At 55.3% G+C, this 56,540-nt stretch overlaps 3 protein-coding genes across 6 annotated transcripts; 2 read left to right on the top strand and 1 right to left on the bottom strand.

Annotated features, from left to right (window-relative positions):
* Positions 1–17,928: 17,928 nt before the first annotated feature.
* Tacc3 (transforming, acidic coiled-coil containing protein 3) lies at positions 17,929–31,112 on the bottom strand. Its single transcript, XM_005408701.2, has 16 exons — positions 30,945–31,112; positions 29,231–29,393; positions 28,993–29,135; positions 25,320–26,165; positions 24,986–25,067; positions 24,711–24,843; positions 22,616–22,668; positions 22,204–22,307; positions 20,906–20,993; positions 20,524–20,634; positions 19,579–19,655; positions 19,440–19,483; positions 18,963–19,123; positions 18,399–18,505; positions 18,206–18,326; positions 17,929–18,118 (listed from the first exon to the last, which is right to left on the bottom strand). Exons 2-16 carry the CDS (start codon positions 29,390–29,392, stop codon positions 18,053–18,055), a joined length of 2,298 nt encoding a protein of 765 aa, XP_005408758.1. The 5' UTR covers position 29,393; positions 30,945–31,112; the 3' UTR covers positions 17,929–18,052.
* Positions 31,113–31,650: 538 nt separating this feature from the next.
* Tmem129 (transmembrane protein 129, E3 ubiquitin protein ligase) lies at positions 31,651–35,806 on the top strand. Its single transcript, XM_013506818.1, has 4 exons — positions 31,651–31,987; positions 33,421–33,895; positions 34,176–34,335; positions 34,415–35,806. The coding sequence occupies exons 1-4, from the start codon at positions 31,783–31,785 to the stop codon at positions 34,661–34,663; spliced, it is 1,089 nt and encodes a 362-aa protein (XP_013362272.1). The 5' UTR covers positions 31,651–31,782; the 3' UTR covers positions 34,664–35,806.
* Positions 35,807–35,898: 92 nt separating this feature from the next.
* Slbp (stem-loop binding protein) lies at positions 35,899–50,080 on the top strand. 4 transcript variants are annotated; one of them, XM_005408703.2, is made up of 8 exons: positions 35,899–37,270; positions 37,453–37,557; positions 40,821–40,925; positions 41,643–41,702; positions 42,143–42,280; positions 43,209–43,358; positions 45,907–45,988; positions 49,157–50,080. In XM_005408703.2, the coding sequence occupies exons 1-8, from the start codon at positions 37,242–37,244 to the stop codon at positions 49,271–49,273; spliced, it is 786 nt and encodes a 261-aa protein (XP_005408760.1). In that variant the 5' UTR covers positions 35,899–37,241; the 3' UTR covers positions 49,274–50,080. The 4 variants fall into 4 exon arrangements, with proteins under 4 accessions (XP_005408760.1, XP_013362273.1, XP_013362275.1 ...); XM_013506819.1 differs by having other exon boundaries at positions 35,899–37,279; XM_013506821.1 differs by lacking the exon at positions 37,453–37,557.
* Positions 50,081–56,540: the final 6,460 nt, after the last annotated feature.

Below are 56,540 nucleotides of genomic sequence, written 5' to 3'. Positions count from 1 at the left end.
GGGGAATACCGAGGGGGCGGGGAGTCTGGAGACCAGGAATGGGGGGATGGGGAGGTGGGGGATGGGACCCCAGGGAGCAGGGCTTGGGGTGCTGGTCGGTTGTAGGAAGTGGGGGCCCCTCCCAGGCCCGGCCCATCTGCCTGGGCCTCTCTGAGCATCCCTGCCTTTGGGCAGACCCCCAGCCCGGCCTACCCCGGGATTTCATTAGGGAGCAGGTTTGCTCCCACAGGTTAGGGACCTGTGCCCGCAGGGGCCAGGGCTGGGAGGCACATGGTCGGTCGGTGGGTCCCCAGCTGGGCCCCGCCCGGAAGAGCAGCAGGGAGGACCTTTTGTGTCCCTGGGCCAGCCTGAAATTCCCCACCCTCAGTCTTGCCCAGCGGTGCCCCCTCCCCAGCTGGCCATGCTGTGGCCCCAGCGGGGCTTGGGGGACAACGCTCCCACCCCGGGCAAACACTGAGTGCAAACATTCCAGCCATGCCACCTCCCCCAGCTCAGGCCCCGCCCCTGGGTTCAGGCCCAAGGGGCCCCCGACAGGTGAAGGGCAGCATACACCCCCACCCAGAGCCTGCAGAGGGGCTGCGGACCCTGGAGACTGGGTTTTGTCCCCTGACCACTGAAGAGGTGGTAAACTCTGGACTGGCCTTGGACCCTGGGTGGGAGTAAAGTCCGGGCAGGGCCTGCGGGGCCCAGTGCCGGGGGGGGGGCACCACCTGTCCCCCTCCAGAGCCTCCACCTGTCTTCTAGGTGGAGAGACTGAGGCATGAGTATGGGACTTGCTCTCTGCGGCTAGGCTGAGGAGGGCGGTACTTCCTGACCCTCTTGCTGGCATCTCTGGGCACCTCTGGCGGCCCCTCCCCTTGCTGGCACTTGCCTGCCTGCGGGCATTCCCACAGTCTTCAAAGGGCACTGTGGGCCCCAGGGTGCAGGGCCTTTCATCTCCCAGGTGGTGGCCAGGCTGGGCGATCCCCAGGGCACTGCCCACACCTCTCAGGCCTTGTCTCCGCAGGCCCTAGTGGGACCTGTCCTGACCACTTCAGGGAGGACCCCAGAGCAGGGTACAGGAGGCTGTGCCCGTCTGGAAGTCCATCCTCCTGTGCCCTGAGCCCAGCCCTGGACTCAGCCTGTGCTGTCTTCCACTGCCAGAGGCTCCCTCCTGTCTTGGCGTCAGCTCCTTATCCCGAGGGTCCCCAGGCCAGGTGAGGTACAGAGACAACCTGGACCTCCTGTGGCTGTCAGGTCCCCGCAGTGCTTGAGGGGCTGAGGCTAAGCCCCTACAGCCATACCCTGTGCCCGCCTTAGGGCCACGCAGGCCTGGCTCCTGAGAGCTGCCTTTCCCCGGAGATCCTCCTGGACTCACAAGCACACACACACATGCATGCGCACGGGCTCTCCACACCGCTATCCGACGCATCTCTCAGTCCTTTTCTCACCCTGGGGTCTGTCTCACTAGGAGAGGATGGGTCTGTCCAGGTCCTGGGGCCCCTGCTCCAGGATGAGGGCAGACGGCAGACACGTCCCTTGGTGCCCTGCTGGGGCTGGTACTTGCACATGAGCTTTGTCTCTCCTGAAGCAGGGCACACCAGGCACAGTACTTCCAAAGGCTCAGGCAGGCCTCAGCCGAAGGACAGTAGGCCAAAGAGTGGGTGCACCTGGCGCCATAGGGCTTGCCTGAAGAGTACCTGCACCTGCCACCCTGGGAGCTCTAGTATGGCACAGACCCAGAGGGTGCCGGTATCGGTGTGAGCCGTAGCACCCACTCTGTTTTTGTTTTTGTTTTTTTTTTCGGTACCGGGAATTGAACTCACGACGGTGCGCTTGCCAGGCAAGTGCTATGCCGCTGAGCTAAATCCCCAGCCCCCATAGCACCCACTCTGGCTTGGTCTAGTCAGGAGCTGCTTCTGGGCTGGGGCCTTGAGGAGGAGAGGAGCTCACTGGGATGGAGGAGGAAGCAGAGCCACTAGGCAGATAAGGGCAGCGGGGCGGGGGCTGCAGGAGGCAGGAGGGCAGTGGGCCTGGGCTTTGGGCACGGACTTGTGTGCGGGCTTGGCCTGGCCTGGAGGCGGGGCGCGTAAGAACACCCTGAGTCAGTTCCTGGCAGGTGTCTCCGGCTCTCACCGTCTCTGGGACCTCCATTCACAACAGGGCTGCAGGGGCAAGAAGCCAACGTGACAGGGACAGGGCTTCTCTAAGCCAGCCCAGGGCCCTGGTGGACAAGGACATCCCCAAAGGGGGGGGGGGCTGCAAAAACGGGGTCTTTCCAGAGTGGGGCCCTTCAGCTCACTTGATGCTAGGGAGAAGCCCCTCCACACCAGGCCTAGTTTCCAGCTGGGGGGTCTGGGAGACCCAGAGAGCACAGGGCCCAAAGTCCTTGCCCCCTTGAGAAGCTAGAACGATGCTGGGGTCCCACTGGCCCCTGCCTGTGATCCCCATCCCTGAGTGGGCCTCGGTGATCCCCACAGGGAGGAGGAAACAGGAGCCACAGTACACCCCCCCAGGCTGCACCTCACCCTGCCCCACTGTGGTTGGGAGCTTTGTCTCTCCCTAGGGAGGCTGGAACATGGGGGTATAGGGGTGCTGCTGGGGGAGCTGGGCCACCAGAGCCTGCTGTGAGAGTGAGCATGGGCAGAGGGAGCCCAGGAGCCTGGACAGGCCACGCTCATGCCCTCCGCTCTGCCCCTCCCAGGGTCTGAGGAGGAGCAGAGGGAGCCACTCACTCTTCCTTCTTCTGTTCTCCACTTAAACTTTTTTTTTTGTCTTTTTGAGACAGGGTCTCACTATGCGGTTCAGGCTGACCTTGAACTCACTCTGTAGCCCAGGCTGGCCTTGAGCTTGCAACGATCCTCCTGCCTCAGCCTCCCAAGTGCTGGGATTACAGGCGTGTGCCACCATGCCCAGCCTCCACTTAAATTTGAACACCACTGCGCCCACCCAGTCCTCCCTCCCTTGGACCAGACCTCCCTGTACCACAGGACGGCGTTCTGTGCGGCGGACCCAGGGAGGGCTGTGTGTGAGCAAGGCCAAGCTAGGTCTGCACCGGGTCCTCCTGTACCCCCCAAGACTGAAGGGACCACAGGGCTCCAGGGGCTGAGGTGTCCTCCTGGACCCCACTCTGTACCCCAAGCCCCTCGCTGTGCACAGGCTGGCTGCAGACCAGCCAGGGCCCAAACAAGGCCTTGGCTGTGGGGTAAGGGAGGCATGGGCCTGGGGTGCAGCTGGAGCCCCTCACCCGGCCCCTGTGCCTGGAGCCAGCCACTCCTGAAGGGGCCTTTCTGTGAGGCCCGGGTGCGGCAGGAGCCCCTGCCTCCTGGGTGCCCGACCCGCTGCTGGCGCCTCTCGGCCGGGCGGCCACAACCCTGATGTTGCTTTAATAAAACAAAGTTTTTCTTTCGTGCGCAGCCTCCAGCGGTGAAAGGGCCGATTTACGGAGCCCGCGCCACCTCCCGGCCGCCCCGCCCGCCCTGCGGTGGCGCTGGCTGCGGCCGCGGGTAATTTATAGCTTCAACTTAGCACACTCGCTCTGGGCCAGCGGCAGCATGACTGCGGCCCTTCATCCCAGCCCCCAGGCCAGCCGGGGCTCACAGGCTCCATTCACGGCCACGGTGCTCCCTCCCAGCCACGTTCCTTCTGGAGGCGTTTGGAAAACGCCACGGAACCCCGGGGCGAAAACAAACCTGGCTGTTTGTGCCCTGGCAGCAGGCGGCCGCACCCCTGACCCGCCTGGCCCCCCACGGCACAGAGGCCCCTCACCCCGTCGAGGGGGAGAGGACCAGCGTGCTGTGGAGGCCCTGGCAGATGAAGTCCTCCTCAGAGGTGTCCAGGTCCTGGGCCTCTATATAAGGCCTGGAATTTTCCTCACTAGGCACGAACTCAGTGCCCACTGGGGGCCACAGCCATCCGAACACCCCGCTGCAGGAGGAGTGAGGTCTAGTCCCAGGCCAGGCCTCCTCCGAGGTAGGGGCCACAGCCAGACAATGAGTGTCCTAGAGGTGGCCAGCGTTCGGGATGACAGGCTTTTTGGGAGACCAACTGTGGCCCTTTTGGAGGGGCCAGTAGGGACACACAATACCCACCTGGATGTCACCACGCCCACCAGCCCCCACCGTGGTGGCAGACAGCTCTGTGTGTTCACGAGAGCACAGCGCCCAGGCTTGGTGTACACACTAACAGGCCCACTCAGACGCTGCAGTGGTTTCATGCTGTGTCTCTATGGGGACCTAGCTCAGGGCTTGCTGGGCTCTCTGGCCACAGGGTCACATCTGCTCCTGGTCCCTGACAGTTAGCTCCATCCTGCAGCACCCCCCCCCCCCCGTCCGCAAGCAGCTGAGCATGCCCACCCCACCTCCAAGGTCCCAACGGCATACAGCCGGGCACTTGTCCCCTTGGGTCCTCCCGGGCACCCCTCAATGCTCCTCTTGTCCATTCCAGCCCCCCACAGCCTTGTGCCCAGCCAGACCTGATGGGGTGCAACCTTGCCTGCCCAGTGCCCGCCTATCAGCCAGGGCTGGGTCTGCTGTCTGCCCCCTGCTGGGCTGTGTCAGAGGTCTCCTCAGGTGCCCTTGGCCACAGGAAGCACCACTGCTATGCCTGGAGTCTGCGCCCAGCGCCAGCCTGTGGCACAGGCAGGGGCAGTGGAGTCTCCTGCGCAGGAGGTGAGACAGGGTCCTGGCTTCATCTCCATGTCAGTCCTGGGGTCCCCTCGGTACCTCCCAGTGGCCCTGCAGGAAGCACCCACCCCACCTCCCAGGCAGAGCTGCTCTCTCTGACCCCCACCCATGCTTTGAGGGGTCTTTTGTGGCCTTGGGCCTCTCACGCCCCTCTGAGGACCTGAGGCACTGCTGTTGGGGTCACTCTTGGGTTTCCCTCAAGACCCCCATTTGCTCCTGCACCGCCCTGTCTGGAGCCTTTCCCCTTGCTCATGCCAAGATGACTGGGGGACCCCTCCCTCCCCTGTGCTCCTCCTGGAGGAGGGGAGCCTGAGGCAGGGCAAGGACCCCTGGCTCTCGGAGGGCTGCTAGTGGCATCTGAAGGGTCCCATGCCCCCACGCCCGGACACAGAAGCCTGTGTCCACTCCACCTTTGGGAGCACAGGAATGGGGTGGGGTGTGGGTCCCATGGGTGGGCACTGACGTGCTCTAGGGGAGGCCGTTCCCACGAGCAGTGCCGCCCACTGGAGTTCATGGCCAAGGTCAGGAAACAGGAAAGTCAGAGTGCGTGTGGGAAGTGGTGACGAGGGGGACGGGGTGTTCCCGGCCAGGGTCCAGCTGCCACCCGCCCAGCCCTCGTGGGCCCTGCACCTCCGGCTAGGGAAAGGGGTGGTGTGGGACCTGGCCCTGGCTCTTGGCGTAGTTTGCACTGTGGGTCCTGAGGGGCAGAGGAGGCTGGGAGAGGCCCACCGTGCTATGGTGCACTGTGCTGTGCCATCCCGTGCCGTGCCATGCTGTGTCGGTGGCCTGGTGCCTGGCATGAGGGCCCGACAGGGTTAACAAGCTGCCTCCGCTCCCACCATTCTAGCCCGGTCATTAAAACCCCATCTCCTGCCGGTGTCCTGGGCCTCCCAGGGCCTCCCAGGGCCTTTGTCTCTCTCTAAGGCTGTGACAGGATCATGCGGGTGGGGGCACCAGGAAGGAGGGGGGCCGCAGTGCACAAAGCCCTGGGCCCCTGGCCCCCAGCCCTGGTGTCTCCTCTGCCAGGATGCCAGCCGGGAGCCACTCCCAGGATGCCCTCCTTGGGGGCTGGCACGGGCCAGGCCGGGCAGGCGGCCCCCAGCCCAGCCTGGGTGGATCCGCCCTAGCCGCACCCGGAGGCCACCCCCGCGCTGTTCCCAGGCCCGTGGTCAGGGCCTGGCCCTCCACACATTTGCCCACGCTCCGCTGCAGGTTGCTAGGAGCCTGTGGAGGTGGGGGGCGTGCGGCGGCCCGATGGGCGGGGGATCCGGGCAGGGGGCGGGTGCCCAGGGACAAAGCCCGCCTGTGATTAAGTCATCTGCACGACGGCGCCATGCACACCGCCCAGCCAACCAAGTGCTGCTGCTGCCCACACCCGGCCGGTACAGCCTCCTGTCCCCCACCTCAGGGGCTTCTGCGTCTCCCGTGCCCAGTGACCGCCACCACCTAGCACCCTTGAAGCACCTAAGGCCCCTTGCCTCTCAGCTCTGCAGGAGACACATCTGGGACCCTGGCCTCAGCGCACCCTTTGGTCCAGGCCACTTAGCCTGGGGGAGCTTCCGACTGTGCCTTGTCTCAGCGCCAGGCCCTGAGCTGGAGGACACAGGACAGGGATGTCTGGCTCATGGGAATAGGGGGGTAGTCTCCACAGCCCAGCTGCCATTTCTGTGTACCAGTGAGTGTCCACATTCGTGGAGACTCCCAGGTGGGCTGGTCCCTGTCTGTCCACCTCCTGGGAGTGGGGATCTCTGCAGTGGTCCCACAGGTGCCCCCATGTAGAAGGATACAGCCTGGCAGGACTGGGGTGTCACACTGGGAAGAGGCTGCTGGCACTGGGGCCATGAGGGGCAGACACTATCCTGTTGACCACTTGTAGGACCATGCTGGGGATCACGGTGCCCAGGGCTGTGAGTGGTCATGTAGGGGCCGGGGCCAAGACTCCATCAGTGCTTCCCTAACGTGGGGGCCAACCTGGGGGAGGCTGCTGCAGGGGCCCAGCCTGGACCGGACAGGGACGCAGGGGCATGGTGTGCGCTGAGATGGGGTTTCAGGATGGGTGGAGACTTCTGAGATTTTCTGCTAATCGGCCCGGGCAGCAACAGTTTGCCTCCCCCAGCCTAACCTGCTCTCCCAGCTCCGCTCTGGCAGCCAGGGAAGGGGCGGGGGCCGCCCTGGCAGAGACCGGCACATGGGGACTGGGCCAGGCCTTCTGCCCCAGGCCAGTGCCCTCCCGACCATTGGCAGCCCTGAAAGCCACAGTGGCACCTTGCCCAGTGATCCTCTGGCAGCATCCCTGGCCCCTCACACCCGGGGTCATGGATGAGAGCTGGGCAGGGAGGGGACGTCCAAAGAGAGCCTGGAGGAGGAATCTCACTGGGACACTGCACTCCGTGCTCGTGCCCATGCTCCTTGGTGGACAGCTGGGCAGAGGGCAGGTGGCAGGGCAGGCTAGGGTATAGTCAGTGGGAGGACACAGGGCTGGTATACAGTGGGGTGGCTGTCCTGGGGCAGGAGACTCTGCCTGTGCCATGGGCCTGGAAGAGCAGTGGTCTGCATGTGGCCACAGGATGGAGGGGTGGGGTGGGTGCTGGACAGGTCTTCGGGGAGCAAGCGAGGCGGATGCAGGGTGGGGAGGGAGGGTGGAAGGCGGTGGGCGTGTGCCGGGTAGAGAGAGGCAGGGGCTTGGAGCCAGGAGCCGCGCCCAGCGGTGTGTGTGGTGTTCGAAGCTCCAGGGGCAGACATGGCTCCGTCCTGTGTGATCCCTAGCGCCTTCCCACGCGTCCAGGATTCGTGGGGGCCCAGGGGAGTTCCAGGGGCAGGGCCGGTCAGGGTCTCCATGTGAACCCCCAGGCTGAGCAGAGAGCTGGGGCCGTCGAAGGTGGGGAGGGTGAGTCATCACCTGGGACCTGTGGAGCGGGCACCCGTGCCTGCCTCAGTGGGCCTAGGCCTCCCCTCCCCGCCGCAGGCTGAGGCTTAAGGATGAGGTCATGTCTGCGGCAGGTGCCCCGGGCCTGGATGGGCACAGAGCCCGGGGTGCCTCTGTGTTGCCCCTGATCCTGATGCCCTCTCATCCCTCTGGTCATCCTGGGATGGGCAGGCAGGCAGAGTGGATGAGGAGGACGGCACTGTGTCTACCTGACTGAGCGCTGACCACTCTTCACCCGGCCACCTCCAGGAGTAGGACGAGCACTCCTTATGGGCAGTGGGCACGGCAGGCTGCTCCCTGGGATGTTTGGCTTGCCAGGGCCAAATGTGTATTCCCCTTGGCGCCCAGGTTTGGGGAAGCAGGCCGGGGCTGGGGTTCCCTCGGGGTTGCCAGCCTTGGCTTATGCTGGGTGTGGGGACCTCTTGAGAAAGAGAGGGGCCAGTGCTGTGGCCCAGATGCCAGGTCTGTGGTGCCGGTGGCTGTGCCCCAGGGCTCCATGGGGTCTCCTGCCCCTCCTGACTCTGTGCTGCTCAAGGGTTCCAGCCAGGTGGGGGCAGAGGCGGCCCCCCGTGCCCACCCTGCGGCAAACCAGATGCCCTCCCGTGCCTTCAGTAACTTCCTCCTCTTAGCCAGCAGCTCCACCAAGCAGGGCAGGGATGGGGTCCCCAGGCTGCCCCTCCATCCCTGACTGCCATGGGGTCTGTCTCCATCCCATGCCACAGGGGAGGGCGGGGCTGCAGCAGGCAGGGGAGGAAGGGCTCCGGGCAGATGCCATCCCCCTCCCGGGAGAGCAGGAAGGCAGAAAGGGCAAATCTGATTAGTTGGCAGACTTCCGAGGTCCGCACTGCTGACCGCCCAGCGACCTTCCTCCCCCTGCCCAGCAGGGGTGGAGCCCCCCGTGTCAGGGCCGGGTCCTGCAAGGCAGGTCAAACCTAGGGACCCCTTACAGCCAGAGCCATCAGCGATGCAACTCTGCCATGTCCCGCCTGGGTGGGCGCCCCGGCCAAGGAGGCCCTGGGTCTTGGAGCACTGCTCCTGTGTGGAGGGGTTCTGCCCTGGGTCCCCCGGCAGCCTGGTCTTGCTCGCCTGGAGCCAGGACAAAAGGTACTGACAGGTAGGGTCTCTGTGTTGGGTGCTGTCCAGGGCGCGGGGCTTGGCAGGCCGGAGACAGTGCTCCCCAAACAGCGCGGTGGGGACAGCGTGTGTAAGGCTGCCCCACTCGGTGTGTGACCTACATCTCTGACATCTGGGGCTGTGGCTGGTCCCCCTGTTCTAGCTCTAGCTCTGTTCACCCCAGAGATGGCACAGGGAAGGGCTGGGCTCAGGGTCCCAGTTCTGTGTCCCACTCTGCTGTGTGAGGTCATCGGGCCCAAGCCTGTTTCCCTCGCCTCAGTCTCCCCATCTGTCCAATGAAAACAGGGTCAAGTGACAGCCTTGCCCATCCAGCCTGACTCCCCATCAGACCCTGGTGGTGAGCTCTGTACCAGAGGCCATGGTCAGCCTGGCACAGACCTGGGACTGGCTCCCCCACCCCGGCACTGCGGGCAGAGTGCCCGCCCCAGGCCCCCATCTGGAAGCAATTGTGTGCATGGTCCTCAAAGATATAATTAAAATATATTGGGTTGTGCGCTCCCTCCTCGGCTGGGGCAGGATCCAGCCTGGTTATGAAATCGGATGGTGCTGACGTCGGGCCTGGGGGGGCATGAGGACTTGGAGCACTTCCGACCTGCCCAGCCCAGAGTGTTCTTCCGCGACAGCACAGAGCAGGGCAGGGCAGGACGAGGGGCTTCCTGTGCCAGGCGCCTGCCCTATGGTCCTGTGCATGTGGGGGCTGTAGGGGCACCGAGATTCCCTGGGCCCTGGGTCAGATTCTCGTCTGGAATGCCTCTGCCAGTCACTCACAGCTGGAGCCCAAGGGGGACCTTTGGGGAGAGGACGAGATGGGGACAGAGCAGCCATCTCTCTCCCCAGCCCGCGCCCTGCCTGGTGGTAGCCATGCCCGCCCTGCAGTCCTCTCCCCTGATGCCGCCTCCTCCAGGGAGGAACTGAGACAGACCCTTGCCAGCCACAGCTCCAGCAGGACTTCTGGGCTGGGCTGTCCCCGGCAGAATGAGGCCCGGTGGCCAGTGCTGGGCAGTGGACTCCCAGCCAGGAACCCCTCCCTATAGGATCAGGGGGTGCAGGGTCCCCACTCTGTGTGGCCTGGGCTGTGCCGTGCCAGGCATTTGGAGGCTTGGAGCTCCAGCAGCTGCTGCCCCTAGGTCTCCTTGCATGCCTTCCAATGGCACCACGTACAGCCCAGGCCTAGAGCCCCTGTTGGTGGCCACCCTGATGCCCCCTGAGGCCTGCTGCTTCTCCTGGGTCCCAGTGGCTGGGCGCTGCAGCCGGCACATGGACCTCTCGGCTGTCCCAAGTCCAGGTTCAGCCGTGCGGCTTCCTGAGCCAGCTCCCTCTCTCCCGGGACAGTGTCCATCTTGGCTGGGAGGAGCCACAGGTTCCCGGCAGGAGGGGCCCTGGACCCAGGGCCCTGTGCTCCCCACGGGGCTCCTAGGCTTGGCAGGCACAGGTCCCGGGTGGCTGCAGGAGGGCTCAGCTCGCAGGCAATTGTCCCTGCAGGGTGGCAGCTGTCATCCCCAAGACACTGATCTAAAGGGGCTGAGCTTGCCCCAAGGAGGGCATCAGGGGGCAGTGAGAAGAGGGAGGCCAGTGCCTGGCCCTCAAGAGGCAGGAAGTGCCGGGGTCCCTCTCTGCTTCCTCACCCTGCACCGGGAGGGGCCACCCTCCACCCTCCAGGAAGCCTCGCCCCTGTCCCCAGCCTGCGGAGGGGGCACGTCAGCTGGCCCTGGCGGGGCAGGTGGGGCCAGGCAAGCCTGAGCTGGGGCAATGGTACATTCCTGTTTTCCGGGGTGCATGGGGAGGGGGGTTCCCAGAAATATAGTAGAGGCCTGGCCCATGGCCCAAGGGGAGAGCCCCAGCATTTCCTGCCTGGCTAGCAGGCACCCGAGAGACACGTCAACAACACACAATGGCCCTGGGCCTGGCGTGGCTGCTCTGGGCTGGGGAGGCCCCCTGTCATGGGGTCATGACACTGAAGGCCCTGTCCCTGGTATCCCCTGCCATGTCCTGCCCCTATGTCCTCTGGTCCCCTGGGCCTGCTCTCTGTGCTCAGAGCCTGCCTGGCTTCCCCACAGCACCAATCAGAGCTGGCCAGGAGTCACCATCCACGTGGGGACCAGCTGCCCCCTGTGTTCCAGGAAGCAAGGCGGGGGAGAGGGACAGGGTGGGGAGATGCAGTGATAGCTTCGTGACCCCGGGCAAGTCGTGTTGCCTGTGGGGTGGGGAACAGCCTCGCCCGCTCTGCCGGAGGGGGCAAAATGAGCTCATGTTCCTGGCAGAGGCTCCGGCACCTGGCGCAGGGGGTGCCCTTGCCGGGGAGGGAGCCGCCCCGTGGGCAGGTCGGGCCGTGCAGATCCAGCCCCAGCCTGCCCAGCCTGGGCGCCTCCCAGGGCACAGTGGACCCCAGGAGCCTGCTGTGCCTTGGGCAGACCTGGCCTCCGTGGCTCCTCTTCTGGGGCCCAGCCCAACCGCCCCTTCCCCTAGAGCCCACAGAGGTATCCCTGTGGAGCACTGTGTCCTGCCGGTGACCTCAGGAAGGGGTCTGGGGTTCACCCCCGGAGCCTTGGGCCCAGTCCAGCATGCCTGTGGCGTGGTGTCCCCTGGCAGGGAGACCTGGAGTCCCTGGTGTTGGTCCTACCCTGCCTGGCTTTGGGAGAGCTCCCTGAGGGCTGGGTGTGGAATGTTGTGCTGGCCAAGGGTCTCTGATCCCTTGAGGCCTCCCCACAAGGCTGGTGTACAAGGCACCTCTAGGGCCTGGTATAGGATGAGCCCCTCAGGGGCCCTAGCCATCTGGGGTAGGGACTTCAGTGGACCCTGGCAGGAGGCCACCTTTCAGGTCCAGAGAGCCCAAGGGCCACAGCCCAGGGCCTTAGTGCAAGACAGGAAGGGGCCAGGGCAGGCACAGGACCCCAGGGTCTGCTGCCAGGGTCCCGGCAGCACCTCCCCTGCTCCCTGCTGTCCTGGCTGGGCCAGGGTGGGCAGGGTGTGTGCAGCATGCAGAGCAAGGAGAGCCTGCATGGTGCTTGGGGCGGGGACAGGTAGTGGGCGTCGGGGCTATAGAGGGACCCTGGAACCCACCTCCTCCCACCCTGGTGCCTGTTACGTGCTGTGTCCTGTGTGTGCCCTCTGTTCCCTTCAGCCCCCCGCCTAGAAGAATGGAGCCTGGAACACAGCAGGCAGGCAGTCTGCACTGACCTGCCTGAGGCTGGAAGGCGAGCTGATGGCTGTGGACAGAGCAGCAGCTCCAAGGCCACCAGAGTCCAGGCAGCAGTGCCAGGCCTGTGGGGCTCCCTGGGATATTCAGGGTTGGGCCTGAAGTACAGGGTCTGGCGCTGGGCTTGGAGGCTGTGCCCTGGGGTCACCCTACCAGCTGGGTGTCCCAGAGAGTGCTCAGGCAGCCTCGGGCAGGGGGACCCTCCACACTCCTGACAAGCCCCTGGGTCTCATGGCAGGCCACACCAGCAGCATGCGTTCCCACGTCTGCCCACATGGCAGCCCCTAAGATAAGGGCCAGCGCCTTCCCTCCCAGGCCCGCCATGCCCTGCACCCCAGACCACCTCCCTTGTGCCGGGGTCCCTAGCCAGGTGTGAGGAGCCAGCAGGATAAACAGAGAACAGGGTGGCAGAGGGTTTGCAGGGTGGAGGGATAGAGGGGAACAATGGTGTCCCCCACACTGCCTACAAGACAGCACGAAGCCCTTATGTCCTCTGCGCTGGCCTGGGAGCAGAGTTGCAGCCATGTGAGGGGCCTTTATTATTATTATTATTATTATTATTATTATTATTTATTTATTTATTTATTCGGTCTTTTTGAAACACGGTCTCACTATGCAGTTCAGGCTGGCCTTGAGCTCACTTTGTATCCCAGGCTGGTCTAGAACTCGCAACGATCCTCCTGCCTCAGCCTCACAAGTGCTGGGATTACAGGTGTGCATGCCCAGCATGAGGGGCCTTTTATTTCTTTTTTATTTTTTATTTTAGGGGCTGGGGATTTAGCTCAGCGGCAAAAGTGCCTGCCTGGCAAGCGCAAGGTTGTGAGTTCGGTTCCCGGTACCGGAGAAAAACCAAAAAAAAGAAGTATTTTTTATTTTAAAGAATAAAAGAAGGATAACATAATGATAGGGGGGACTTAGCAAATTACAGACAAAATGGTAGGAAATTATCAATGGTTATCGTTTTACATATTATTATCTACAAAATAGTTTCTCAGGAAAACAAATAGACAAATAATAGTGAGTTACAGACAAAAGAGGTAGGAGTTTATCAAGAGTTGTTGTGCTATACTTTGGTATCTTCAAAGTGGCTTCTAAAGAAAATAAATAGAGCTATACATGAGTGACCTATTGAAAAATCATTAACTATTCTCAATGGTTGTTGTAGGAAACACATAATAATAAACATACATTATGAAATAGGATAGGAACATTACAAACTTAACACAGTTATGGATAGATTAGTAGGAAAATATCAATGGCTGCTGTAATACGTGGTGGTATCTTCAAAGTGGTTTCTCAGGAAGACAGAGATATGCAAGAAGGATCTAATAAGTAGTTACAGCCTAAGGGTTGTCAAAAATAGCATATTACCTCCTCGAGGGGCCTTTTAAATTTGCAGTGCTGGGGATGGAGCCCAGGGCCTCCTGATGATGTGCAGGTACTCACCGCTGAGCGGCACCCACGGACCTCTTCTGTTCTGTCAGGGACTTGCTGTAATGCCCAGGCTGGCCTTGAACTTGTGGTCCTGCTGCCTCAGTCTCCTGAGTAGCTGGGATTACCTGTGTGCATCCCTGTGCCTGGTGTGGCGTGGCCTCTTGGTGCAGATATTAATCTACCCACCCACCCAGCCATCCATCCCACAAATGCCTGAGCACCTCCAGGATAGGGTCCACACCCGCTCAGGGGGTTTTCTGTAGCTGCCCGCCCCTGTGCAATTGTGGAGGAAAGGGGCTGAGGTCAGCCTGCAGGGAGGACTGTGAGTCCGGGTCTGGTTGTTCAGGCAACCAGCAGGCAGTGCCCACATCCTTGCCCCCACCAGCACAGACGACAGTACTGAGTACAAGCACCTTGTGGCCTGGAACTCCCCAGTCACGCTGCTACTGGCTTCCGGGGGCCTGGGGAGTGAGCAGGGGTCCTCGGGAGGGAGAGAAGGAGATGTGGAAGGCCAGGCTCCTTGGGACACACCCAGGCCTAGCTGGTCAGGTCTGATGAGGGCCTTGCCACTCCAGGTGGGCGGATGGTCACAGGAGGGTCTCAGATGGCCTAGCGGTGCCCCCTGCAGGTTGCCTGGGGAAATGACTCTTCCGGCTGTGAGGCAGGGCTGTGCCCGGAGCCCCAGGGTCCTGAGGGTGGGCTTAGGGAGCCGCAGTCCTGTGCGTGGAGCCAGGATGAGCAGTGCCACGGGGAAGTGTCCTCTGCTCCCAGGGCAACCCCAGCAGTGTGGTCTGCCCAAAAGCACACCCCAAGGGGGCTCCGGGGCTGCCCCTCTGTGCTGCTGTTTCCCAGGCGGCCCCACAAGGCCTGGTGTTGGGGGACCTCCTCAGCAGGGCCAGGGACCTGGGCTCCGCACACCCAGGGCAGCAGAGGGTGCTGAGAGGGAGGTCCTGCCAGCACCAATATCCTGGGGCTTCCGGAAAGCCAGTGCCAGCTTGAGGGGAGCTTCCGGGAGCTTGTGGGGCATGCAGTGGCCAGTGGCTTGGACTCTGAGCCCGACAGCAGGGTGGGCTGGGTGGCACCTGACTTCCAAGGGAGCTGGGGCTCTGGGGGGCCCTGGGGCCTGCAGAGTTGGGGGACCTGGGGAGGCAGTAGCACTTTCCCAGTCGCAAGGATCCTGACCACATGGGGGTGACTCAGACTACCTGATGGGCCCCATGCAGCCCTTGAGGGGCCTGGGCTTCTCTGTGGGGATCCAGCCTAGGCTGTGGGTGGCGGTGCTGGCAGGATGAAGGGGCGGTGGGTGGGCAGGGGCTGTGCATCCCCTCTGCTGGTGAGCTCTTATTCTATCTGGTGACAGAACCAAACCCATAGCCAGATGTGCCTGTAATTCCAGCACTCAGGAGGCTGAGACAGGAGAATCTCCTCGAGTTCAAAACCAGCCTGGAAGCCAGGCGTGGTGGTGCGCACTTGTAATCCCAGTACTCGAGAGGATGAGGCAGGAGAGTCATTGTATGTTCGAGGCCAGCCTGGGCTACAAAGTGAGCTCAAGTCCAGCCGGAACTGCACAGTGAGACCTTGACTCAAAAGGACAAAAGAAAAAGAAAAAAGAAAAAAAAAGACCAGCCTGGGCTACATAGTTCAAAGCTAGCTTGGACTACATAGTATGACCCTGACTCAACTAAAACAAAACAAAATAAAACAAAACAAACTACAAACTGGGTGTGGTGGCTCGTGCCTATAATCCCAGCACTTGGGAGGCTGAGGCAAGGAGGATCGCAAGTACCAGGCCAGCCCAGGCTACAAAGTAAGTTTAAGCCCAGCTTGCACTATATAGGGAGACCCTGTCTCAAAACCCAAACCAAACCAAACCAAACCAAAAAACCCCAAATAAACAAAGCAAAACAAAAAACACTTGACTGGGGATTCTGCCAGTTATTCTCTCAGCCTGGAGGCTGGATGTTGGGAGCAAGTACTGATGCGCTGGGTTGGGGGAAGGCTTCTTGGCCTGCACATGGCCACCTTCCTAGTGTGCCCTCAGTTCCAGAGTGCCCTGGTCTTCTTCTAACTAGGACACTAATCCTACTATGTCCCTCCCGTGACCTCCTGTGGCCCTGATCATGTCCTTCAACCTCCACCTCCACGGGTACGGCCTTGGGTTTGAGCTTTAGCACATACATTTTTGGGGTCTCAAACATTCCATGCATAGCTGGGATTCCACTGCAGGCTGGGCCACCCCATGGGAGGGGGTTCTGTGGCCCTGGCCTCCCAGGCACTGGGTGGTCAGCCTCCTTCTTGCTGTTGGGCATGAGGGCTGAAAGGCGGCCCCCAGGCATCCCCTGCTCCTTGTCCCATCTGGGCAGGGAGCCCATGGGGCAGCAACTGCGTAGATGTCAGGGACACAGGGCTGCGGAAGTGCGGGCCCCTCTGTGTGCCCAGCTGGGGTCATGTTTATCCGCAGAGGGCCAGTGCCAGGCCCCCGCCCGGCCGTGCGGCCTGAGTTAACTCGGCTCCAGGATAAATACCCATTCAGTCACACAAGGGCCCTTTGTCCCACAGAGAGGCTCCAGCCCAGGACACTGCCGGGTGGCTACTGTCCTCGGCATGGCCCCAGGCCCGGCCGGCTGCCCCGACACGTCCAGCCGCCCCACGGGGCCTGCTCTGGGCAGACTCGACTTGGCTCTGAGAGGCCCAGTGGGGAATGGGACCTCGGAGATCATGGAGGAGCTGGGAGGCCAGGTGGGTAGAGCCAGCAGGAGGGCTGGCTGCCTCCTCAGGCCTCTTTGGAACAGTCTTGGGGCCTGCAGTAGGGCCACCCTGTCTGCCTATCAGGGTACCGTGGGCAGGTGAGGGTGAGCAGTGGGCAGCTGTTGGGAGCCACTGGAGCTGGTTATTGGTCAGGCAGTCAAGCTACCTCAGTACTGAAAAAGGCATCCTACCAGACAATTAGTCGTTAGTCTCTAGGCAACATTACCCCCCATGATACTAACTTTGCAAGTGTATAAAATAAACGCCCCTATTGTTGAAGTCAGTCCTCCGGCTCATTGGGCAAGAGGGGACTCCACCTGACCCCGGCTCTTGTCTCTTATTTTTCTCATACCCACCGCCGTTTCTCTCTGGGGTACAACGAGAGACCAACGATGTTCCCTAGAGGCAGCCTGCCCTCCTTGCAGCCCCAGCCCCACCCACCACCCACAGGTGGAGGGAGCGGCCACACTGCTCAGTCTCTGGAGGTCCCCAGCAGCCAGGCCCCTCCTGGAGGGAGTGCAGGTGCAGTGCGGTGCCGGCAGGGAAGAGTAGGGTGGTTCCAGCGGGCCAGCCAGGAGATCCTGGGCATCTGGAAGGACAGAGGGGCATGGACAGTGGGAATGGGACCCCAGGACAGCAGCCCAAGGCCCAGGGCAGGGTAGCTGCCCCATTCCCTGTGAAGCTGACTCAGGTCCCCGCCCCAGCAATGTGGGCATGGCCACACAGCATCCTGCCCAAAGCAGGGCTGAGACAAATTCCCTCCCTGCAGGGGACTGTGGATACCCGTTGGCTGGCCTAAGCCCTGGCATGGGGGGTTCCCGAGCCACACTTCCGAACCCCATCTTAGGTCTTGGGTTCCCTGATGGCCCACAGGCTCCTTGGAACCCCCTACCCTGTGGTCCATGGCTGGCAGTGCCCCCTGGTGGTGTCCCAGATCCCCTGCAGGCCTGCAGGGAGTCCATTGAGCAGGTTCAAGGCTTCTGGAGGGGCCACGTGACCGGCCTGGGTGGCACAGCACTCTTCAGGAGGATAGAGCACACTCACCTTACAGTCTGCCCGCTTCCTGGACACTGGCTGTCACCAGGCTCCGGGAGTGGGCCAAGTCCCGTGCCCAGGGCTTCTGGGATGTTGCTGTCTGTTCAGAGGGGAGCCGGGGACCCACCCTGTGAGGCCCCTGAGCTGCACCCCTGTGCCTGCGGACCTGCTGACTTGACACTTCCTCACCTCTCGGGTCTTCGAGACACTGTCCGCCCCGGGTTGTGTGTCTGTCCTGCCGAGCCCCGGGGTGGCCTGTGTACTCCAGAGCGCGGCTCTCAGCACCGTCCCCCCCACCTCCGGGTGGGGCGGGGGGGCTGGGGAGTGGGGGCCCTGCCTTCTGTCTGAAACAATCTCTTCCTCAGAGAAACCTGTCTGACCTGTGCCCCTTGCCACCCACAGGACAGTGGCTGCACAGACTGGTAGTCACCAGCCACGTCCGCAGACCTCTCTACCCACACGAGGCTGCCAGCCAACACCAAACCCACTGCTACGCCCTGATGGCTGCGGGACCGTCCTCCATGAACACCTGGGTCTGTGTGGCTGATCTAGGGTCCACTCCAGCCCAGGACCAGGTGGCCAGCTGTACCCCAAATGGCAGGACTCAAGCCTCTTTGGCCAGGCATGTCCTGGCCCCTTCACCGGGGAACAGAGACCAGGCAGGCTCAGGGGCAGTTATCAGGGCCAGGAGGGATGCCCGAGGGCCAGTGGAGCAAGGGCTGGTGGGTTGGCTCTGCCTCAGCCCACAGCTGGGACACTGCATTGTAAGCAAGACCAGGATGGCGGCAGAGTCTGAACTTAAGGGAAACTTTATTTAGTCCTCTTTTAAAGACAATCTAGTTTCAGACAGACAGACAGACGGACGGAAAAACAGACAGGCAGGCAGGCAGCAGAGCCCATTGGCCATGGTGCCAGTCAGATCTTCTCCATCTTGGAGATGAGGTCATCACAGATCCGGGTCAGCTCATCGTTCTCCTTGCTCTGAGGACAAACAGGGGCTGGGTCTCTGCAGGAGACTCTCAGAGGGAAGCCAAGGTGGCAAGGGCGGGGCGGATGGGCCATGCTCACCTTCTGTTCTACAGCCTTCTCCAGGGAGTGGATCTGCATCTGCGCCTTCCTTAGGTTTGCCTGGAAGGCCAGCGCCTCTGCCTGGGCCTTGCTGCGGACCTGGGCGATCTCCTCGTTCGCCCTGCAGGGCAGAGAGTGGAGACTGAGCAGAGGCCAGGCCAGGCCCACCTCCCTCAGCTGTGCGGGCACTCACAGCCTGAGCTTTTCTTCCGCGTGGGCCTTCAGCGCCTGGTACCGCTGGGCCTCCTTCTCCACCCTGGCAATGTAGCCCTCCACACACTTCTTCAGTGATTCCTCGTTCTGTGGGATGGCAGACAGGACCCGTGAGCAGTATAAGGTTCCCTCAGAGACCATCCAGCATGGCATGGGAGGCCCAGGGTCACACAGACCCATCACGCTTCGGGGCACAAGCAGTGACTCAGGACTTCGGGAAAGATCCGCACACACAGTCCCCCTGGGCTGGGACCTCTGCCTGTGGTCTGGCCCTGGGGATCTCAGCTGCATAGCCCCTAGCCTTGTGCTCTGACCTCTCTGGCAGGGCTGGTCCCCAAGCTCATAGCTGTTGCCCTTGGCCATCTTCTATGCCAGTCTCCACTGTCCTGGGCCTCCCTACTTGGTCCCACCCAGTACCTCCACTGAGAGGCCGGGGCTTCTGCTGCCCCATGCCTCTGGAGTGGCACCCCCAGCCCGCTGCCCTGGCCTGTGCACAGGATCCGACCCACAAAGGGAGGTGTCGGGGGGAGAAGACTGGAAGCACCTTCTGGTAGCCTTCAATCACTTCCTTCTGCTTCTCAAAGCGCTTGAAGAGGTCAGAGAACGACTTCTCCATGGAGCTCAGGTCGGCAGTGAGCTGGTCTCGCTCCCCGAGGACCTTTTGGATCTCAGCACTGGCAAGCTCCTTCTGTCTCTGGGCATCCTCTACAAGGAACAAGTGCTCCAACTGGGGCAGCCCCAACGTGAGGGGTGGGGTAGCACAGGGCAGGCAGGTGCGGACCCTGGCAAGTGACCCGTGACATAGGCCCAGAACATGGTGGCCCCACAGGGAGGTCCAGGATGCACCCCATTCCCCCAGGCGGTGGGTGAGAAAGGGATACCGAAAGTGGCCTGGGATACAGGCTGCTACAGGTGGGATGGCACGGGCGGGGACCACGGCCCTAGTGGCCAGCTCGGGGCACAGTGGTGCCAGGCACTTAGTGGCTGGGGACACAGTACAGGGGATGGGGCCAGCACTCACCCATTGCCCGGTACACGACCCCCTCAAAGCCGTCCATGATCTTCCTGTGGAAGGGAGGGGAGGGTGAATGCCAGGCACCCACAGACCTGGTGAGCACCAGGGATTCATGGCAGACAGACCTGGCACGCATGGCCCTTACCCCATCTCCAGGTTCTTTCCTTGTAGCTCCTCACACCGGCGCCTCAGCTCCTTATTCTCCTTCTGGGCTGCGCTCACCTGCAGGGCCCAGCATCCGTCAGCTCCTGGGGTGCCCCATGGTCGGCGTCCACCCGAGGGCTTTGGAGCCATCACCAAGTCTCAAGAGCCCTGGCCATGGTGAGGCTGCTGGCTGCGTGTCTCTGCTTTTGTGGGCAGGCAGTTGCAGGGCCCATAGAAGGGTGGGGTGGTGGGGAGAAGGCCAGGCCCCAAGGATAAAGGCCTGCTGCTAGGCCCTGGGTCTGTTGGGGTCACTGCTTGGTTGAGACAGGCTGCCCACCTAGCTGTCTACAGCAGCCTGGATAGATCTGGTCCAGGTGAACAGCACAGCTGAGGGTGTGTAGCCTCAGGGGCCATAGAGCCTCATGGAGAGGACACAGGGTGTGAGCCAGCCCTGTAACCAGGACTCCTCTGGTTAAGACAATCATCAGGCAAGCAAGCAGCTCGGAGCAGGGCCAACACACCACAGGTGCTCCTCGTAGTGAGCCAAGCCTGAGCTAGAACAACTTGAGCCTCCACGTATGTGCCCGGAGGACGGCCAAGGCCCTGGGGACCAAGAAGCAGGGGCTGAGGCCCCAGGGAAGGTATGGACGAGACCTCTAAGCTATCTGGCCATCCTTTCTCCTAGGCCTAGTCCCCTCCCTCAGGCTGGGTGATGGCCTTGTTTGGGGAGAAGCTGTGGCTAGGCTGCTGGGATGTTCAGCCCCTGGAGGCAGGGCCAGGCTCGAGTTGGGAGGGAAGAGGAAGCAGATGCCTGCAGCTCTACCTCAAGTGGCAAGGGCAGGGACAGCTGCCAGGACTGCTGGATGCAGTGACGGTGCCAGACCCTATGCTCAGACCCCCAAGCCCAGCTCCTGGCACTTACTCCCTGGGGCACCTGTGTCCTTACCGCCATGTCTAGGTCGCTCTGGCTGTACTGTAGCACATCCACGATGGGCATGGGTCGGGTGGGTGGGGGAAGGCCACCAGGCTCCAGGACACTTGGGGGCGGGCCCGGCACCTGGGGGCACAGACACCGAGCCATTGCCCAAGTGCACCAGGGAAGTGCAGCCCACCTGGCCAGCAGGAGCTGGGGGCCAGGGCTGCAAGCAGGCAGTGTCTACCGTTCGGGGAGGGACTGGCCGCAAGAACCCTGTTAGCAGTGGAGCAGCCAGCGACCTGGGCCCCTCGCCTGACCCCCAGGTGCAGACTCCCATGATTGCAAGGTACCTCCCAACTATCTGCATCTCCTTAGACTACAAGACGACCACTCCAGGGACAGAAGTACTCACGGGGACGTCCAGTGCGCCCAAGAAGTCCAGTTCCACAAGCTTGCCTTCTGGCAGGTTCCCCAGGGAAGGTTCGCCTGTATCCTGCACGCTGGGACCAGACAACAGCCAGTCATGCCATGCCCTTGAGGTGCTGAGTGGACCCACAGAGTGGGGCACTCAGGGCCCTGCACACGCTAGGCAAGTGCTCTGTCACGGAGCGATCTCTTCCCTTTCTCTCCCCTCCCCTCCCTTCTTTTCCTTCCTCCTTTTCTCTCTTTTCAAGACAGGTTCTCACTATGTACCTCAGGCTGGCCTGGAACTCACAGTAATCCTGCCTCAGCCTCCCAAGTGCTGGGATTATAGGTGTGCACCACCCCCAACCCTGCAACTATTTCTTTAGAGGGGATGGGGTTTCACTCTGTTGCCCAGGCTGACCCTGAACTCACAAAGCCTCTTGCCTCAGCCTTCTGAGTAGCTGGGACTATGGGTGTATAACACCACGCCCAGTCCTTTTTTTTGTTGTTTTTTTTTCCAGTACCAGGAATCAAATTCACATCCGTGCACTTGCCAGGCAGGCGCTGTGCCGCTGAGCTAAATCCCCAGCCCCTGATGCCCCAGTCCTAATGAAGCTTTTTTCTTTTTTCTTTTTTTGGTTTTTCTCCGGTACCGGGAACCGAACTCATGACCTTGCGCTTGCCAGGCAGGCACTTTGCCGCTGAGCTAAATCCCCAGCCCCTCTTTTTTTTTTTTTTCTCAAAGACAGGTTCTCACTATGTAGCTCAGGACAATCTTGAACTATGTAGTCCAGGCTGGCCCTGAATTGATGATCCTCCTGCCTCAACGTCCTGGATGCTGGGACTCCAGCTAGGCCTGTACCACAGTGCCTAGTACACTGCTGGGTCTCTCCCAGAGTAGGGCTCAGTCTGGGGTTTTCCACAAATGTCAAGAGCTAAATGTTTTGGATTTGAAGGCCACATAGCCTCTGTCACTGCTCTGCTCTGCCCTGCCCTGGACTGTGGGTGGCCAGAAAGAAGCTGTTATGATTGCGGGCCAAGGAACTTCATCAACAAACAGGTAGAATGTAGCCTGTGGGTTGTGGTTTGCTGACCTCTGTCCTATAGCACCTGCTGTCTATGCTTAAGAGCTTTCGCCCACCTTGGGAGGTGGGCAGCATGCAGGACAAGCAAGACAGGCATCCCTTGGTCACCCGAGGATGGCTCCAGGCTCCCTTTCCCACTCACTTGTTAACCCGACCCAGCCCTACAAGTCTGATCACTCAAGTACCTAGTGGCAGGCACTTGCCTTTTGGGCCCACACACCTGTCAGTCACCAGGACCACGGGCACTGGCCGCTCAGGGCTGTCCTTCAAGAGCGGGTCGAATTTCAGGTATAAGGACTGTTTTCTCCAGGCCGATTCCTTAAACTGGGAGGACAAGGGCAGGTCAGCAACTGCGCTGCCGTCCCTGTGGGTGGCTATTCTGGGGGGTCGGGGGACCTGTTCCCTGGGGTTTGGAGTTGGTGGCCACAGTTCTGCCTCGGGCACCCCCACCTAGCAGTGTGGGAATCCCTGCTCATCCTCTGGCGGGCACCTGGGCTGGGAGTCAAACAGCTGCAGAACAGCGAATAGGTGGCATGTGTGCCGTGGGAGTGCTGGGTCGAGTGCCAGGCTCGTTTCTAGTGACAGGGCCATGGGTGGCTTATGGGACACGTCCACATGTGGCTGGTACCTACCGAGGATGTCCCGAACTGCTCTAGATAGTCCACCTCTGCACCAGTGCCTAGAACTGAAAGGGATCAAGTCATGTCACAGTCACCTCTCTGTGGCGCAGGCCCAGCAGTCCCCAAAGTGCCTGGCAGGGTGGGATCACAGTGCTTCAGGGATGCAGGTGTGGAGAGTGCTCCCAATTCTGGGGGAGCAGTGCTGGGGCCACTGCAGTGCCCCTGGGGAGAGACCCCTCCTCTCTACCCTCACTCGCTCAGTAGAGACAAGTTTTAAAATGTTTCCTGAGTCGGGTGCAATGGTGCACACCTGTGATTTCAGCTATGCTGAGAGGCTGAGGCAGGAGGACTACAAGTTTGAATTCAGGCTGGGAAACTCATTGTGACCCTGTCTCAAAATAAAAAATAAAAAGTGGCTAGAGATGTAGCTCAGTGCAAAAGCCCAAGATTCAATCCTCAATATTGGGGGGTGGAAGGCCTCTCACCAAAGACATTTAACCCATCAATAGGAGGCCAGCTATGTTTTCAAGTCACATAGCTGGTAAGAGGTCCTGCACAGCTCAGGCCTAAAAAGATAATTTAAAAGATGGACATAGAATTTGAGTAGATAGCACTCAGGAGGCTGAGGCAGGAGGACAGCTGTGAGTTCAACGCCAGCCCAGGCAACAAAAGTGAGTTCAAGACCAGACTGAACTGCATAGTGAGACCCTATCTCAAAAAGACCCCCCCCAAAAATAAATAAATAAATAAAAGAGTTTGAGTAGATATTTGTCCAGATATACAAGTGGCTAACAATACATCAAACAAAGCTCAAAAGCTGCTGTTCAGCCATCAAGGAAACACAGATAAAAGCACAGCTACTGCTGCACACCTGGGACGGAGGTGTCACGGCAGCAGAGAGAGCAAGAATGAGGAGGGCGCAGAGGACCGCGCCCTACCTCTGTGCCCACCATGAACTGCTGCAGTCACCACAGCAGTCTGGCGGTGCCTCTGAGAGCTAGCTGTGGTGGAAGGTCCGAGGGTTTCGCACCCAGGTCTACATCCAGAGAGACGAAGATATGCACACAGAACTTGTGCCTAAGTGCTCACAGCAGCACCACTTACAACAGCTAAGCGGGGCCACGGACCAAACAACGCACTGACAGGTGCACAGAATAGCGGGGCCTGGACTTGGCCTGCCACGGGGGGCACAGACACCAAGGCTGTGTTCTGTGCGATGGACGCCAGGGCCACGGGGGGAGGCACGCCTGCCTCAGCCAAGCTCATGCTCACGTAGCAAGGACTGGGACTTCAGTGCCACAGAAACACCCCACCTTCTGCCCATCTTCTCAATGACTGTGGGGTTTGGGCAGTACCAGGGATTGAATCTAGGCCTTAAACACTGAACTACATCTGCAGCCTTTAAAAAAAAATTTTGGGGGGCGGGTACCGGGAATCAAACTCAGGACCTTGTGCTGGTCAGGCAAGCGCTTGTGCTATATCCCTGGCCCCCAAATTTTTTGTTTAATTTTGAGACAGGTTTTTCTGTCACTAAGTTGCCCAAGCTGGGCTCAAATCTGTGATTTTCCTGCCTCAGCTTCCCAGAGTGCTGAGATTATGGGTATGTGCCACCATGCCCTGCAGACTGTGGGTTAAGCAACCCAAACCGAGGTCCTTTAATTCAGCCACAAGCTCTCACTACATGCACTTCGATGTTATTTCTCTGGCACTGGTGGACACGCACTGGTTGGCACCCACTGGCTTACTGTGTCTGTGTCTGACTGGGGCATTTTCTAGCTCACCTCTTTTACCTGTGTTTCTTTTTCTTTCTTGTGGTGCTTGGCTTCCCACATTTGAAGAAAGTGCTCTGCTCCTGGGCTACTTGCCCAGCCCTTTCATCTGCTTTTCCACATCTTCTATTTCTATCCCTAGAAGCCCTTGATAGTGGAGGTACCCATCTTGCTGCTCTACCAGGAAGCCCCATCCTGAGGGGCAGATGCTGTGTCTACATCACTTAAAGTCAGGGAACAGAGTAGGCTGCAGAATGGTCACCTGTAAGTGGCACAGCTGAGCCAAGCAGCAGAAAACAGGTGCCCATGGGACCGAGACAGAACACCTTGCTACGTACCCTCAGCAGGGTCTCTGAAGTTCTCTTCCTCCAGGTTCAGGATGGGCTGCAGGCTGGGCTGGGAGGGGGCCGGCAATGGATGATCCAGGCCGCCCGTGGGAGCCGAGGCGTCTGAGCAGCTGGAGCTTCCCTCCTGGGGGGGGGGGTGTCAGTGTCACTCCCTGACATCAAGGGCCCCAGTGGGGCTCTGGGGAGGGGGGATGGCAGTGCAGACTGCCTGGGCTCTCTGCACATCACAGGTGCTGGCACTGCTGTGGGACATGCCATGCACACACCTGTACCCGGCCCTCTGTGTTCAGGGCGTCAGCCACTGTCTGCACCGCAGGCCTGTCACCCTCTGGGGCTGTGCACAGCTGCCTGGAGAAAGAGAGAGAGGCAGCACGTCACCCCCCACACCCTGCACCCCAGAACCGGCTGCCCATCTCCCTCACAAGGCTGCAGGGGTCCCCAAGGCAGAGCGCATGCTGGAAGGTACGTAAGAATGACTGGCAGTCAGGGTGCCCTAGGGAGGTCCTGTCAAGGTCTGGATCTGGGGAGCACAGAGCTGCTGCTCAGAAGGTCTAAGCTGGGCCCCAATACCAGACATAGTCTCTTGCCCACTGCACTTACTGGCTTGGATTCAAGTCCTTTGCAGGTGGCGCCAACCTGGCCCCAGGGCTTTCGGCGGGCTGGGCTTCTTTGCTGGCCAACGTGGAGCCACCTCCAAAGGGGTTGAAGTTTGGGTCATCCAGCTTGTCCCAGTTGAGGTGGTAGGAGCTCTGGGAAGCCGGCGCAGGGACCTGGTCTGCTCCTCTGGCCCCATCTTCCTCTTTTGCTTTCTCAGGGGCCTGTGGCTGCTTCTCCTTGGGCCTCTTTCCTTGTCTCCGTGGTGGAGCTGCCCTTTTGCTTGTGGCCCCATTAGAGAAGTCAAACTCTAGCTTTATGGGCTCGAATTTTGGATTAATGGCTATTTGGCTGGCAGCTTCCTCTGTCTGGGAACCTGGGCTGGCCACGGCCAGGTTCTGAGGGCCAATCAGGCCTGCAGGGGGTGCGCCTGCATCTGGGCTTCCAGGAGTAGGAGGCTGGATTGGGGCAGAGCTGGAGGGGCTCCCTCCCAGGGCTGTAGGAGGAGTACCCATTTGGTGTTGGGGTGCTGTCCCAAGAGGGTCTTTGAGGACCTCAGTGGTGGGGGGCATGCTTTCAGGTGAGGAGTGAGAACTAACACTGTCCTTCAAGGCCTGGCCAGCACTGCCAGACTTTTGTCCTGGAGACAACATCTGATTTTCAGGACTTCCTGGGCTCTGGGCAGAACTTGAGACACTTGAGTTAGCCAGGTGTATCAGGCCAGGCTTGCAGCAACTGTCATCTTCAGAGGCCGAGGTGGTGTCCCCTGGAGAAAGGCCAGAACCAGCCATAGCTGGCTTTTGGAGAATTCCATTGGGCAACCTGGTATCCACATCCTTGGTGAGCTGTTGGCTTTTTAGAAACAGACTTAGTTAACACTAAGGAACCCACAAGCTTTTTAGTTTTGACTCCAGTCCACGTGGAGACAAGAGTGACAGAAAATGAGAACATCTAGTCAGCCCTGCCCTCTGGCCCAGGTCTCAAGAAACACAGGCATGCAGATCAGCACTAGTGGCACTGGGGGACATGTGGGCTCTGAGACACAGAGCAGAGATGCAATAAGCCAGCTGTGTCAGTGAAAGTCTTCTGATAGAGCCATGGTTCCCTCCACCCTGGGACCACAGCTTCACAGCCAATATGGCCAGAACTTATGAGAGTCTGGCTTTTCACTGAAAAGAGAAAAGCTGAGGTCAAGAAACCTGCTTTTGGGCTGGGTGTGGCAGCACACAACTATAATCCTACCATTCTGTGAGGCTGAGGCTGGAGGGTTGAGCTCATCTTGGGCAACTTAGTGACTCAACAAGACCCTGTCTCAATATAGAAATACATTTTAACAAGTGCTGGGGATGGGGCTCAGGGCAAAGGGCCTGGGTTTCAATCCCCAGTACCACAAAAAAGAGAAACCTGCCTTCAAATAGTCAGTCACTATGGTTGTGGCTCACATCTAACATCTGGCTAGCAGGGAAACAGACGAGTGTCATTTGACTTTCCCATTGTTTCGAAGAGCCCAGACTTGTCACTTTAGGGACTCATGCAGAAGGGACCCTGTGCTCACGGCCCTACTCTTGTAATTTCTTTCCAATTTGAAAACTAAGGTTAAGAAGCCAGGTGCAAGGAACTTGTCACATAGCTGGCCCACCACAGCTGTTGTCCTACCTCCCATAAACCCTGAGCTCCACAGGATCCTACCTGGGTATCCCGCTGCGCCCAGAGTGTTACTTAGCAATGAACCAGAAGTATGCAAATGGAGCATGGAAGGGACACCTACACCTGGGCCACCAAGATCAGGTGCACTGCAATACTGCCTCTCAGGGTTGCCTTCCCAGTCCCCCTCTACCTTCTGTGCTATAGTGGCTGCTGGGTGGCCCCTGGGGCCCAGGTTTGAAATGAGACCCTCCCTGGCATCAAAGCTGGTCAGACCCACCACAGGTGCCAGCTCTACCTCCTTCTTGCTGGAAGTGCTTAGGACAGGACATGACTTGTCCTGATCACATCGATCAAACTTCACAAAGTACAAACATGAAGCTGAAAAGCAGCGAGGACACAGGAAGAGCACCAGATTCAGGTCAGAGGTGACAGTGCAGGTGTACATGGCATGTGGCCCTGACACTGCACTTGGTAACAATTTAAGTGAAGACACTATGAAGAATACAGTAGTGGTATCTTGCTCCTTATGCTTTTCTCTGCACATCTGAAATCCATTTAAATGAAAGTTCTGAATAATTAAATCAGCAAAAATCAGCACAAGACAGGTGCAGTGGCACATACCTGTAAATCCTGGATACTTGGGAGGCTGAGGCAGGGGATCACAAGTTCTAGACCAGCCTGAGCAACTTCTTTTATTTTTTGGTTTTTCTCTGGTACCAGGAACCGAACTCACAACATTGCGCTTGCCAGGCAGGCGCTTTTGCCGCTGAGCTAAATCCCCAGCCCCCTTTTTTTTTCTTTTGCTTTTTTTGAGACAGAGTCTCGCTATGCAGTTCAGGCTGACCTTGAAATGACTTTGCAGCCCAGGCTGGCCTGGAATTTACAATGATCCTCCTGTCTCAAGCTCCTGAGAGCTGGGATTACAGGTGTGTGCCGCCACGCCCGGCCAGCCTGAGCAACTTAGACCCTGTCTCATCCCCCAAAAAGGACAAGGATATAGCTCAGTGGTGCACTGTTTGGCCAGCATGCCTGAGGTCCTGGGTTCTATCCCTAGCACCACTAACCTCAATACCACCAAGTTATGGTTTGTGTCTGGATGTTCCCCCAAAGCCTCAGGCAGTCATGGGGCGGGCTTCTAGAGTTTTTGACTGATCATCCACCCAATGCTAGGATCAAAGGTGTGAGTGTCACACCTGCCCTGGGGCAGGTAGTTTGCATACAGTGTAAGGAAGGGAAAGAGGCTGCTTGCTGCCTCTCCTCTTTTTTTGTTCTTGCTGCTTTTGCTATCTTGTGCCACCTTGCCTTAGAGTCAGCTGATTATAGACTGAAACCTCCACAAACTGTAAGCTAAATAAACTTTTCCTTCCTTAATTTTGAGCATTGGGTATTTTGTCTCAACAAAGAGAGAAAAGTAACCAAGACATATCACCACCACCATGACCACCACTGCCACCACAACCACCATGACGACTATCACAGACTCAGCTCCAAATCACACCAGTAAAGTCCCTCCTTATCCTGGGCACAGCTGTGTGCCTGCTGGCAGACAGGTCAAGTACTATTTCCTGGCAAAGACTCAGCATCTGTGCAGCAGGCCAACTGTGTAGCCCAGCTTGCCCCCATGCTTGGTGTGTCTGTTGCAGAAGGGCTTCTCCCATAGTGCACAAATGCTTTGTTCCCATCCCTTGGGCCATGTGTGCTCTGACCAATGGGATGCCTGAGTTTCTCTGCCTACAAGTCTTATCTGCTTTCTCCAAACTATGACTGCGGAAAAGGGAAGCATTGTCAAGCAAAGCAAGACAGCAGGAAAATACGAGAAAGAAACTGCAGATCATCTTCCTGGAGATGAGGTCAGAATGTTTTGTCAGATTATAGAAACAAAGACCTATTGGCAAGGAGACAGCAAAGGAGTGAGGTATGAAACTAAAATTTACTAAGGGTCTGATGATTAACTTTCTACTGACACATGGGCCGTGCCCTGAATGCACCCAGAGCAGAGATCAGAAGAAAGAGAAACAGCACCAACACTTACGTCTCTTTCTGTATCCAGGCATAGCAAGAGTTTTCTAATCCGATGTTGTCATCCAGAGTAAAAAGAGTCTCAAGTTTGCTGGTCATGTTGGGACTTAGAATCCTGTGTGTCTGTGGATCCCGCAGAGGTGTCTGAAAAGTCACCTGTGGGAGGGTGAGGAGGATAGAGCACCTGTTTACAACTACACTGGCAGTGGCACGCAGGGCCCTGGTGAGCACACACCAGAGCCCACTCTTACCTTGGTGGCTTTAGCCGGATTCTTGGGCGGTACATTTTCCTTCTGTGACAGACCAAGAACAGATGTTCTTCCGGTAAGGGCTGGTGGCGAAAACAGGAAGTTGCAGTTTTCTGCATTTTTTTCATGGGCGACATTCTCATCATTTAAGACTTGCAGACTCATTCTACCAAAGCAGAACACACTTGCATCAGTGTGAGGGCAATGATACTGCACTGCCGAGACAGACACAACCTGTGGATGGAACATCCCCATGGTGACGGAGACGGAGGGATGTACTCTTGCTGAACAGGTGCTCCCTGTAGGTGGGGCTGGAAAGACTGGGGTGAATCCTGTCCTGCTTCAGGAAGCACTGCCACCTCCTGGGTCAAGAGCTAAGTGGGCTCAGATTGAGAAGAGAGAGCCAGTGTGGAGAAGAACTCCTACTGTGGCATCCTGCTGTGGGGCAGAAACTGGAGAGGAAACCCTGGCCACAAAGAGAACCAAAGAGCCAGAAGGAACCTGGGCTCTACAGGGGCTCTGCAAGTCCAGCATGAGGGGCAGCTGAGGCCAAGACCACAGAACAGGAGAGCAGGACTCAGTCCATCTGCACCCACCATGCAGAAGGGCAGAGATGGGAGTCAGCACAGGGAGAGGCTGTGGCTGACTGATTTGAGAAGCCCACTGTGGAGATGAGTGGGTGGACAGGGAAAGAAAGGAGGGAAGAGATGAAAGCAGTCTCCTGCAGCCAGCGGGGAGACCTTGGACCTGGCTTGAACATGGTACATGTGCCAAGTGAAACAACAGGAGTCACTGGCAATGGTAGGTTTTCAGGTGAGAAGCCTGGTTATAGGCAAGCGTGGGGAAAGAGCACTGGATGGCTGTGGGAAGCACAAGCCTAGGTCTCCAGGATACATGGATTAAGGGAAGTCTTTGTGGCAGGAAGGTGGGACAATAGTGAGCTCAACTCTTGTGATGGGGCTTTTGCTGATGATAGGCGCTCTGGGGCCAGCTGCACAGAGAAGTGACAAGCCAGGCTTGTGTTTTGATGCTCTCTGCAGTGCAGAAGTGTTGGGTAGGGATCCTGCCGAAGAGGCCTGGTGGCTTGACAGGTGTTTATGATCAAGTTCTTAGGACTTCCAGTCGGCCCGCAGGTGGGGTCTGAAGGAAGAGGTGTGGCTAGCAGAGAGAAGAAGCGGTGGCCCGGGCCCTGAAGGACCCTGATGCATACAATCGCTGGAGGATGATGGAAAAAAGGTAAGAGAAACTGGCAGGCAGAGGGCCGCCCGCTAGGAAGCAGAACAAAGCGTTTGCAAGAGAAGTCATCGGGTTCGAGGCTGGGGCTAGGTATATCAGGAGAACTGAGAGTGACAAAAGACCAGCAAGCAAGAAAGTGTCCCTGGGTCGGTGACAAAAGCCCGAGCAGGGAGACGCAGGAGGAAATGGAGTAGCCCTAAGAAGGGGTAGAGGAGTCCGGGTCTCTGCGAGGAGCGGCGGAGAGCAAGGAAGATGCTGGAGCCGGGGACCCTGCGGCGGAAGGTGTGGCCGAGCCGGCGCAGGGAGGGCAGGGCCGCGCCCAGCCCCCACCCGGAGGGGGGTCCAGGCTCAGCGGGGCGGCGCCACACGGACGGGCTCCCCAGGGCCTCCCAGAGACGCAGCCTGGCGGGGGTCGGCGGACTCGCGGCTCGGGACTGCAGTCGCTCCCGCGCCCTCTGGGCTTCCAGAGGCCACTGCCTACCTGCCTGCCGCTGCCGGGCTGTGGGCCCGCGCTGCCGACCGCCACGACGAAGGAAGCACGCCGCGCAGGGAGACCGAGCCGATGAAAGGCGATTCGCCTTTCCAGTTTGCGACGGCATCTGCCGCGCCCGAGAATTCAAATACCGACGGTTGGCGCCGTGTGGCCAATCAGCTCGCGGTCTGTGGCGGCACAGCGGGGAGCCCGCGACCAATAGAAGGCCGCATTGTACAGATCCGCCTCCTCGCGCACCAACAGTTCCGCTTCCGGGGCCGAGGGCAATTTGGGAGTAGCGGGCTGTTGGGGCTGTTACTGGCTGCTAGCGGGAGGGTAGCGGTTTCGGAATTCGCTATCTTCCCGGGAGTTTCGGGCTCTGCTGCGGACGCGAGTCTGCTGTACGTTGTGGCCGGGGCCAGAGACCCGCTTACTAGGGTCCAAGTTTTCTCAACTGTGTAATGAAACCAGGTTTAGCGCCTCCTGTAGGGTTACTAGTGACTAGAAACTTCCACCTTCGCGGGGACTATCTTGGCAGCCCACGGTGGAGGGGCGCTGAGAATCCTCCCAGAGTGCCCTGCGGGCTGCCTGGGAGGAGACTCGGTCTCCCAGAGGGCCCTGTGGGCGGTCTTCTCCCAGAGTGCCTTGCGGACTGCCGGGCCGAGGCGACTCGGTCTCCCAGCGTGCCCCGCGGGAGGCTCGCCAGACTCGGTCTCCCAGGGTGCCCCGCGGGAGGCCTGGTGGCAACGCGGGTACCAAAGGCAACGGCGACTGCAATGACCACAACCTGCCGACCTCCCAGAACAGGACGTGTCGGTTTCTTACCTGCTCTCGGGGCGGCGGCGCGATGGACAGCCCGGAGATGACTTTTACGCTGGCCTACCTGGTCTTCGCCGTATGCTTCGTGTTTACGCCCAACGAGTTCCACTCCGCCGGGCTCACGGTGCAGAACCTGCTGTCCGGCTGGCTGGGCAGCGAGGACGCCGCCTTCGTGCCCTACCACCTGCGCCGCACGGCCGCCACACTGCTGTGCCACTCACTGCTGCCGCTCGGTGAGCCTCCAGTGTAGGCCCGGGGTCGGCGCCGAGCCAGGCGCGGTCCAACACCCGGGGGTGACTGAGGCGCAGTGCTGGCCGCTGGCCCCGGGGCACCAGGAGGGGGCTGCGGGCAGCTCCCCCGCTGGGACGGGCCCCTGAAGCCATCAGTGTGGGTGGGAAAGGCGGCCGGGCCACCTGGGGGAGCGTGACCCTAACGCAAGCCCAGGTTGAGCGGGCAGGAGTGTTGGGGTCATTGCTTTTTGCAAGGGAAAGAAATGCTCCAAACCAGCGGCTCCAGTCCTGAGCCTTACCGACCCAGGGATGCACTGTGATGCCGTCTGTGTGGGGATGAGAGGGCAGCGTTGCCCTGGGGCCTGGGAGGAGAGCAGGTGAGATAGGCAGTTGAGTTTGGGGATGACAGGTACACAGGCCTCAGTGCCAGGCCAGGGCTGTCCAGGGCAGTACTTGGTGGTATCCCAGGCGCTAGGAGAGCCTCGGGGAGGTGAGTCTGTGAGCTGGTTGGAGGGTGGACTGAGGGCAGTGTTGGGACATGGCTGTAGCTAGAGGTGGGGAGCCAGGTGGGAGGCTTCTGGAAGACAGAGAAGGTTGTGACTAGGAGGACAGATGAGATAGGAAGTGTTGGCGTGAGGATGCAGCAGCCTGCACACTGCAGACCTGGAGGCAGATATGGGGTGGAGGCAGCCTTGCCACGGGCTCCCCATTGCACAAGTGGGAAACCCAAACTTGGGGAGCACAAGCCATACCAGGATGCCAGAGAAGATAGCAGAGCCAGTCTTACTGTCTCAGTGTCTCACCATCTTCTGCTTTTGAGTTTTGAAAACTTGCAAGTTTTATAGACACGTTACTTGTTGCAGCAGGACAAGTTATCTTAATATGTAGTGATTTGGCCAGAAACAAGCATTTCCTATCATATTTTGTGAGCTGCAGCCTGCCGGTGTGGTCCCTCACCTCTATCGGTCATACTGACTTTCAAGTTGTCCCTTATATGCACTGGCCCACAGGACCCTGAAGCAGGCCAGGGTGCAGGTCTGTTTTGTTTTTCTTCTGGTACCAGGAATCGAACTCACAACCTTGCGCTTGCCAGGCAGGCGCTTTGCCGCTGAGCTAAATTCCCAGCCCCAAACAGCAGCAAGGGTGCATTATAGGTGCTTTTATTTTACAATTTTACAATTTTAGGTTTTCATGTTTTTTCCCCAATGTTTATGCGTTGTATAAAACTTAAATTGAAGATATTTTCCCCTAACATATGGTACCAGTGCTGTGGTCACTGGCTGAGCCAGGCCTGCTGCAAAGGTACAGGGGTGGTGAGGCCCAGGGCAAATGACAAGAGGAAGTGGCCCTTTCCTTCCCCCACTCAGAGATGGTCACTACAGAGAGTGTGGCCCCTAGCAGCCCTGACCCACCCTGAGGTGCCTTCTTCTTTGCAGGTTACTATGTGGGCATGTGCTTTGCAGCCTCAGAAAAGCAGCTGTACTCTCCTGGCCAGGCCTCAGAGGCCTGGCAGCTCTTCCTCGTGCTGGCTGTGATGCTCCCCTCTGCTGCCTGCACGCTGATCTACTACTGGTCCCGGGATCGGTGGGCCCACCACCCTTTGGCCCGCACCCTGGCCCTCTATGCCCTCCCGCAGTCGGACTGGCGGGCTGTCGCCTCCTCCATCAACACTGAGTTCCGGCGTATTGACAAGTTTGCTACTGGGGCACCAGGTGCTCGTGTAATTGTGACGGACACGTGGGTGATGAAGGTGACCACATACCGTGTGCATGTGGCCCAGCAGCAGGACGTGCACCTGACTGTGACAGAATCTCGGCAGCACGAGCTCTCGCCAGACTCAAACCTGCCTGTGCAGCTGCTCACCATTCATGTGGCCAGCATCAGCCCTGCCGTGCAGCCCTTCGACATCCGGTAAGCACTTGGTGGCCTTCATGCCTCTCTGGGGCCTGTGTGACACCCTCCCGTGGGGCCCTACTGCCTCAGCTTCCACACATGCCATCCCTCCTGCTCTTTGAGCTGTCCCTGCAGCTTCCTAGGACATGGGGTTGGGGCTAGGTGTCACCTTGGCTCCCAGCTCTTCCTGTCCCTCAGGGTGGGTGACCATGGGGTCTGTGGGCATCTTTGCTGGTCACTGCTGTGGACACCTCCCCAGGGCCCCAGGTCAAGTGCCCATAGGCTATATCTCCCACAGGCTGAGCTCCACAGAGTACGGCGAGCTGTGTGAGAAGCTCCAGGCCCCCATCCGTAGTGCGGCAAACGTGGTCATCCACCAGAGCCTGGGAGACCTGTTCCTGGAGACATTTGCCTCCCTGGTGGAGGTCAACCCGGCTTACTCAGTGCCCAGCAGCCAGGTGGGGCAGATCTGAGGGGTGGGGTGGGCTCCCCTGGGGCCATATTGTTGGGCTCTTGTGACTCTTGTGCCCCTTGCAGGAGCTGGAGCCCTGCATTGGCTGCATGCAGACTCGAGCCAGTGTGAAGCTGGTGAAGACCTGCCAGGAGCCAGCTGCAGGGGAGTGCCAGCAGTGCTACTGCCGCCCCATGTGGTGTCTCACCTGCATGGGCAAGTGGTTTGCCAGCCGCCAGGACCCCCAGCGTCCTGACACCTGGCTGGCCAGCCGTGTGCCCTGTCCCACCTGCCGGGCGCGCTTCTGCATCCTGGATGTGTGCACTGTGCGTTGAATGTCACCGTGGGTGTTGGTGGGGCCTCTGGGGTCTGAGCCTGGCGTCCCCAGCCAGCTGCTTCCAGGAGCAGTTAGTGCCCTGGGCTCCTGCCAAAGGCTCAATGCCAAGCACATCATCTGCATCCCTCTTTCCAGGGCATTCAGCACCTTTTGCCTTTGGGTGGGGCAGGTGCTCCACATTGAGCTCTCCAGGGCCCAAGACCCTGGGTCTGACCAAATGGCCTTCACCTGGTCACGCTGCCTTAACTTTATGAAGCATACCTGCTCCCAGTTATAAGCAGGACTCACATCTGACCCAGCCTGCTCTCCAGCCATGTCTCAGCCTGGCTACTTACTGGCACACAGAGACTGCTGGGAGGACGTAGGGTGGAGCCTGGCAGTAGAGGGGAGAATGGGGTGCCACTCTTGTGTGCTGGCCCAGCCCAAGGCTTCCTAGCAGCTGCAGGAAATTAAGGGGCCACTCCTGGATCAGGAAGCAGGTGTGGCAACCTGGGGACAGGCCAGGTGGTTCTCGAAACTTCATGGGACCCACCCAGTGCCTGGAGGTCCTCACTGTGCTCTTGGTGCCTTTTCCTGCTCCCACAGACTGCAGAAGGCCAAAGCCTCAGACACCTACCCCAGGGCAGGGGGAGGGTGGAGGGGAGAGGGTGTTGCATGGCTAAGGCCTTGGGCGCCAAGGCAACATCTAGAACCATTTCTTCTGGGACAGTGGAGAGCCTAGGCCCCAAGCCTGGGTCTGCCTAGTTCAGGAGAGGATGTACCCAGTGATCAAGTCTCTGATAGGCACACTGCCAGCTCCACATGGTGCAGGTGGTAAATTGCCAGGCACAGCTCTGACACAGGTACGGCTGCTGGAGGTTCTACTCACACTGTGGCTCCGACCGAAAGCCCGACTTTGCTTCAGGTCAGGTGAACCCAGCCTGCCTGACTCCTAGCTGCACTTGGCCCTAGGTGAGCTCAGAGCAGAGCAACGGCAGTTCTATGGGGTGGGAATGCTGCGGGCGCTCTGGAGTCAGCAGAGTTTTGGGGACTGCCTAGGAGGGGCTGGGTGGATCGGGGTTAGAGTTACCGTAAGTTAAATTAGTTTTGTAAATAAAAATGTAGCTAAATAATACAATACTTAATAAAAGATTACTACTAAGTGCTGTAGTTTTTGCTTCACCTGACATTAAAGCCTTTGCAACATTTGGGGCAGTTGTTGGGGGTACTGGGAAAGATGGGTTAGGAACAATGGTGTGACAGCGTTTTGTCCAGAGGGAAAGCAGGTGGGAACACGCTGTGCCGGGGAAGGCCCTCGGTGGGATGCCTTGTGGAGCTGGAAGTGGGCAGGGGATGCACCCAGGTTGACCCGAGGACAGCAAGTGCCAAAGCCCAGCCCTCACGCCCAGGGCGCAGGCTCCTTGACCTGGGCCCCACTGCTGCTCTGGCTGTGACAGCCTCAGCCTTGTCCTTTCATACCGGGTCCAGCCCGGGCCCGAAACCCGCAGTACTCCCTGCAGGAGTTGGTGCCGGCCTGTGGCCACTGGCAGAAGGCAAGACTCATGGTAGTCCGGGGTTCCAACCCTGGGATTCAATCAGTTTCAGGCATCGCGTGAACCGAGTCCCTAAGCCGTGAGTACTGAGTCCGTGAGCGTCAGGACCGGGCTCGGGGCAGATCAGTGGTGGCAGTGTGCGACTGCGGACACCAGTGTACTGGTCATTTTTTGGCTGCCTCAGAGATTACTCCAAAGCTTTTAATGATTTAAAGCGACTGACCAGCCGGGCGTGGTGGTGGTGACCGCCTACAATCCCAGGGTCTCGGCAGAAGCAGGACGGTCCCTAATTTGAGCCCAATTTGGGCAGTTCAACGGTACCCTGGCTCAAAAAAAGCTGGGGATTAAGCTCAGCGAAAAAGCCGTGGGTTCAAGGTCAGTACGAGGAAAACGAAACAATCCAAAAAAGCGACACAGACCGTGGACGCCGCTGCGTGGGCGAAGCCAATCACAGCCCGCAGACCTCGCCTTCCGGAGTCCAGTGGGCGCGGAGACCCGCCCCCGTGCCCGGGATAATTAAGGCGCGCCTACCATGGGCGGACCAATTATGGGCACGCCCGCTCAGGTGAACCAATAGAAGGGCCGGTTGTCCCGCCCTTCCCGGGCGTCCGTGGCGCGCGCGGCCGAATCTCCCGCCAATACCCCTCCGCCCGCGAAGACGTGACCAATCAGTGCTCGGACATCCGCGGCGCTGGCCGCCTGCAAGCCTGCGGGGGCCGGTAGTTCCTCTGGCTTTCCTCAGCGAAGCTGGCGCCGTCGTCCCGCTTACCTGGGGGCAGCCTCCGGCGGCGAGGTTTTGCGGTTCTGTACGGTCTCTGGGCCTCTGTCCAAGCTCCGTCCTCCCGCGAGGCATGTTCACCTGAGCAGGCTTGCCCCCCGCCGGTGCGGGCCTAGTGGTCTCGCCCGGATCCGGCGCGCGGGAGAGTCGAGGGGCGGGGCCTGGCGCACTTAAGGGCGGTTGGGGGCGGGCCTTGCTGTGAGACCGGCCGCGTCGGCGCTGAGAACGTCTTCTTTCGCGCTGCCGCTATCCCTCAGTCTTCCGCCATGGCCTGCCGGCCTCGAAGCCCGCCCGGGTACGCCAGGTGAGCGGGCCGTGCGCGGCGGGCAGGCCGGGGCGGCCGTGCGGGCGTAAGGGGGTGGTCCCTGAGGTACGCGGGTCGGGGGAGGCGGTACGGGCGGGGACGCGTCCTGAGGTGCGGGGGCGCAGGGGCGGGTCCTCGGCCCAGTCCGACCCGACCGACCGCGCGCCCCGCAGCCCGCCATCCCCCGCGCGGTGGAGCCTCGGGCGTAAGCGCAGAGCCGACGGGAGGCGCCGGAAGCCGGAGGAGGACGAGCGCCGCGGCGACTGCAGGCCTGAGAGGTGAGGCGGGCGGCCGGGCGGGCGGCCGGGCGGGCGTCCGCGGGCGCGGTCAGGAGGTCCAGTCGGGGTCTTCCGCCTCTGCTCCCGGCCTGGAGAGCGCCTTTCCGGGGACAGGTGGCAGCAAAACTGGTTTCAACCGGCGCAGGTCAGTTCGATGTGTTGGGTTGCGAAGAGCGCCGGGGGCTTCCAGGGGACGCCGTTAGAGCCCCCACACGCCTGGTTGTCTGTTTAGCTCTGCGGGTCTTCGAGAAGTGCGTTGTGTCCGAGTCACAGAGGTGTTACGCTAGGCGGAGCTCGAGCTCGCACGTCGCCGCCTCCTGATGCCTCCGGGGCTCTGCGTGAGCGCCTCTGTCTCTGAGTTTACCTCGTGAGCGTCTTCTGGGTTAGCGTGCCCGGAAGGTCGGGGTGCGAGGTGGACAAGGTAGCTGGTGAGAGTGGGACAGGAAGGTAGAGGGTGATTGAGAGGGGCTTGGGGTGTGAAGGAAGCTGCTGGCGATGTGCGCAGCTTAGGGGAGAGTTTCCGGGTGAGCTTGTGAGCGGGGGTCGAGGGTGAAGGAAGCGATCCTTTGTGGCCAGGCCCTTAGTTTGGGAACGTGTTTGGTTTCCTTGAGAGTTGATAGAGCCTAAGGACACGTAGTGTCTGTTAAACTCGAAAGGACATAGTAACTTGGCCAGATGGGGCAGCGAAAGTGGTGGGAGCGTGGTTCAGGACACTTGAGGGCAGGTCACCTAGGACTTGCTGATGGATAACGCTGGAGGAAAGTCGCCAGAAGTTTTTGGGCATGTGGTGATTAGAACCCATTCTCCCAGTTGGAGAGGGTGGGAACCCAACAAACTTCATGTGGGAGAGGTTAGTGGGAGTCCCTAGTTAGGTTCATACCGCGCACCAGTAGTATTTACAGTATTTAAAGACTTGATACTGAGTGAATGTAGAGGAGGGCCTAGGGCATCTGCTAGGGCAGTCCTAGGCTAGGTACAAATTAAGTCAGGTCTTGTGTGGAAGGTTGGTGGTACAAATTTGTAATCACCCCCACCCCCCACTCTGGAGCCTGAGGCAAGAAGCTCAAGGCCAAACTAAATAACAAAAGTTTGGAGATCAGCCTCTGAACTCTTCCTTAGTGTCCTTTAGCTGAAGATCCAATAGTCTCGTTTAGCTGAAGATCAAATGTATGTTCTTAGCAAGTTTCTTAAAGGTATTGGTATTTGAACCAGAGCCCTGTAGTTCACAAGTGGGTCATACCTCCTCCTCCTTTCTCGAAAACAGCAGGAAAGAGTAAGCATCTGTTCTTGGCCTCCTCACTTGCTGTGTGCTCTGTAGAGCTGCCTTGTAGGCACCCAACAAGTACAACATCAGCATCTCTATGCTGGATGTGATGGTGGAGGGGAAGTAGTCCTGTGGAAAGAAGTTAACTCTGTGAAAGCGGGGTTGTCACATAGGGTGGACTGTGAATATAATTTGCCTAATTTGAGAAATGGACTTTAGCTTCACAAAAGGTACTGTGGTATACACACTCTTTAAATTGTTCTTGTAGGAGCTGGGTATTTAGCTCAGTGGCACGGTGCCTGTCTGGCAGCACAAAGTTGTGAGTTCGATTCCCGGTACTGGGAAAAAGAAAAAAATATTGTTCTTGTAGCTCAGATATCTGTCCTGGCTGGGAATTGAGGCCTGTTCTTCCTTCATGTGCTAGTGGGGATGATGGAGCCCAATCCAGCGCTGGGCAAACCTCCATTTGATTCCACTCTGTGACAGAATTATTAAGTCTGTTTAACTTTCAATTAGTTGCCGAATTTGATTTCAGACCTTTCCAACAATTTTTATATATGTACATACGTTTGTTTTGAGACAGGGTTGTAAGTTGCACATGCTGGGACTGAACTTGAGATCCTCCTGCCTCAGCATCTCAGAGGACCATAGGATTTCCAGAGGTTACAGAGATTCCAGAATTAGAGGATTTCCATTTTTAAAATCTGGAAATTTACCTTTAAAAATTCAATTTAAGTGTTTTTCTGCAGTATGATTATAAGAAATGATGCATTAAAAGGTCCACTTGTTATTTAAATTGAATGTTCAAAATTTTAAACATGGTAGCTAGAATATGTGAGATTGCATTTTTTTTGTTATGTAGTTGAAATTGGTGTGTAATTAAAAATTTGTGTGTTTTCCAGTATTAGGGAGTGAGCCTAGGGTCTCATGTATGCTAGGGAAATACTTCATTCATGAACTATATCCCCATCCTTTAAAATTATTTTGAGATGGGACTCACTAAGTTTCCCAGGCCAGGCTCGAACTTTGTGATCCTCCTGCCTCAGCCTCTCAAGTAGCTGGGGTTGTAGGTGTGCAGTACCATGGCCTGCTAGTATCTAGTTTTGGTGCACCAGAGAGGCCAATAGGAAAATGGGGAGGAAAAAAGGAAATGTAAGTCTATATTTAATCTATAAATAACAGGGCGTAGTTACAACTAGAATTTTTGGCACTTATCCTTGAGTTTTCATATTGCCAGTTTTCTGGACTTGGAGATAAAATTGAGTTCCTAAATTAGCTATAACCCAGGGTGGGGGATGTGGCTCAATGGTGGACTCTTTTTTTTTTTTAAATGATGGAGTCTTGTCTTGCATGTGCAATGCCTTGGGTTCGATCCCCAGCACAATAAAAAAGCAAGAACAAAAATAAAATTAACCCACTGTAACTGCTCTTTTACTGTGCAGTCCCATCTAAGTAGCAATGACTCAGGTATATAGATGTATATATACGTATATGTACGTGTACACATATACATACTTTTTCTTTTTTTTTTTTTTCCCTTTTTGAGACAGGGCTTCGGTATGCAATCAGGCTGACTTGAGCTCATTTGTAGCCCAGGCTGGCCTCGAAATTGCAACAGTCCTGCTTTAGCCTCCTGAGCACTGGGATTACAGGTGTGCACCACCACGCCTGGCTTTATACATTTTAACTGTGATGTGTGTTCCGAAGCATAGGCACCCAAAAGGTAGACCTTGTCTGCCTCTTCCTCAGTGGACTTGTGTCCTTATGATTTAGCCAGAGCTTACACACAGTGGGTGGGAAGAAGTTGTCTGATGATGTCCAGAAAAACTTGAAGAGAATTGTCCAAACTGAACTAGTAGTTGGAGCAGAAATTCTCTTTGCATTGACTTCCAAAGCCTGTGTTTTGGCATTCTGCCCAGCAGCCTGACTATACCCTGACCTATGGAAAGGAAACTGAAAGTACTTTCACAGTTCTGAGGTACTATCCATTTTATTTCAGCTTCACCACTCCTGAAACCCATAAGCCCCGACCTAGGTGCTCAGACTGGGCAAGTGCAGTTGAAGAAGACGAAATGAGGACCAGAGTTAACAAAGAAATTGCAAGGTACACAGTTTGTACTGCTTTGGATTTCTTTTCTTTTCTTTTTTTTTTTTTTTTTTTGAAACAGGGTCTGAAGGGTCTATGCAATTGAAGTTGGCCTTGAGCTCACTTTGTAGCCCAGACTGGTCTCGAACTAATGATCCTCCTGCCTCAGCCTCCCTAGCGCTGGGATTGCAAGTGTGGGCCACCATGCCTGGCCTTTTATTTTTATTTTTTTAATTTTTATTTTTGGCTTTTTAAGATAGTGTCTGTGTAGTGTAGGCTGGCCTTGAACTCATTATGTAGCCCACACTGGCCTCAAACTTGTGGTGATCCTCCTGCCTCAGCCTCCCAAGTGCTGGGATTACAAGCCCGTGTGTGTGGTTTTTTAAATTACATATCTAATTCAAGATAAGTCTCAAGAGTAGTGGTTCTCAAAAATATGGTCCTTAGACCAGTGGTATCAGGCTATCTTGGGCACTTGTTAGACATGCATATTCTCAGGGCCCTCTGGACGGCTTAGTGAGACTCTGTCTCAGTAAGAGGACTGGGAGATGTAATTCATTGGTAGAGCATTCCTGGGTTCAATCCAAGTCCCAAAAAAGTAATAAAAATAAATAATGCACTCTTAGCCCAATCCCCATTGCTTAGGAAGGTTTTATTCCTGGTAGCTGTTAGCTCTAGATGTGTTAATAGTTACTATTTTTCATACCTTTGTAAAACTGGCAATATTGTTCTCAGGTATAAAAGAAAACTACTCATAAATGACTTTGGAAGAGAAAGAAAATCTTCATCAGGAAGGTATGTGTTGCATAAACTTTTTTTTGAGATAGGGTGTTGCTGTGGAGTTGCTGGCTTGCAGCTCACTATGTAGTCCAGGCTGGCCTTGAACACATGTCGATCCTCCTGACTCAGCCTCCTGAGTGCTGGGATTACATGTGTGCACCACCATGTCCGACTAAACATTTCTTTGTAATTTGTGAATGGAAAAAAATTGGAACCGAGAAATGCTGATTGTTCTAATAGTGTTTGCTGGTTAATCTGTTCTTCACTGATTTGAAATTATTGTATTTACTGTGTACTAGAATCCCATATGTACAAAGATTGTAGACTGTACTGGGATTAATAGGATTGGGATCCAGAGGTTGAAAGAGCATTTTCTTGTCACAGTTTACATGGTGATCTTAATTTTTCTTGGTGATCATAATTTTGAGGTTCTTTTAATTTTTCCTTTTTTTCAGTTCTGATTCAAAGGAGTCTACATATGCAATGCCTGCTGATGTGGAAACAGATGAAAGTGTCCTCATGAGAAGACAGAAGCAGATCAACTATGGAAAGAACACCATTGCCTATGATCGCTATATTAAAGAAGTCCCCAGGTAGTTCTGTCTCATTGGCATGGCCTGAATCAGCCCCAGCATTGAAATTGGAAGTACAGTGCTGGCAAACCCTTCAGAAGTTTCAGTGGTACAGCCTGCTGTGGCACTCGAGCTCTGGGTTCACCACCATTGGATTAGACCCATGTACTGTGGGCCCTTAATGAATCCCAGGAGCTTGTGTGCAAATCAGTAGATTGGCATTTGAATGAAGATTAGAAAGTAATCATTTTTGAGCCTGGTGTGGTGGCACATGCCTGTGACCCCAGGACTTGGGAGGCTGAGGCAGGAAGATTGCCATGAGTTCAAGGAAGCCTGAACTATATAGTGAGACCCTGTCTGAGAAATAAATTATTTTTGTAATTTCAAGTGTTAGGTAGAATTTAATTGTCAGGATGCATAGCAACCTTATAAATGTTATTACTAAAGTCCACAATGGGAAAAAATGAAATTCAAGTTAAAGCTTATAAAAATTAGAAAAAATTGGCATCTCACTGTTTTCTGAGCAGCATACAGACCCTAAAGGATGCAAAAATTTAAAAAAGCTTGAGTTTTCGTAAACCTCTTGGCAGGACTGAGATTCCATTTTATTTTTCAGGAATACAAATTGCAAGGAATAGTAAGACAAAGAAATAGTGTCCCTTTTCTTCTTGGTGGTTTTCTGTTTTTGTTCTTGTTTTTGTTTTTTGAGATAGTCGTGCTTTGTGGCCCAGCTTGGCCTTGAACTTGATGCAGTCTTCCTACTTCAGCCTCCTCAGTAGTGGTGTTATAGGTGTCTACCACCAAGTGTACTTTTGTTATATTTTATTTCGCTTACTTGTAGAATCTCAGTTGATCTCTTAACTTGTTACATGTTAATCTCAGGGCTTGCTTAACCATATAGCGACTACAGATGTGAGTGGCCTGTGCTAGGGTAATCTTTCTCTTGCAGACACCTTCGACAACCTGGCATCCACCCAAAGACCCCCAACAAATTTAAGAAGTATAGTCGGCGGTCCTGGGATCAGCAGATCAAGCTCTGGAAGGTGGCACTGCATTTTTGGGACCCTCCAGCTGAGGAAGGATGTGATTTGCAAGAAATGTATGTCTTATGTTTTTTTCCCTCAGTTTCTCTGCTTGACATGGGCCGAGACAGTTGTGTGTTGTGATTATCACCAGGACTATATGGTGGCTTTATTTGGTTTGTGAGTGTGTGTGGTACTGGGGGTTGGATGTATAATCTCCCACTTGCTAGGCTAGTGCTTTACCTACCACTGACGTGTGCCATTGCTCTTTCTAAATTGTTTTTCAAGTCAAGGTCTAAGTTGCCCAGGCTAGCTTTGAACTTGTGATCATCCTGCCTCAGGTGTGTGTCACCATAGCTAGCTGGGTTTTGCTTTAATTGAGGGAGACTTCTTATCTTTTTCTTGTTGGTTTTTTTTTTTTGTGTGTGTGTTTTTGTTTTTCTTCTGGTACCGGGAATTGAACTCACAACCTTGTGCTTGGCAGGCAGGCGCTGTGCCATTGAGCTAAATCCCCAGCCCCTCTTGTTGGTTTTTAAACTTGTGCCTAGTTGGAAATATTCCATACCTGAGCTTTTGCTGCATTGCATGTTCAGAATCTGTTGACCAAGAATGTGGCAAGGATAGTGTTACGCTTGCTCCTTTTGATATTTTGCCAGCTCTCCTCTGGTCCTGACCTTCTGTCTTCCTCAGAAAATTCATCCCACAGGTATTTGAGTGTCTTCTTTATGCTGAGAAATTCAGAACAAACTGGCATGTTTGAAATGATTTTGTGTTTTTGAGACAGGGTCTCGCTCTGTAGCTCAGGTTGGCCTTGAACTCTCAGGGATCCTCCTGCCTCAGCTTCGAAAGTGCTGGGATTATAGGCGTGCACCCCCACACCCAGCTTGAAATGATTTCTGATATGGCTTTGCAAACCTTACCTCAGAGATGCCACAGCTTTTTCCCAGTGTGACACCACCATCCCATTCTCATGAGTGGGAAATTGGAAAAGTTAGTGATCACACATCATCGTTTCTTGCAGTGCTTTCCCCATACAATTTGAACTTATCAGTGAGGCGAGATAGAGTCCCTGGTACTGGAGAGGCTGAGGCCAGGAGGATCACAAGTTTAGTTAAGGCCAGCCTGGGAAAGGTCGGAAGATGCTGCCCTAAATAAAGAGGGCCAGCTCAGAGGTTGAGTGTTTGGCTGGCAGGCAGAAGGCACTGATCATCCCTTGAGCTGCAACCACTTGGAAGGGTGATTGTTGGTGGGAATAAATGATCGCAAGGGCTTGGAGCATGGCAGAGCCTACTCTTCAGACAGGACTAATGTCTAGAATTTTTAAGAATTCAACAAAATCAGACCTCCCCAAATAAAGACCTAATGAAAAAATGGGCACATGAAATGATGTCAGGGTTACAGATGTTGAATAGGTACATGAAAAAATGTTCAGTGTCTCTGGCCATTAGAGAAATGCTCTTTTGTGCTTGGAAACAACCACTGTTGAACTTGGTGTGTGCCCTCTAATCAGTACTGATGCTAATCTCAAGGTTGGTTAATGTTGTAGCTACTTTGCCAGTGGAACTGGCCTGTGCCCCAGTAATCTTTTTTTTTTCCTGCAAACACCTTAAAACTTAGCACAGATTCCAGTGCCCTCTAGAAACAATAGCTAAATAATAACAAGTGCCACTGAAGCTGTGGAGGAGGGAGGAATCCTTCTACATTGTTGGTGGGACTGTAAACTAGTACAGCCACTGTGCAAATCAGTGTGGAGATTCCTTAAAAAAAAAAAAAATACTGAAAATTGAAATTCCATTCAACCCAGTATTCCCTAAGTAACTTCAGAAAGAGTTAAAGACGTTAGTGATACACGCATACTCATGTTTATAGCAGCTCAATTCCTACTAGATAAATCGTGGAAGTGACCTTTACATCTATCAGCACACGGATCCAGAAAATGTGCTATTTATGCACAGTGGAGTACTACTCTGCAATAAAGGATAAATTCCATTAGTAGGAAAATGAATGCACCTTGACAGTAATGTTAAATCAGACACACAAGCTTAAATATTGCATGGTTGCTCTTACATGAGAAACCCAAATTATAAATAAAAGGCAAAATAGAAAATAATAGGAAACAGGGAGGTAGATCTTTTGCAAGTGGGAAAGAGACCAAGAATTGGGACGGGGAGGGAGGAGTGACAAAGGGAAGCAAAGAGAAAGAAGCTGTTGTAGCCATGTCCTAACTCCCCAGGAGGACTGCAGTCACTGCTCAGACATGGACAGTGAAAAGGAGAGAGCAATGTTTTCCTTTTATTTTTAAAATTAAAAAAAAAAAGAAAAAAAAGAAAAGGAGAGAGCATGGTAGATGCTGATGTGCTTGAGTTAGGCAGATTTTTGATTTGTAGTTGCTGTCTTTGTGCTTTTTGTGCTGAATGTATTGGGGAGAGGTTGAGTCTGCAAAAAGGGTGGGGTATTGGAAGTGGAGCTTTTGGGGAACTTGGGGAGCACGGTGAGTATCTGCACACCACTCAGCAGGATGCAGGTGGAATTTGCTCTAAGCATGCAGGGCTGAGGAGCCACTGTGACCCAGGCTTGCTGTTCTGGTGAGCCAGACACTGACCTACCTGTTGGGTTTCTTTGCAGACACCCTGTGGACCTGGGGGAAATGGAAACTGAATCCATAGAAAGCAGTTCTGAGTCCCAGGCGAGCTCACAGGATAACTCTGTAAGTGCTTTGTTTGGTTCTTTCAGCCTGGGTATCAAAGGTGAATTGTCAGTATGTGCTGAGAGAAGTTGGGATTCTGATATTATGGAAAAGGGAGCATTAACCATATTTCTCATGATTGGAATGGCAGATTCAACTTAGGCTTTTGATTCAGTCTGTTTTCTTTGATGGTAAAAGGCCATTCTCTTTTGAGTCCAGTGCATACCTGTGTGTTGCCACTGGCACTCAACTGTAGGCTGTTTGTGTTGGTTACTTTGTAGTGTAAGCATCACCTGCTGAATGTCACTAAGAGATGCTTTGTACTGTTTCTCTGCATTCGCTGATTTTTAAAGTTACGTGTCCCCCAACCCAACATCTTACATAAAAAAATCAGGTGAAAGATTAAAAACCTAAGGATTCATTGTAAGCTGTTAAGTTCCTTTGTCACATTCGAGCATACAAAGGCAGCGTTGCCTTTTCCTCCCCTCCAGCTTTGTCCTCTTGGAGCCTGGTGCCTGTCCTGACTTAGTGGCCATTTGCAACCAGAGAGTCTGGTTGTGACAACTGGGAAATGATGTGTTGCTCTTAGGAGCTGTGCCTCATCATGTTTTTGAAGACTATTTAATAATGTGGAGAAATTGTTAAGATGAGTTTAAAGAGGAAGTTTAACTGTAGATGAATATTTAAAGATTGTGAACTGAGCCCAGTTTTGAGGGTATTTATTACAAAGGGGGGTGCTTTTATAATTTAAAAAGCGCAACCCTGTGTCCAGTTGAAACACAAGGATGCGCCATGTGCAGCATCAGGTTAGGAGGGGCTGAGTCGTCCTTCAGGAAGTGAAGGGAAGGGGGCTAGGGTGGGAGGAGAGGTTGGGAGGTTGAGGCAGCTTCTGAGGGCTGCTTGTGCGGAGGGGAGGAGAAAACCTGGTCTGAGAAAGTGTCTAGAAAAGCACTGTCCTGCGATGGTCTGGTTACCTTCCCATATGTGTGTACTCTTTAACCTCTTAAAAATAGTGGTGGAGCTTGGCTGCTAAGTACTACCACTCGGTCTTCTAAGATCAAGGATGTTTTCTTGGGCTTACCATAATGTAATCATCGCATGCAGGAAATGGAACCTCAGTGAAGTACTCCTGTTAGTAAACTGCCTATATATACAACTTGGGAGGTACTGGGGATTAAACACAGGGGCATTCCTACCATTTGAGCTACATGTCCATTTGAGACTGGGTTTCTCCATGTTGTTTCTGGATTCTTTTTTTTTTTTTTTTCTGGTACCGGGAATCAAACTCATGACCTCAGGCTTGCCAGGCAGGTGTTTATGCCGCTGAGCTACATCCCAGGCCGGGTTTCTCCATGTTGCCAAGGTTGACCTTGGACTTCAGATTCTCCTGCCTTGGCCTCTCAAGGGTTGGCCTTACAGGCAATCTCCACTATGCCTGACCCAATCTTTTTAGCATTTCTCTTTTGATCTAACACTTCATATATCACATTTAAATTACACTAGCTCTTTAATTTGCTTTAAAATCTAGAAGAGGCTCTGCCTTTTCTGTATGTCTTTGATTCATCTTTTTGAAGAGTTTAGGCTGGTTTTTTAAGCTGAATGTCACGTTTGAGTTGTTGGGTCATTTCCTTAAGGCTTAGGTCAAACTAAATACTTTTGAGGAAGAATACAGTAATGGGGTGTGTGTATTGCTGATGTTAAATTTATAGCCAAGGGGCTGGGATGTAGTTTAGTGGGAGAGTGCTTGTCTAGCATTTCCCAGGCTCTGGGTTCAGTTGCCAGCAGGGGATGTATGTTGGAAAATGTGTTCATTAAGATAATCTGGAGACATCATTTTAAACGTGGTTACTTCCTCCCCTAAGATGGCCACCCTTCAGTTTGGTCTAGCCCTTTATGGTCCTTTTTACTCCTTCAGAATGTGCATACATGGGGCCAGGGAGATAGCTCAGAGGCATAACACCTGCCCTGGCAAGTATGAGGTCCTGAGTTCAATTCCCAGTAGCAAAAAAAAAAAGAATGTGTATAACTATACTTGTGGTGTCTTCATTTATGGTGTAGCAGCAAAGGTGCTTATTTGAGTCACCTGTGGAGGCCGGATGCAGAGACAAGCAGGTTTATTAGGGGCCAGCGGTGGGCACCCAGTACATGACTGAGCACCAACCCCGAAGGGCGGAGGGGAGAATAGTTATACAGTTCTACTTTCAGGTCTATGCGGGGGGTAGTACTGATATGATTTAGTGCAGCTATAGGAAGACTGCAAAGCATGGGCTTAGCTTGTGACAAAGGAACAAAGGTATTTGATATTTCACATAGGGGACAAGCAGTCTTATGACAGAGCATCGAGTGGTATGGGTTAGGTAACCATGACAACATTTACAAGAAACAAATTTAAGGAAACAGAACCTTAAGCTTTTTTTTTTGTCTTTTTGAGACGGTCTCCCTATGCAGTTCAGGCTGTCCTTGAGCTCACTTTATAGCCCAGGCTGGTCTTGAACTCGCCATGATCCTCCTGTCTCAGCCTCCCGAGTGCTGGGATTACAGGCATGCACCATCATGCCTAGCCAAACTTAAGCTTTAAAATGGCGCAAGAACACAAAATGGCATTGGGTTGGTTTTCTTTCCCATATCAATGGTACGTATCCTCTTGTAATATCATTATTAGTCTCCATTCTAGTCATAACTGCATTGGTCACTGCATTGGCATGTGTAATTTTACAGGATTCCAGAAGCTGTGGGTGCGGGATAAGCTGGGCTTGGGAAGGGGCCATCGTCAGTAACAGTTGTACTGTTGGCCTAGGGGTGAGTGCAGCTCCACAGCTGCTGGCTGGGCACTCAGCCAGTGGGGCAGATTCTTCCCAGGTCACAGTGGGGTGATAGCTGGTGCTGGGTTGTCATGGTAGCTCCTTGTCATGGAGGCAGCTGTGGCCCAGATGCTAAGGGGTTGCTTAGCTTGGGATTTGCAGTGGGAGTGAGCAGGTAGTTTAGTGTGTAGGAATTTGAAGCTTTCATTTAAATAAAGTTTGATGTCCATCATTCAGGAGCTTATTAGCTAATATTTTGAATTCTTTTGAGAGTGTCTTGCAGTCCTGTGGCCCTCACTGTCACTCATGCTCTTGTGCCACTGGTGAAAAGCCTGCTTGTGCTTAGGGTCACTGATGTCGGTGTGACCTCTGTGCTTTTGTCTTGTAGGATGTGTACTCTGGCACGCCCACCAAAGTTAGACACATGGATTGCCAAGTGGAAGATGAATTTGATTTGGAAGCTTGTTTGACTGAACCCCTGAGAGACTTCTCGGCCATGAGCTAACTGCCACCTGGTGGCCACTGAGAGAAAGTTGCCTCCACTTGGCCCTGGGAGGGCCAGCGAGGCAAACGCATGTGGTATGCACTTCTACCTGGATGGTGTCTCTGTTAATAATTCACTTATCTCATGATGAGTTGTCATTCTTGCCTTATTTGTACAGTGTGTGTTCTGCATGTTTTAAAATGTAAATGGACCTTAATCTGTGGAAGATTGAACCTGAAACAATCTTGATACAAACTTTAGTTGGTTAATGCCCACCAAGCTCCTTGCTGTAACTGACGAGTGTGCTTTGTCAGTTACTGCTTGTCCATGAATCCACAGTCAGATATGCCTGGGTTGTGATCGGACTGGATTCATGGGACCAATTCATGGGAATTAGCTTTCTCTACAGGTATCTGACAGTGTTCTCAGAGGCAGAAGTCTCGGGTGACTTTTTGAAAACTTAATTTCTGGTCTTTTATCAGTATGTCAAACTAAGTTTTGTTTCTCATATAAAACTCTGAAAGTCAAAGATTGTAAACTGGACTGTTAACAGGTTTTTATAAGTTATACAGTTTTAATTTGGTACTTGTAAATAGCCCTAGTTAGGATCTTAACCTATAGTACCTGAGAGTTAAGGGAATGCAGATTTAGAAAGAACTTTTTTTTTAACAGTCATTTAATTTACCGTGTAAAATTGCTGTAAATGATAACATGTACAGATTCTGTGTTCAGATATTCAATTGTAAACTTAAGACTGTTGTGTTTCTATTGCTTTTGTATGAAATAATACTGCAAAAATAAAAAAAGGAACCTTCTTTAACTGATTGATAACTGTGCCAGGTTGGCTTATTGCCCCAGTACAGTGCTCTTGTCTCCTTGACTTGTGGTGCTCACCTGGTGAGAGGATGGAGCCACTGCTGGGAAGTGGCAGCAGAGTGCCGCCATCCCCCACCACGGGCCTTAAGTCCCTGCCAGGCCTATCTGGTGACAGGTGTGGCTCTCTGATGGGCAATTCTGGCCATGTGTCAGTGCAAAATGTGCCATGTCAACATGTGCCTGGCAACCTGGGTTCTGAGAGCATTCTTCCCCTGGCTGGACCCTGGCAGCCCTGACCCAGACATGACTGTCAGCCCAAACCCATGGTCACATGCTGTAGGACACTCCCTCAGAAGTGAGGCAGAGGTGGGCTCTGGCAGCTTGGTTCAAGGAGTTTCCAAAGGACAGAATGCCTTGTGCACTTTTAGAAAACCCCTTTTTCAGGCCCCTAGGGCTTGTATCAGGACAGTTGCAGGTACCTGAGGCACAGCAGGGGACAGTGCCTGCAGGCAGGCTGCACAGGCTACAGGGTGCCCTGGTGGGATGTGCCTCAGGGTTCGATTGACAGGTGAGAGAGAGTAAGGTAGGGAATGTAAGGAGTTGCTGCTCTGTGTGTCACTGGTGATGAATACTAAGGTGGCAGAGCCAGGTTCCCTGTCAACCCTGGGAGGGCAGCTCCAATAGAGGCTCTGTGGGCAGTGTATGGAATCAAGTGTGGGGGGAGCTGGGAGGACTTGGGGTGTGGTTGCTGAAAGCCTGAGGAGCTGTGAAGAACATTGGGGGAGCCACAGTCTGGGGAGAATGGACCAAGCTTCCATTGCGACGAGGTTTGGGACACTTGGCCTCCAGCACATGCCTCAGGGCTGGTTGATCAGCTGTGGAGTGTTCTATGCTGATCACTGATAGACTGCTGGTTTCTGCTGCTTGTGCTGGGTTGATAGACTGCTGGTTCCTGCTGCTTGTGCTTGGTCATAGGCAGTGGTCAGCCAAGGGAAGGAGCGCAAGAGAAAGTACAGAAGGGTCAGGATGTTCTCAGCCTCCCCTGTTGGCAACAAGGTTAGTGTTCCATAGGTGACTGCTAAGCAAAGCTCCAATCCAGAAAGACCCACACTAAAGCTGAGAGCGTGGCTATTGAGTTCTTTGTTTAAGACCTTTCAGTGTTGAAGACTTCATAAACAAAAGGGGCCAGGTTTGGTGTTGCATGCCTATGATTCTAGCCCTGGGGAGGCTGAGGTAGGAGGGAGCAGGAGGATCACTGTGAGTTCAAAACCAGCCAGGGTACATAGTGAGCTCAAGGCCAGTCTGAACTACATAGTGAGATCCTGTTTTTTTTTTTTTTTTTTTTCCAAAAGAAAAAAATGTGGCTGTCTAGAAGTTTGTGAGCCTGTGATAGGGACTTGTTTTGAAGAGACTTGTGGATGACGCTTTAGTCTATAAAGAAGTGAACCACTGGTAAGATTCGCAGGAGTTTGACAGAGCTTTCAGAAAAGTGACTTTGACAGAAACACTACAGGTGGGATGGAAAGGTAGTGGACATGAAGAGAGGCCTCAGGACCCTCAAGAAACTACCAGCAGGAGGCAGCCTGGGAAAAACTCAGCTGCACAAAAACCAACTTCATTGAAAAGGATGGTTCTGAGGGTGGCCAGAACCAGTCAGAGGCCTGGAGAATCACCAGCAGAGTGAGGACTGAACACATAAGACTGACCACATAACATGTGCTGGCTGGACCGCAGGTTTATGTGGACCAGCTACCCAGAAACACATGTCTCCTGTTGGATGTTGTGGATCAGGTGAGTCGTCAGACAGTTCACAGAGAGGCGCTTGCCCCAGGTGCTGTCCTCATGCACAGCTCAGGAGCCTGGGGTAGGGGCTGGTTCCTAGGACACCCTGGACCCAGGCTGATGCTGTAGTCGGATGACACTTGGAGGCCTCAGCAGGGGTTGAGTGTGTAGCTTACATTTTGGAGGACAATAAATTGTGTCCAGGAGAGGTGGACTGTAACAGTCTTTTTTGAGACAGAGTCTTGCCATGTAGCTCAGGCTGGCCTTGAGCTCACTACATAGCTCTGGCTGGCTTTGCTCACAGAGATCCTGCCTCAGCCTCTTGAGTGCTAGGATTACAGGTGTGTACCATCACATCTTAAAGGAGGGCAATGGGTGTCTTCACCCAGCTAGGGTGATGGGTGACATCAGGTTGTAGGGAACTGGGGGGACTTCAGCTCTGCTGAGGCCTCAAGCAAGGGATGTGACCTGGGCTCCTAGTTTTTACTTCACATTTATATTCTTAATGTGGTCTTAAGCACTATGGAAATCAATCAGTGCTGTCTACATAACCTGGTATTTTCTGTTTGAGTGTTCAAATAGCCAATAGAGTAGGATCCGATTTCTTTGTTCTTGACTCTTGTATATTGAACCAGGAGGTGTCACAACTAAATGAAGGTGATCCGGCATGATTAATTCTTCACCATCCCAGGCTGATGGCTCTCTCAACCCCATTTCAGGCGCCTCCCACTTGCCACACATAGACAAGGTCCAATTATGAAGATTGTCATCCCAAGTTTACATCCCCAATGTTCTTTCTCATTGTGTATTGCGAAACTGATTTTGTCTTTGACTCCTGTTGGGATCTGTCACTTCTTCAGCAATTCTGCCAAGTTGCTGATTACTGTCCCTGTGGTAGGAAGATGGCAGCCGAGTCTCAGGTGAGCCATCACCCTCTGCCTGACTGGGAGCCCAGACACCTTGGGTGCCCTGCATCCAGCGACAGTTCTTTGTGGAGTACATAGGCTTCAGGGTGGTGGTTTTGTTTGGTTTGTCTTTTTGAGACAGGGTCTCATTACACAGTTCAGGCTGGCCTTGAGCTCACTTTGTAGCCTGGGCTGGTCTCGAACTTGCAACAATCTTCCTGTCTCACCCTCCCAAGTGCTGGGATTACAGGTGTGCAGCACCACGTCCAGCCTTTTTTTTTGTTTTTGTTTTTCCTTTTAACTATTTAAGAAGTCTAGGCAAAGTCATGATGTAGCACTCAGCAGACTGAAGGACCTTGCCACTTGGCCTGTTGGTTTTCTACTTTGAACTGGCTTGGCACAGTGTGCATGTAACTTTATGTTTAAAAATCTTGGGGTTTTTTTTGTGTGTATGTGTGGGTGTCTCTTTTTGAGACAAGGTTTCACTCTGGAGTTCAGGCTGGCCTTGAGCTTATTTTGTAGCCCAGGCTGGCCTTGAACTCAGTGATCCTACTACCTCAGCCTCCTGAGTGCTGGGATTACAGGCATGCACCCCCATGCCCAGCAGGTTTTTGTTTCTGCAGTCTTTTGTGTTTTAATGTGCAGACTTTAATTACACCTAAGCCTATAAGACTCAGTTTAAAGGAAGTTTTCTACTCCTGAGCAGAGGAGTGCTGTGTTTGAGGACTTCACACATGAGGTTCCATCACAGGCTGACTCTGGTACCTGAGTGCCTACCACCTGACCAAGCCCACAGGGGGACCTTGCAGTGTGCTGTTACCTGCTACCCTGTCCCATCTTGTTTATTCACACCTGCATCTGCTAATTGGGCATGGTGGTGCCTGCTTCCTGGGTATGTGAATGAATGTTGATCAGTTAATGCTGTCCTCGTTGAGACCACCTCCAGCACAGTTGTGCAGCTCCGCTCCTCATCACTGGTCCTGCCAGTGGGTGAGTCAAGGGGTCTCCAGGCAGGAGTGGCAACAGCAGGTGCCCAGCACATGCAGAATCTGCTGTGGGTGTCCCGACTGCTTCATGGAAGCTGAGGGGTGAGGAAGTCTGCACAGGGAGAGGCCAGGTTACCCAGCCTGATGCACATGGTACAACTAAAGTTTGATATAAATCAACAATATGATACAACTAAAGTGAGAAAAAGAAATCCTCAAGTTTTTTTCTCCCAGTACTACCATAAACCCCAAAATGCTCTGCCACTGAGCTATATACCCAGCCCTTTTTTTGGTTGGGGGGTGCCGGGGCTCAAACTCAGGACCTCGTGTTTGCCAGGCAGACTGCACCACTGAGCTAGATCCCCAGCCCCTAGCCCTTTTATTTTTATCTTGAGACAATCTAAGTTGCCCCAGCTGATCTTGAACTTGGCATCTTCCTGCCTCAGTCTACTGTATACAGGCATGTACCACTTCACCCAATTTAAATCCATAATTATATTTGGAAATTTCAGTAGTCCTCTCAGTAATTATCAGTAGAGGCAGAAGAATCACAGTTTGAGGCCAGCCTGGGCTATATAATGACTTTAAGGTCAGCCTGGACTACATACAAGACCCTCTCAAAAAGCCAAACAGAACAACAAAAAGATCACCAAATATACAGAGGACTTGACACACTGTCAACCACTTCCACCTAATCCCCACTAATAAGTTGCCCCACTCTTGGTCAGCATCAGCTCCTGCTTTAAAGTACACCCAAACTGTCCTCAGCATAGACTCATACTGGCTGTGAAGCCGGCTCAGCACATTGACAAGGATTGAAATGGCACAGAATGAAATGCCGTTTGAACAAGTATATTTAGCAGATAATCAGAAGGCACATGCCATAAGACAATAAAAATATTGATCCATTGAACATTACCAAAATTAAAAACACCTCTTCCCGGCCCCCCCCCCGTACTGGGAATTGAACTCACAACCTCATGCTTGCCAAGCAGGCGCTGTGCCATTGAGCTAAATCCCCAGCCCACCAAAAACACTTCTTAAACTCTAAAAGATGAAAGGCAGCTATGGAAAAGAGTGGCAGTTCCTCAGAAGGTTCACATTGAAGGCTGGGAGCATAGCTCAGGGAGGGAGCCCTGCCTGGTGATCCCTAGTGGCACCATGCAAGCAAACAAACACAGTGGCCATGTGACCCAGCAGCTCTCCTGGGAGTATGTGTATGCACGTAATAGTTAAGAACAGGAATGCAACAAAAATGTGCACTGGAATGTTCACAGCAGTAAAATACACTGCTGACAAAATAAGAGAAAAACTTTTTGAGAAGGTCTGGGTATATAGCTCAGGCTGGCTTTGAACTTACCATCCTTCCTCAGCTTGCCCCTAGAGCTGGGATTAGAGGTGGGGACCTCCACCCCTGGTTTAAGAAAAAGGAAGAAGTTTGACTCATGGTCCATGAGCTGAAGGTTCCATTACTTTGGGCCTGAGGAGAGGCAGAGGTCATAGAGGAGGGACAGTGTGGAGGCTACGACACATAAAGCAAGGATGGGGACACCCACAGTGAGCTACCTCCTCCAAGCAGCCCCTGCGGTGTGTTTCCACCCCTCTCCAGGTGGCTGTGAATCCTCATTGGGTTAATAAATAATCCACCGAGAGGACCATCAGCCACCTCGTGATCAGTCACTTTCCTAAGGCCCCTTCCTAGGGCTGCTGCACTGGGGACCAAGTCTTCAACACATGCGCCTTTGGGGACATCCCAACGACAGAGCCAAACGACAGCCTCCTGTAACAGAATGTGCTGCTTTACTCCTCTCACGAAGCTCTGTCCCCATTAAACAGGAAACCCCTCCCACTGTCTCTGGTTGATGGCTCCGGGGCCTCCTTTACCACCCAGGATTTGTCCCTTTTTTGGGGGGGGCGCGGTTACCGGGAATCCAACTCAGGACCTCATGCTTGCCAGGCAGGCGCTGCCCCACTGAGCTAAATCCCTGGCCCCAGGGATTTGACCTTTTGTGACTGATCATTCCTTCCGCCCGGGCCCCCAGGTCTGTTCTTGCTGTAGCTATGCTCATTGACAGGGTTTTGTTTCCTTCCGCTCTCTCCTCACACTCTGTCCCCCATCCAGACGTGTCGCCAGCCAGCAGAGCTGATGGCTAGGACAGGGCTGCCTGGAATCACCGTGCTTATTTTCTCATCTGTAAATGGAACAGCACTGGTGGGCTGCCCATAGGAAGAGGACTGACCAGGTCTCCCATGAAAGGAACTTGGTCTGGCCTGGCGCCCGGGACACTGCTCCGATTGGATACCTGCACCGGTGGTCCCCGGGCGTTCCCAGGCCAGCTGGGCTCCCGTGGAACCAGTTGCCCGTCTGTCGCCCACACCACGTCCGCCCTGATATCCACGCGTGTCTCATTCACATCGCCCTGCTCGTGTTGCTGCAGGTCTCCAAGTGAGACCCGAGAGGAGAAGCGAGGAGACACAAGGACACACAAGGAAGGTGAGGAGGCCACCGTCACGTTCCCGAACAGTGGTGACAGGGCCAGGACCCCGCCCTCCGATCATGGCCCCGCCCACAGCCTCAGGTCGCCGCTGCCTACCTTCGCGGCGCGGAGGATGATGTCACTACCGGCGCACGAAAGGACAAGGGGCGGTGTTCTGGTATGGGGCGGGGCCAGCGCAGGCGCACGCCGTGACCGCGCGGTCTCGGGGCGGGGGCCAGGCAAGAGGTCCCGCCCATCCTCGGCTGCGTTCCCCGCCCCCGGCGTCGCCCACGCCCACCGGGCGCTGAGGGGCTTCGGCGGC

The sequence above is a fragment of the Chinchilla lanigera genome, unplaced genomic scaffold (assembly GCF_000276665.1).
Source record: "Chinchilla lanigera isolate Chin_1 unplaced genomic scaffold, ChiLan1.0 scaffold00113, whole genome shotgun sequence".
Taxonomy (NCBI): domain Eukaryota; kingdom Metazoa; phylum Chordata; class Mammalia; order Rodentia; family Chinchillidae; genus Chinchilla; species Chinchilla lanigera.
The sequence above is the reverse complement of the archived record's forward strand: the minus strand, read 5'-3'. Positions and strand labels throughout refer to the sequence as shown.

Coding starts and splice junctions, on each gene's coding strand:
- Tacc3 (XM_005408701.2), bottom strand. CDS start 29,392: ATGAGTCTGCAAGTCTTAAATGATGAGAATGTCGCCCATGAAAAAAAT. Junction 22,669..24,710: donor CTTCAGAGACCCTGCTGAGG/GTACGTAGCAAG, acceptor GATCCCTTTCAG/TTCTAGGCACTGGTGCAGAG. Junction 19,124..19,439: donor GGTCGTGTACCGGGCAATGG/GTGAGTGCTGGC, acceptor TGTTCCTTGTAG/AGGATGCCCAGAGACAGAAG.
- Tmem129 (XM_013506818.1), top strand. CDS start 31,783: ATGGACAGCCCGGAGATGACTTTTACGCTGGCCTACCTGGTCTTCGCC. Junction 31,988..33,420: donor CCACTCACTGCTGCCGCTCG/GTGAGCCTCCAG, acceptor TCTTCTTTGCAG/GTTACTATGTGGGCATGTGC. Junction 34,336..34,414: donor ACTCAGTGCCCAGCAGCCAG/GTGGGGCAGATC, acceptor TGCCCCTTGCAG/GAGCTGGAGCCCTGCATTGG.
- Slbp (XM_013506819.1), top strand. CDS start 37,242: ATGGCCTGCCGGCCTCGAAGCCCGCCCGGGTACGCCAG. Junction 37,558..40,820: donor GGCGACTGCAGGCCTGAGAG/GTGAGGCGGGCG, acceptor ATTTTATTTCAG/CTTCACCACTCCTGAAACCC. Junction 41,703..42,142: donor AGAAAATCTTCATCAGGAAG/GTATGTGTTGCA, acceptor CCTTTTTTTCAG/TTCTGATTCAAAGGAGTCTA.